The sequence below is a fragment of the Mesoplodon bidens genome, assembly GCF_964165515.1.
Source record: "Mesoplodon bidens genome assembly, chromosome: 2".
Lineage (NCBI taxonomy): Eukaryota > Metazoa > Chordata > Mammalia > Artiodactyla > Ziphiidae > Mesoplodon > Mesoplodon bidens.
In genome coordinates, this window is record NC_138177.1 from 71,346,688 (window position 1) to 71,418,776 (window position 72,089).

The 72,089-nt window shown below is 39.6% G+C and overlaps 1 protein-coding gene across 1 annotated transcript; it reads left to right on the plus strand.

Moving 5' to 3' along the window:
- Positions 1–23,201: 23,201 nt before the first annotated feature.
- LOC308612072 (Fc receptor-like protein 3) lies at positions 23,202–43,396 on the plus strand (the record flags this gene model as incomplete). The annotated part of the gene is given in 15 exon segments (XM_081224306.1): positions 23,202–23,271; positions 24,199–24,441; positions 24,925–25,179; positions 25,416–25,700; positions 26,511–26,798; positions 27,107–27,385; positions 33,431–33,585; positions 33,587–33,710; positions 34,080–34,199; positions 39,363–39,390; positions 40,269–40,381; positions 40,595–40,663; positions 42,152–42,183; positions 42,285–42,401; positions 43,223–43,396. Coding segments are annotated over 15 exon segments (2,298 nt in total). The 3' UTR covers positions 43,343–43,396.
- Positions 43,397–72,089: the final 28,693 nt, after the last annotated feature.

The following is a 72,089-nucleotide window of genomic DNA, read 5'->3' on the forward strand; positions in this document are numbered from 1 at the left end:
AACACCTATCCTTCTCAAACACTTCCAAAATATAGCAGAGGGAGGAGGCCACCATCACCCTGATACCAAAACCAGACAAAGATGTCACAGAAAAAGAAAACTACGGGCCAATATCACTGATAAACAAAAATCCTCAACAAAATACTAGCAAACAAAATCCAACAGCACATTAAAAGATCATACACCATGACCAAGTGGGGTTTATTCCAGGAATGCAAGGATTCTTCAATATATACAAATCAATCAATGTGATACACCATAATAACTAATTGAAGGAGAAAAACCATATGATCATCTCAATAGATGCAGAAAAAGCTTTTGACAAAATTCAACACCCATTTATGACAAAAACCCTGCAGAAAGTAGGCATAGAGGGAACTTACCTCAACATAATAAAGGCCATATATGACAAACCCACAGCCAACATCGTCCTCAATGGTGAAAAACTGAAACCATTTCTACTAAGATCAGGAACAAGACAAGGTTGCCCACTCTCACCACTATTATTCAACATAATTTTGGAAGTTTTAGCCACAGCAATCAGAGAAGAAAAGGAAATAAAAGGAATCCAAATCAGAAAAGAAGAAGTAAAACTGTCACTGTTTGCATATGACATGATACTATACATAGAGAATCCTAAAGATGCTACCAGAAAACTACTAGAGCTAATCAATGAATTTGGTAAAGTAGCAGGATACAAAATTCATGCACAGAAATCTCTGGCATTCCTATACACTAATGAATGATGAAAAATCTGAATGTGAAATTAAGGAAACATTCCCATTTACCATTGCAACAAAAAGAATAAATATCTGGAAATAAACCTACCTAAGGAGACAAAAGACCTGTATGAAGAAAACTGTAAGACACTGATGAAAGAAATTAAAGATGATAAAAACAGATGGAGAGATATACCATGTACTTGGATGGGAAGAACCAACATTGTGAAAATGACTATACTACCCAAGGCAATCTACAGATTCAGTGCAATCTCTGTCAAACTACCAATGGCATTTTTCACAGAACTAGAACAAAAAATTTCACAATTTTGTATGGAAACACAGAAGACCCCGAATAGCCAAAGCAATCTTTAGAAAGAAAAACAGAGCTGGAGGAATCAGGCTCCCAGACTTCAGACTATATTACAAAGCTACAGTAATCAAGACAGTTTGGTACTGGCACAAAAACAGAAAGATAGATCAATGGAACAGGATAGAAAGCCCAGAGATAAACCCACGCACATATGGTCAACTTATCTTTGATAAAGGAGGCAAGAATATACAATGGAGAAAAGACAGCCTCTTCAATAAGTGGTGCTGAGAAAACTGGACAGCTACATGTAAAACAATGAAATTAGAACACTTCCCAGCACCATACATAAAAATAAACTCAAAATGGCTTAAAAACTTAAATATAAGCCCAGACACTCTAAAACTCTTAGAGGAAAACATAGGGAGACCACTCTCCGACATAAATCACAGCAAGATCCTTTTTGACCCACCTCCTAGAGAAATGGAAATAAAAACAAAAATAAACAAATGGGATCTAATGAAACTTAAAAGCTTTTGCACTGCAAAGCAAACCATGAACAAGATGAAAAGACAACCCTCACTATGGGAGAAAGTATTTGCAAATGAAGCAACTGATAAAGGATTAATCTCCAATATATACAAGCAGCTCATGCTGCTCAATATCAAAAAAACAAACAACCCAATCCAAACATGGGCAGAAGACGTAAATAGACATTTCTCCAAAGAAGATATATAGATTACCATCAAACACATGAAAGGATGCTCATCATCACTAATCATTAGAGAAATGCAAATGAAAACCACAATGAAGTATTACCTCAGAATGGCCATCATCAAAAACTCTACAAACAATGAATACTGGAGAGGGTGTGGGAAAAGGGAACCCTCTGCCCTGTTGGTGGGAATGTAAATTGATACAGCCACTATGGAGAACAGTATGGAGTTTCCTTAAAAAACTAAAAATAGAACCTCCATACGACCCAGCAAACCCACTACTGGGCATATACCCTGAGCAAACCATAATTCAAATAGAGTGATGTACCACAATGTTCATTGCAGCTCTATTTATAATAGCCAGGACATGGAGGCAACCTAAGTGTCCATCGACAGATGAATGGATAAAGAAGATGTGGCACATACGTACAATGGAATATTATTTAGCCAAAAAAGGAAATGAGATTGAGTTATTTGTAGTGATGTAGATGGACCTAGAGACTGTCATACAGAGTGAAGTAAGTCAGAAAGAGAAAAACAAATACCGTATGCTAACACATATGTATGGAATCTAAAAAAAAAAAAAAAAAACAAGTTCTGAAGAACCTAGGGGCAGGACAGGAATAAAGATGCAGATGTAGAGAATGGACTTGAGGACACAGGGAGGGGGAAGGATAACCTGGCAGGAATGAGAAAGTGGCATGGACATATACACACTACCAAATGTAAAATAGATAGCTAGTGGGAAGCAGTACATAACACAGGGTGATTAGCTCAGTGCTTTGAGTCCACTTAGAGGGGTGGAATAGGGAGGGAGGGGGGGAGATGCAAGAGGGGAGAGATATGGGAATATATGCATGTGTATAGCTGATTCACTTTTTTATACAGCAGAAAATAACACACCATTGTAAAGCAATTATACTCCAATATAGATGTTAAAAGAAGAAAAAAACAAAGATACTAGATCTTATTCCAGTAACCAGCTTATTCCCATTATCCAGACCACTTGGTGGTTTCATCTAGCAAGCTCAGAGGAAGGAACAGAACACGACTTTACAATACAATGTGGTGCCTCTAAAGACTGGATGAAAGCATAGGGGGTGGGAAAGCAAAATGTCCACTGAGGACAAGGGTCCCCTATGTGAAGTCACCAATAGAGTGAGCTAAGGAGTAGGAACACCCTTTATCCATGTAAAAAGTTATGTTTACCTTGACATTCCCTGTAATGGACTGAATGTTTTAGCCTGATACCCATTCATATGTTAAAACCATATTCCCAATGTGATAGTGTTTGGAGGTGGAAGCTTTGTGAGGTAATTAGATCATGAGGGTGGACTCTTCATGAATGAGATTAGTGCCCTTATAAGAAGAGGCTGGAGAACTAGTTGGGTCTCTTCCTGCTGTATGAGAATACAAGTCAGCAGTCTGCAACCTGGAAAGGGGTCCTCACCAGAACTGGACAATGCTGGCACCCTAATCTGGGACTTTCAGCCTCCAGAAGTGCGAGAAATAAATTTGTGTTGTTGATAAGCCCCCTAGTTTATGACATTTTGTTAGAGCAGCCCAAGCTGAATAAGATATCTCCTCAGGAAAAATAAGATGCATCTCTGAGTGACTAAGGAATAGGTTGAAACTTCTATCTTGTCTAAAGATGAAGAGGTTACACCTGATATGTCTCACTGCCTAAGAGTGAGGGAGAAGGTCAGACATTGGATTCTCTGCAGAAATGAAAAATCCAGTTCCCCCCCCACTCTCTTTCAGACTGGCTCACTGTCCTGTCTCCCTCTTCTCTCTTCGAATGAAACAGTGTAGTTCTGATATGCCAGAGAGAAAAGTCTTGGAAAATAAAGACAGTGACTTATTACAAAGATAGAAAACAGTTATTGTTTTCACAGATGAAGTCTCAAGCTTTCCTATCCAAAATGCAGTTTTGAGTGACAGTGGCAAATATTACTGTACTGTTACTGGAAGAAAATTCTAAAAACAGAAATAGTAAAGAGTAGTAAAGATTGAAGTCTTAAGTAAAACTGTCACTCCTGTGGGAGCTGGGGTGGATAGGAGACAGTGATAGCAGAGCAGGTGGATACCTCATAGGGGAAAGCTACCCATACACCAAACATGAACTGGAGTGCTTGTTGTTTGACCATGCAAGGGAGACATGGTACGTGGCATGTCTGGTTCTGAATGTCCTGTTTGCTGGGGTTGTTTCCCACCAGGTACTTTTCAGCAGGAACTGTAAATCTTACTGCTCTGAAAACTGTTGTGATCCTTCTCTCCAGAGCTGTTTCCATGTCTTGGGCTGACAGTCAGCTCTTCTGGGCCCATTGAGGAGGGCCCAGTGACCTTGATCTCTCTTGAAAGACCCACCCCTCTCCACAGAGCTCAGATGCCCAGCTCCAGTTTGCTTCTTCAGAGATAGCAGGACCCTGGGGTTAGGCTAGAGCAGCTCCCCAGAGCTCTAGATCCCCACCATGTGGAGTGAAGACTCAGGATCTTACTGGTGCCAGGCAGAGACAGTGACTCCCAGTGTCAGAAATTGGAGTCTCCAATCTTAAATTCACGGGCAGAATAAGTATCAGTGGGGCTGAGCATGCGGAAAAACATGAACACTGTAGCTTCAGCATGGACGCTAGTCTTTTGTTTCTTTGTGCAACTTCTGTCCTTGTGGAAAGTAGGAGCTGGACTAGAGAAACTCTCCAAATTGTTCTTGGTATTTCATAAGAATAACAAATGGACTAAGCTCCTTATAATCTTTCTCTTCTTATCAAAGTAATATCATCAATCAAATCTTCATTGATCACTGACTGTGTGTGCTGGCATTTAGCAGAGGGTTGGGAACTTTAAAAGACAAGGCTCCTGCTCTCCAAATGTCTCCACATGCTGAATTGCAACATATATGGGGCTAAAATGAAGAGTCAGAGGAGCAGAAATCAAAGTGAACGGGAGTGGTCAGAGGTTGATCCTTGAAATTGGGAATAATGGAGGAATTTTTATTGACTTTATTAGGAACAGTGCCTTTTTCAAGGTAGACTGATGCTACCAGTGAACTTCTTCATTCTATGCAAAAGGTATGTGTCTGCACAGTGACTCATCCAAAAAAAATGTTTCTTCTCTCATGTAGTGGATGATTCATCATGATTCTTTAATGATTGCTACCCATGAAATTAGCCAAGATCTGGGTTAGGACCTGCAAGTATCTGTATCCACATTTTTCAGGGATAATTACCATGGATTCCTTACCATTGTATACTTGTAATATGTTACATAAGCAATACCCATATTCCCACTCCTTGTATTAGAGGCTGAAATAAGTCTACCTTCTGTTCCCAGAGTCTTTCACAGTCAGGGTTCTCATATGTCATCTTCTATTCAGCTAGAAGTCCCGGGCTCTAATGTAAGCTTAGATACCCAGGAGCCTGGGGGACAAGAGACTGAAGGAGGAGATCTCACCTTATTCTGCTCAGTGGCTGAGGGTACAGGAAACATCACATTTTCCTAGCACAGAGAGGCCACAGGAACCAGTCTGGGACAGCAGCCCAGGATTCCCTGTCAGCAGACCTGGAGATCTCAGCTGTGAAGGAGCACAGTGCTGGCCAATATTATTATAGAGCTGACAATGGTCACAGTCCCATCCAGAACAAGGTGGTGAATATCTCTGTGAGAAGTAAATTTCACTCCCATTCATCTCAGACAGAAATCCCCAAACCAAGAGCCAGGAGTCATGAGGAAATTCCAGGAGATCCCAGTGATCAGTGCTGTGGAGAACCACCAACAATTTGAGGATGGGTTACCTTCACAAGTTAAACTGCTGACATCTTTTTTTTTTTAATAGCAGAAAACACAAAGGGAGTTGGGTTGGCATTAGAAGTAAATAAGATGAGAACGACAAATGATCATGTCTCTAGACAATGACCCAGAATTGATATTTCCCCAAATTTCTAAAGACACTTTGAAAAAACAACCTCTGATTGCTCTAATTGGGATACAGGAATGGAAGGAATACACAATGACCAAGAGCCAGGCCAGTTGCTGAGATCCTGGTATGGGAATTCATGAGTCTAATGCAGCATCACAAATCCTCTCTGATAGCTCCCTTTGGGTCTGTTAGTTCCAACATCTTGTCCTGTCCTCACCCTCAGGGGTCCCAGGACCCAGGCTGTCATGGGGGATATGGTAGAGCTTTGCTGTGAGGCTTGGAGCTGCCCCTACATCCCCCCACCAATCCTGTACCGGTTTTATCATGAAGACATCAACCTGGGTAGCAGCTCAGCGCCCTCTGGAGAAGGAGCATCCTTCAGCCTCTCTCTAACCGCAGGGCATTCTGGAAGCTACTCCTGGGAGGCTGACAATGGCCTGGGGGCCCAGTTCTGTGAACTGGTGCCACTCTCCATTTCAGGTGGGTTGATGGTCCCTGGATACAAGAGTAGTATTATAGTCAATGGCTTTTTATTGATACCATACTTGGGTTTCAGAAAATAGGTGGAGGTCTAGGTGATGTCTGCTCTATGGGGGGAGTTGGAGAAGGTGAGCTCCCTCAATGCCTGACTGCTTTTCTTCTCTCCACACTAACCTGAAAAGTGCACACTATGCTTAAAGTTACATGAATTTATATTTACTGTTTCTGCATAGTATTGGCAAGGATTCCAGGGCCCATTACTGACATAGATTGGATTTGAAAAAAAAAAAAGAGAGAAAAATGAAAACCTTCAAAAATCTGATCATTTATTTTCATGCTTCACAATTTTCTAAGGTCCCATGCAGTGGGCAACGTTGCCATATTACTAATTTTACAATATGTCATTTTTCCCTGTGTGTAGTCACTTGAGACTAAAACCATTAACACATTCCTCCATGTTTGACTTTTAAATAAAAAGTCCAATTATTAAATGTAATTTAATAATTTTCAATAGACAAAATTAGTTTATATGCAATGGAGTAAAATGTAATTAAGAGTTATATTTAAATAAATGAAAACAATTTAGTATAATATTTTCTCTTTTATTTATCCATTTCTTCTCAGTTACCCTACTCATGACAAGAACAGTGACTCCTTTTTGAATTCTTGAATCTATTATATGGATCATAAGGGGCCATCCTCACCTGCATGTTTGGTGGTTGATGCTGAGTATAGGTTGGGACCTCAACCTAGACAGTCAATTAGAGTGTGTGTGTGTGACCCTTCAATGTGGTCTGGACTTCCTCATAACATGGTGGCCTTATGGTAGTCAGACTTTTTATATGTTGGCTTAAGCTTCAAAACAAAATGTGATAGTGAATCTACAACATCTCATCAACTAATTCAAAAATTACAGTATCACTTCCACCACAGTTTTATTGGGTCTTAGAGCCTAACAAACCTGTCCAGATACAAGGGGAGGGAGTATAGACTCCACCTCTAAACTGAGGAACTGTCAAAAATTTTACAGCCATATATATATTTTTTATTGAAGTATAGTTGATTTACGATATTGCATTAGTTTCAGGTGTACAGCACAGTGATTTGGTTCTGTTTCTGGGGTTTTTTTTGCAGATCATATTCCATTATAAGTTATTACAAGATATTGAATATAATTCCCTGTGCTATACAGTAAACTCTTGTTGCTTATCTATTTTATGTATCATAGTTTGTATATGTTAATCCCATACTTCTAACTTATCCCTCCCTACTTGTCTCTGTCTCCTCTTTGGTAACCATAAGTTTGATTTCTATGTCTGTGAGTCTGTTTCTGTTTTGTATATTTATTCATTTGTATTATTTTTTTTAAATAATAGTTTTAATTTTTTATTTTTTTTTGAATTTATTTTTTTATACAGCAGGTTCTTAATAGTCATCAATTTTATACACATCAGTGTATACATGTCAATCCCAATCGCCCAGTTCAACACCAGTTCTTTTTGATCTGAGAAAATTCTTTAAGTGGCCTGTGCCTCAGTTATCTCATTTGTAAAATTAGCATAAAAATAGTTCACCTGCTAAATGGATTTTCTTTCTGTCAGGAATATATATCAAGTATTGCAGCAATACGTAGTCAACAATGCATGTAGGAAAAATATTTGCTGTTATCTGAATTTCCTTGTTCTTCTTTTGCATGTATTGCTGAGGGTTTTTTTGTTGTTGTTAGAAGTATGCAAATATGTTTCTGTATAACTGATAATTTTGATGATTTTTGAAATTTGTTTGAATATATACAATATAACCTGCATCATATCCATTACCATAACAATGTCTATCCCATAATTATCTCTGATGCCGGGATTAACCACCTAGTCTGACTGTACCTTTGGACCCATGGTTTGGAAAGGTAAGAGGCAGTCTGGCACATTCTCTGGCAGTAATAAACCCCAGTCACATTTGGTAATTGTACTTCCTCCCAAAGCATCCAGGAATCAGCATTAACATTCATTTGTATTATTTTTTAGATTACTTACATGTAACTGATATCATATAGTATTTGTCTTTCTCTGCCTGACTTGTTTCACTAAGCTAAGTATTCTCTAGATCCATCCATGTTGCTGCAAATGGCAGTATTTTATTCTTTTTAATTTTACAATCATATTTTAAACATTTCCACACACATCAACATGAATACCAGTCCATGTCTCCCAACCCCACAGGACTGTGTTAAAGCACAAGCCTCCCTGCTGCCCTTTCTAGACTTGGCAAGTGCCCTTTTTTTTTTTTTTTTGCGGTACGCAGGCCTCTCACTGCTGTGGCCTCTCCCATTGTGGAGCACAGCCTCTGGACACGCAGGCTCAACGGCCATGGCTCACGGGCCCAGCCGCTCCATGGCATGTGGGTTCCTCCCGGACCGGGGCACGAACCCATGTTCCCTGCATCGGCAGGTGGACTCTCAACCACTGCGCCACCAGGGAAGCCCCGCAAGTACCCTTTTAAATAAGGTTTCAGAAGCCAGGTTTTTCCTCCGTGAGCTCCTTTCTTCTCTAATCGTGTCTCAGAATTCTTCACTGTCTTATTATCTCTTCAGTACCTTGAAAGAAACTTTTAAAAGAATTTCGCCCAGCATTTCTAGTGATCCTCAGAAGAAAGGTTAGTTCAGTTTCTTCTTCTATCATTACTGGAAGCATAAATGCATCCACCTTTTATAACCAACACTTTCATAAGTGTTATGTTTTTAGCCTTTTCAGCATAACTATATCTCTTTGTAATATATAATTTTTAAGACCCAAAACTTAGAGAATACCTCCAAATGATATATCATACTGACCCCTACTAATATTATACTAGCCAAAATATGTTACCAATGACTAATTATTGGGTCTATTATGTATGGAAAACTTACACATATTATCTGGAATTATAAAAAAGAAAAGTATATTTTAAGTGTGTGATATTGCCCATGGTTAACAATCTTGGGGAAGTACTTTGCCATGTTCACACAGTCAGTAGAGGGTAGAGCTAAGACCAGAATCCATATTTTCCTGACTGCAGAGGCTTAAACCTGACTTTGTTGCACCTCCTCACTTTATTTTCCCCTTATAAGTTTCACCAATTTTAGTAAGGCATCATTTATTAATCTATAAGATACAGCATCTATATTAAACAGTATAAAGTTTCTAACAAAAATTAAAGATAGAACTATTGTATGATCCACCAATCCCAGTTCTGTGTTTTCATCCAAAATAATTGAAATCAGGATCTTGAAGAGATATTAGCATTGCTATGTTCATTAAAACACTATGTGCAATAACCATGATGTGGAAGAAACCTCACTGTCCATCAATAAATGTATGGATAAAGAAAACATGGTGGGCTTCCCTCGTGGCGCAGTGGTTGAGAGTCCGCCTGCCGATGCAGGGGACGCGGGTTTGTGCCCCGGTCCGGGAGGATCCCGCATGCCGCGGAGCGGCTGGCCCCGTGAGCCATGGCCGCTGGGCCTGCGCGTCCGGAGCCTGTGCTCCGCGGCGGGAGAGACCACAGCAGTGGGAGGCCCGCGTACCGCAAAAAAAAAAAAAAAAAAAGAAAGAAAACATGATATGTATGTTACTGAGTCCAAGCTCCCTCTGCTCGCTGCACGACAGGCCAATAAATCAGGAGACAAGGTGTTGAGGCAAAGAATAATGACTTTATTTGGAAACCTGGCAGACTAGTGTCTAAAAACACCCATCTTATCGGGGTCTGGATGTCAGTTTCTTTTATAGAACAGAGGGTGGGAGGAGTTGAGGAAGTAAAATAAAAAGGCCATAAGGCTTGCAAATATCTTCTGGAATGGCCAACCTCAGAGAAGGGACATGCTAATTTCTTCTTTCTTGCAGCTGTTCACAGGTGGACAGGGTCAGGATGCTTCCCTAAACAAAGGCACTTTGGTTTAACATCCAGGCAGAGGGGCAGGGTTCCCGGAGGCAGGCCATTATGTACACACAGTGTCATTTTAGTGAACAAAAGCAACAAGAAGCAAAGGTTAAAGTAAAGAAACAGATCCAACATGGAGTCAGGATTGGCTCTGCCCTGTTATATGTACATACAATGAAAAACTACTCAGCCTTAAAAAAGGAAGGAAATTCTGCAACATGTGACAACATGGATGAACCATGAGGACAATTATGTTGTGACATAGGCCAGTCACAGCAAACAAACAATGCATTATTCCACTTACATGAGCTATCTAAAATAGTCAAATTCATAGAATCAGAGTGGAACTGTGGTTGCCAGGAGGAGGAAATGGCGTAAAGTTTCAGTTAAGCAAGATTAAGTTAAGCTTTAGAGCTCTGCTGTATAACATTGTATCTACAGTCAACAACAATGTATTGTATAATGAAACATTTGGTAAGAAGGTAGATATCATGTTAAGTGTTCTTTCTACAATAAAAAAAGAAAGGAAGGGAGGAAAGGGTGTAGGAGGAAATAAGGTACAGAAGGAAGGAAGAAAAGAAAGAAAACATGATGGAGAACACACCAAACTCTTTACAGCCCTGTGATACTACAGTCTAAGGAGAGAAAGGAACATCATACAATCACATAAATGCATACAGAAAAACAAAATTTGGTAACTGTCATGGGTGGGGGGAAGAACAGAATGCCTTCTGGTTAAAGAAGAGGACTTCTTTCCATTATAGCCTCAGGATAGCCTCCACAAAGAAGGGAAACTTGATCAGAGGTTTCTGTTTCTAATACAAAGATGTTTTTGAATGGTCATAACTTTCTATCCTGGTAGTTAGATTGCTGAGAATGGTCTGTCTCTATGTCTTGAGCATGCATTCCCAACAGAGGTGATATCACCCTCAAAGCAGCAAAAATTGGTCCTTGTGGAGGTGAAAAAAAAATCTTACTTTTTATGTATATATATACATACAGCATATCTGTGCTATTAATGTTTCATAGAAGAGGAGCGTGGCTAGAAAAAAAAATCTGAAAAGGCCCCTTAGGGAAATGCTAATGAAATAAATGTCAAGAAACCCTGGTCCAGAGTTTTCCATAGTTTCTCCAAAAATACTTATTTAATGCCTCCCTGCAAGGGAGAATTGGTAGAGGTACAAGGGATACAACAGTGGGTAAGATAAACATGGGCCCTTGAATGACAGCTGAGGAGAAGACGTAAAAACAAACAAGAAAATAGAGGAAATAATTACAAATAATGATAAATGCTATGAAAAAAAAAGCATACAGGGGCTTGAAACAGAAAATAATCAGGTGAGACCTCTTTGATTACAAGGCCAGGAAAGTCCTCTCTGATAAGGGCTCTGTCTTTAAAGACAGAGGTTCTGTAGTATGGGCCCTAACAGTTGTTCTTTCTTTCATAATGCAAGTGCCTGACTTAAGCTTTGATTGCTGAGGCACCCACTTCAAAGAGCTACTTTGAATAAACACATTGCCAGCCATTAGATAAAAGGCAGCACCAAAGCCCACCCCACCGCCCTCCTTTGCCCCCAGGCTCCTTTGTTTTAGAGATATTGGTTGATTTTGGTAACTGACCATTTGGGCCTCTTGTTTTTTTCTCTTCCTGTGCTTTAACTTCTGGCTTTTACATTTTAAATTCACCAATAAAGAGTGAGCCCTCAAAACACTAAGCCCCACCCTCCACCCCAATAAAGGCAGAACCCCAGCCCATGACCTCACAGTGTAGCCCCAGGTGTGCCATGTGCTTTCCAGGACCTGTGAGTAATAAACTCCTTTTTTTCCCAAAGTTTCTTCGTGGTTATTGCTGAGGGTGTCTTGCAATCATAATCAGAATCACAAGGGCCTGCCCAGGCACAGCACTGGTTATAGGCTGAGATGGGGCACAAACAGTTTCCTACCTAATGTTTGTTCTTTTTTTTTTTTTTTTTTTGGTACGCGGGCCTCTCACCACCGTGGCCTGTCCCGCTGCGGAGCACAGGCTCTGGACACGCAGGCTCAGCGGCCATGGCTCACGGGCCCAGCCGCTCCGCAGCATGTGGGATCCTCCCAGACTGGGGCATGAACCCGTGTCCCCTGCATCGGCAGGTGGACTCTCAACCACTGCGCCACCAAGGAAGCCCTGCTTGTTCTTTTATCTCCTAATTTGCACAGATCTGGGAGGAATTTAGGGGCAGCTCCTTTTGTTGGTGGTGAATTTTAAAAATTTTTTCCTCCTCAACTTTGTGCCAGTTTATGTAAGGTCAAAAGGCTTTCACGTCTGCTTTGACCCTTTGACTTTTTGTGACTTACACCATAAAACATAGCAGGACACCACAGTCACCAGGTATGTCTATATTAGGAGCCTTATGCAGAACCAGATGTCATATGAATTCAAGGTAATGGAAGGGTTTTTCCATTTGAAAAATGAAAAAAAGTTATTTGAATCTAGCAAATCTATAGCGTGGCATTTCAGAGAACCCAGCACAGCCTTGGAGACATTTCTCCAGAGAGAGTTGAGCTGCTGGAAGATAACTGTCAACATCTAAAACTGCACAACTGCCGGTGTTAAAATACAAATCACATTTCGGAAGGTTGTGTTAATTTTTCAGAACTTAACGCAAGATTTGATTATTTTACTTCCCCTTTTCTAACTCTTACAGATCTCATCTGAGTACCTCCCTTCTGTCCTCTTTCGTGGGTGAGAAATAAGCCTGGCTTGTGGTGAGACAGACTTTCCCTGCCTTCAGCCAGGCCAGGTCCCTATGTTTCTGTGGCTGCTACTACTGATCCTGGGTGAGTAGATGGGTTGGACTGGGACAGGGGCCTCTGTTCCTAATGTCAGCCAGGGAAGACCAAACAGCTTCTGTCTCTGCTTCCACTTGGGGTTCAGAGACAGATAGCAAGTGTCAAATGAAAGATAAATGCACAACGTAAAAGTTGAGAATTAAGTTTTATTAAGAAACTTACTGAGGACTACCACCCAGAAGACAGCCTCTCAGATAGCTCTGAGGAACTGCTCCGAAGAGGTAAGGGAGGAGACAGGATATATACAAACTTTTTGCTAGAAAAACATGTATTCAAGCATCAAAAGATTACTGCTAATCACAAAGAAGAGAAATCTCAACTTAATGATTTTAGTGCTTTTCTCTGTATGGGAAGATGCAAGAATCTGGGGTCATTTAAAAATTTCCCTTAGATATGCATCTTAACTATCTAAGGACCTGTATATCCAAAACACAGAATGCTTCTTGTTTTTCTCCATCCTGAATTCCCCTTGGAGCTCACTGTTGGCGGGCAGCTGCAGTGGCTAATGGCTTGATCCTTATAAAACTGGAATGGCAGGCAACATTTTTTTCTTTACAGTGCCCTTCGTTGGTCATAAATTCGACCAAGGTTTGGGAGGCATTTCATGACCTATTTGTCCCGTGGCGCTAAGAACACTTATTCCTAAGTAAGGCGAAGATCTCAGTGATAGGCCCTTCATGTGCTATATCTGGATTAGGCCCTGTTAATAACATAAAGTTCTCTGGATCATCTGTCTTACTAGTCTATTATGGTCCAGGAAATGTTTTTCCCTTGTTACTTCTTCCCATATCTAGAGTTGCACTATTACAATTATTCTGTATAGAGTTATATATGTGATCATTGCCTCAAGACTTTTAGCCATCATTAATTTTGTTGGAGGCCTGGTTAAACATCAGGTAATTTAAGAGACAACAATATTACAAAATAGACAGAATATAAGTAATATAGCTCAGAGTGGAGCAGAGAGAGACACAAAGTATAGTTTGAAAACAACAAAGAGAGAACAGATTAAAATAATGATGAGTATAACTAGTTATCATCTGGATTACAATAAGCCATAAAGTCCAGAGGGGAGCCAGCTGGAAAAGCCAAATTCTGGAGGGATCAGGTAGAGAGAAAAAGATAAATATTTCATCTTTGTGTACAAAGGTATACTTTATCAATTTTTTGTAGGTCATAGTGTAAGAGGAAAGGTTTTCTGGAAAATAAAGATTAAAAGTCAGTAATATTTCAGAAAAAAGTTATAAAATGCAAATTGTGTTTATTAGTTCATTCAGTCCCATGTAATTGATTCCTGCTGATCTGGATGAAGTCATCAGGTTTTCCATTAGAGTTTTGTAATTTCTTACCCAGTTCAGTGGTATGATTTAGAGTCATCAGAAACCTTATTTGTCAAAAAGTCCTTTCTGTGAATCTTCTTGAAGATCTTGATTTTGTAAAAGCATCATAGTAAAACAACGACTGTCTATAAAAGACAAAAGATTTTAAATGGCATGGTTAAATATCTGATTACAATGTAACTGACAAAGAATATACAACATTCTGTGACATACAACATTTTAAGATAATAATTAGAATTATGACTAATAACACTATACCAGGACATATTGGATTTTTAGGAATTTCATATAATTTTTAGAAGCCCTATATTAATGACATATACCCATATAATATAGCCTAAGAAAGTTTATCACAACTTATTTGACAATATTTCCCATGTAATTTAACATACTCAACAAACCTAATTAGTTTAATATCTCTCTTTGAGATGTTTCAGTGGCCCTTTGAAGCATCACAGAGTTAGCTAGAAGTCAAAAGAATTCATTTGGCATTTGACTTGGGAAATTTGTCAAAGATATCAAAAGGTTTTTAAAACACTTGGTCAAATAGGATCATAGGTCAGTGTGAAGCAATACTTATTCACTCAACCAACGTGACCAGAAAAGATTTTAAAGGCAAATACAGAAAGCTACAACAAATTACTTAAAAGGTAAAGAAATTTTACAATCTGTTATCAAAAGCAGATCAATATTCCAAGAAAACTTTATTCTCTGAACTTGGAGAGAAAACCAAATTCTAGTTTTCTACCAGCTTACTTTCAATATTTAAATTTATTTACTCAATTAATTTTATTTTAATTTTAGCCAGTCCCTCCTGACCATGCACAAAACTCTTTTCTTGGGGTTCCTTTCCCACAAACCTTCTGTAACTTTCTTTTTTACTTTCAGATTTAGTCCTGTGCTTTTTCTTCCTTTTTCTCTCTCCAGAACAAAATGATTCTCTTTTCCCATAACAAACTGTCCATTCTTTATGTCCTTTTCCTTTCATGCAAAGTTGTTGCCCTTATTAATTTTAGTTTTAATTATATATATTAATTAGAATTCTTAATGTTTAAGTACTGTAATTTCTAGTAAAAGCTAAGAAGCAAGCAACGATGCACTGTCTTTTACATTAGCATTCTGTAGATTGACAAACTTACAAATATTATTTATGATTTCTAAAAACACTTGCTTTTTTATAGACTACTTTTTAGTGTGGCACCAAACTTTTTTATTAATAGTCCTAAATATCTTTAGTTTCTCGGCAAAATGAAGCCTATATTCAGTAACTAATATTTCAGTATCTTATTTTATTTGGAAATGGTCTAGGTATTTAATAAATTTCCATCATTTAAATTCACTTAGCAAAATTCTAAAGTTTCAAGTTACCAAAAATCTAGTGAAACTATTTTTAAGTAGATACACCATAAAACAATTATTCTTCAAGAGTTCACCTAAAAGCTCTTACCCCATTTATATCTAATTCATTTGTTCTCAACAATTATGTTTAGATTACCCTTGAAAACTTTGAGACATGGCACCAAGGCAGCCACCATCCCAAGCTATTTTTCTCACTGATAAATTTTATAATAGAGATAATATGACCTTATTTGACTTTTAGTAAACCTAAGTTTATAATAAAAGTAAGACATATCTGTATTAATTAAACCAACAAACTTGAACTTTAGTACCGAATATTAATTTAATATTGAATATTTCCCAGATCATGTGAACTTGAAATTCATTTGGGTTAGTTTCTACTACATTTAAAAATATTTAATTTGTAAATACCTACTTTTAAGTCAATTAAATAGAGCTCTTCTATAAATTTAATTTTGATAATACTATCTGAAGGTAAAGATGTATCATATGTATAATGTACACACAGATGTATAAACAGACATAACTAGAGATCTCATAACTTCATTTAAAATCTGAGTCATGAATCAGGTATTACAATATAAACTTATTAATTTATAAATGACAGTTGGTGTAAGTTAAATTTATTTGCTCAGATAATTAAGGCTTTTTACTATTTGCAGAAAAGACTTTGAGATTTGTATCTGTCCTTTATAAATCCTTAAGGAAGCCGTTAATTCGATTTTGGGTGAGGGAGCCTTTCAATAAGTTTGAGTTTGTTTGTTTGTTTTTGTTTTGTTTAGTTTTTATTTATTTATTTTTTTAGATAAGTAAGAAGTGGATTTATTTATTTTTAAAGTTTTTGATTAATTTTTATTGGAGTATAGTTGCTTTACAATGTTGTGTTAGTTTCTATTGTACAGCAAAGTGAATCAGCTATACACATACATATATCCCCTCTTTTTTGGATTTCCTTCCCATTTAGGTCACCACAGTGCATTAAGTAGAGTCCCTGTGCTATTCAGTATGTTCTCATTAGTTGTCTATTTTATAGCCTCAATAGTGTATATGTGTCAATTCCAATCTCCCGATTCCTCCCACCCCCACCCCTTTCCCCCTTGGTATCCATACATTTGTTCTCTACATCTCTATTTCTGCTCTGCAAATAGGATAATCTATACAATTTTTCTAGATCCCACATATATGCATTAATATACGATATTTGTTTTTCTCTTTCTGACTTACTTCACTCTGTATGACACTCTCTAGGTCCATCCACGTCTCTACAAATGACCCAGCTTCATTCCTTTTTTTTTTTTTTTTTTTTTTTTTGCTGTACGCGGGCCTCTCACTGCTGCGGCCTCTCCCGTTGCGGAGCACAGGCTCCGGACACACAGGCTCCGCGGCCATGGCTCGCGGGCCCAGCCGCTCCGCGGCACGTGGGATCTTCCGGGATCGGGGCACGAACCCGTGTCCCCTGCATCGGCAGGCGGACTCTCAACCACTGCGCCACCAGGGAAGCCCGCTTCATTCCTTTTTATGGCTGAGTTTATTTAGAGAGATATACTTTCCATAGACAGAATGCGATTCGTCTCAAAAGACGAGACGGCCCTGGGAGAAATACACTCCACAGACAGAATGTGGGCCATCTCAGAAGGCAAGAGCACCAACAGTTTGAGTTTTATTGATAAGGCCTCTTTTTTACTTTTTTTCCCTCTTCAGCTTCAGATTCAACCTGATTGAGCTAATTAGGCTCACTCTCAGGTCACCGTGGGCTGTATTTACATTTCTGATTTGTAGATTGGCAAGACAAAGACAGTTGCTTTTAATTCCCCAAAGGACTGGTCTGCTGCCTAAATGATATTAAAAGATTGATTTGCCCAATTACATTTTCTTTCATTTGCTTTTTTAATATCAGCAAGAAGATTTTTCACTAAACTGGAAATCAAGAGTTCTATGTTCTAGAACTTTGGGATTCAATTTATCATGCCTTCAAAAATTTATGCACGAGGTATTCTACAAAGACCCTTTGTGCATGCACAAATTAAACAGAGCAATTTACCCTAGGGGCAAAAAATATTTATTATTGCTTTTATTAGTCCCTGAATGTTGGGGCCCAGGTTTTACTTTATACTGTGTGGGCACAGGTAACTCTATTGGTTTCTTTCTTTTTTAAAAAAATCATCTTTTAATTTAGTTATTTATTTATTTATTTTGGTTGCACTGAGTCTCAGTTGCAGCTCGCCAGCTCCTTAGTTGTGGCATGCAAACTCTTAGTTGCAGCATGCATGTGGGATCTAGTTCCCTGACCAGGGATCAAACCCATGTCCCCTGCATTGGAAGACAGATTCTTAACCACTGCACCACCTGGGAAGTCCCTATTGGTTTCTTTTAGTATGTTTAATTAGTACTGCCTAAGGGGCAGATTTATATGCCTTGTCTTATAATACCAGACAGGGGAAGCATTCCTCATAGAGATGTAATGTCTATCCCACAGTACAATTAGACAAAAAAGATGTAACCATCTTATATAAAGCCCATTCAAATACACCAGTTTTTATAAGATTTTATTTCAAATTTATAACTCTTATACCTTTAACTTAAGCCTCCATTAGGACCCCATTAACAAGTCTTGGTCTTACAAGGAGTCCAGAAACTTGCCTTTTTATCCCCTGGCCATTTTATCCATTTTTGTATAAAAAGCTTTGGGGTCCCCAGTGAGGGGTCAAGCCAAGGGACACGGGCCCTTTTGTCAATCTTAACTTCATTAATTGATCTCACTGTTGTCCCAAGCAAATGCTAGTCAGGTATCTCAGTGTAATTTTCTTCCAGCCTTTAAATTTTGTTTCAAAACAGGGGTTAATAGAGTGTACTTTAATGTTGGGGGGGACTAATTGGGGGGTCCCTTTGGTCTATCCAACCCCAGGTAGTGTATCAAACTTTTGTTTTAATCCCATCAAAATCCATTTTATTTATCCCATTTCCTAATAATCATCTAAAGATTTCCATTCTGTTGGGATAAGTCCCTTTAAAATTTTCACCTTGTTGGAAAGAACTCTCTTGACTTTCCCCTCAGTTTCTTCTTATTCCCCTGTTAATCAACCTAATTAACATTAATTAAGCTAATGTTTTTATTAGCATCTGCAAGAACCATTGAAGGGAAGCTGAGACCACAAATAAGGCTTCCTAAAACAGTTTTTATTTGTTAGTTTTAAACTAAGGGAGTTTTTACGGTTACCTGTTTTACATATGTATGTGTATATATATATATATATATATATATATATATATTGCATCTACCTTTTAATTTGGTATTTTCATAGGCACCAATAAAACAGCTGTTTAAAATGAGAGCTCTCTAAAAGTTTAGCAATTTACAAGTTTCTCCAATTTAAAGAATCCAATGTCTGGCCATTGATGAATAGTATCTTAATAGCGACTCAAACCAATAAGATGCAAGAGCCATCCCCACAAGAGAGTGCAGAGAATGCAGCCTTCTCAAAATACAGAAAGTTTACTGCCCATAATAGTCTAAGAAACTAAAGGTCTTTTTTGTGCAGGTAGACACAACAAAGGTTGAGATGACAAGGCCCCTTATAGGCTGGGACTCCTTATAACAAATTTTCCTGAGAGCTGGCACAGCCAGACAAAAAGACTGCTTGGAATCCCAGTCTATTCAGCTGGCTGCCAAATGTACACCATATGTGTACCTTCTGGATGGCAGAGACCAAGCTCTCGAAACACGGAATAAAATGCCTAAGAAGATCAGATATAACATTTACATCTCAAAATCACAGGGAGAGAAATGCAGGTTCCTCCTAGAAGGGCTTTTGTTCCTTTAAGGTCAAAATTTTGAAAAGATGTTTTATCAAGCTGGCTTTCTTCTAATCATTTTTAGAATGTCAAAAGAACACTATCTCGGCCATTTTAGGGCAAGATTTCCTTTAATTCCCAATTAAACAAGTATTCAATATTTGTAAGTATAAATTCCATATGTACATAAACATGGCTGGAGTGTTAGTTGGAGGCTGGTTTTCTGATGGCCAGTCCAGAGGCTCAGTGTCTTTCAACTGAGTAAATCCTTGTATCTTTACACCAGTCTCCCCCAGTATCTTTAAAATGGGGTGGAGGTGATTTTGGAGAGGCAGAAGTGAGTGGTGGCATGAAGCGAGATCTTAATTCCCTGCCCAGGAATTGAACCTGGGTAGCCTAGATGAAAACCAGGAATCATAGCCACCAGACCCCCTGGCACTTGCCACCAGTGAAAAATGCATTTCTCACGGAGGTAAAAACTGTAAAAACAGGTACAAAGTTTATTATTAGAGACATAGCACAACAAGTGGGAGAGCGCACAGAGAAACAGTTTAGCAAGGCAGAGATGCACACCCAGAGAGAAAGGGTGTGGGCATCCTCCCTAAGGAGAAGGAGAGCAGTAAAGAGGTAGTTAAGTCATTTAAATAGGGCAGTTCTTCCGGGTCTTTGTTTACCTTTGCCCAATTATCTGGCTTCTTTTTCCACACCTGACCTGCCCTAGGACCCTCCCCCACATGTGTGTGCAACTTTTTTGCAAGATGGATTTCAGCTCAAAGGCCTATGGGGTGGCCTTAGCATCACATATTATGAGGTGGTGAGCCCTCCTTTTTGACCCTCAAGGAGAATTTCTGCCCATGTGCAATGTGTCCCTTGCCCCAAGAAGGGGAAATATGTGACCTCTTGACCCTTTACTCAAACAAGGTTTAGCCTCTCTCTGTTCCAGCCATGACTATTAACTTAAGGTGGCCCCGAGCAAGGGCAGCCAGGGAGGGGGACACAGGATGCTGGAACCCAGCAGATCCTCTTCTGTTATTCAGCTGTACATACCCTGCATGCATACACGTGCACACACAAACACACTTGCACGCATGTACACATGAACAGAACTGAACACAGAGTGGAGACTCCCAGCCCAGGCGGCGTGTAGTTGGGCTTGTCAGATCACCCCTCAGTCTTTGAAGGTGTCCACAGGAGACAAAGCCTGGCTATTTACACTGTCTCTGTCATTGCTTCCATTTTGGAGAGCAAACAGGAGACTGATTTTCAATGTCTAACCTGGAGCCCATCTATCTCCTGTCCCAGGAAGTGCAAACAGGAGTCTAGCTGTAAGTGTCCAGCCGAAAGCCCATGTTTTCCTGCCTCATGAAGTGTAAATGGGAGGCCAGTTGTAAATGTCTAACCTGGGGCCCATCTATCTCCTGCCTTAGGGGGAGTGGGGACAAATCCCTGTTATACCCAACAAAACAGAACTAACTCAGGATCATCAACCAATAATTGGGAGATCCTACAAACAATAAATGCTGGAGAGGGTGTGGAGAAAAGGGAACCCTCTTGCACTGTTGGTGGGAATGTAAATTGATACAGCCACTATGGAGAACAGTATGGAAGTTCCTTAAAAAACTACAAATAGAACTACCATACAACCCAGCAATCCCACTACTGGGCATATACCCTGAGAAAACCATAATTCAAAAACAGTCATGTACCAAAAATGTTCATTGCAGCTCTATTTACAATAGCCAGGACATGGAAGCAACCTAAGTGTCCATCAACAGATGAATGGATAAAGAAGATGTGGCACATATATACAATGCAATATTACTCAGCCATAATACGGAACGAAACTGAGTTATCTGTAGTGAGGTGGATGGACCTAGAGACTGTCATACAGAGTGAAGTAAGTCAGAAAGAGAAAAACAAATACCTTATGCTAACATATATATATATGGAATCTAAAAAAAAAAAAAATGGTCAGAAGAACCTAGGGGCAAGACGGGAATAAAGACACAGACCTACTAGAGAATGGACTTGAGGATACGGGGAGGGGGCAGGGTAAGCTGGGACAAAGTGAGAGAGTGGCATGGACATATATACACTACCAAACGTAAAATAGATAGCTAGTGGGAAGCAGCTGCATAGCATAGGGAGATCAGCTCAGTGCTTTGTGACCACCTAGAGGGGTGGGATAGGGAGGGTGGGTGGGAGGGAGATGCAAGAGGGAAGAGATATGGGGATATATGGATATGTATAACTGATTCACTTTGTTATAAAGCAGAAACTAACACACATTGTAAAGCAATTATACTCTAATAAAGATGTTAAAAAAAAGAATATATGAAACATTATGCTGGGACTCTATAAAGCCATGGATATTATATCATGATTATATGTTTAAGTAGCTGAAAGTCATTTGTAGTCTTAATATGCATGGATGATATAATAAAGGACATGATGAATATGGGCCTTAAATCAAAATAATAATAATAATAATTGGGAGATTTGAGAACCAGGAGAGACTTACCCAAATTTGTCTAAACTCGTGGAAGAGGCAAATGGGCACAAGAGGCCCTTGCTGGTACCAAGGCTCCTGATCCTCGGGCAAAGGAGTGAAGTCTGCTCTGGGTCCCTTTGTGGTCACCAAAACTATTGACTAAAAGAAAACTACACAATGTGAAATCTGAGTTAAGTTTTATTTGGGGAAATTATTGAAGACTATAGCCCAGAAGATAGCCTCTCAGATAGCTCTGAGGAACTGCTCTGAAGAGGTAAGCGAGGAGCCAGGATATATACAAACTTTTTGCTGGAAAAACATGTAGTCAAGCATCAAAAGATTACTGCTAATCACAAAGAGAAATCTCACCGATTTTAGTGCTTTTCTCTGTATGGGAAGATGCAAGAATCTGGGGTCATTTGAAACTTTCCCTTAGATATGCATCTTAACTATCTAAGGGCCAATATATCCAAAGCACAGAATGTTTCCTGTCTTTCTTCATCCTGAATTCCTTAGAGTACACTGTCTGTGGGCAACTACAATGGCTAATAGTTTGATCATTGTAGAACTGGAATGGCAGGCAACACTTTTTTTCTTTACACAAGAGATGAAGAATGAACAGAGCTGGGTCCCAGGAAAACCAAAGCCAACAGAGCAAACCAAGTATATTACCCTTGATTCTTCAACCATTACTTTTTCATCTCATAGGAAGCTTGGATGTCTCTTTCTACCAAACCCTTTCTAAATCCCTCACATAAACAATTATTTTCAAAATTCAGGTGAGTAAGGGAAGATCTGCTGAGAAATATGACCCCCCTTCCTGAGACTTTAAGCCAGTATTTAACCAGAGATTGAAAAAGTAGGAGGAACAGTACCCAAGTAATGAGGGAAGGAGAAACCATTTCTCCAAGCTCTTTTCTGTCTCTACATAGCTGAGTTCAGGCTAGGGAAAACAGGGGGGGGATGAACTATGAAGGTGCTAAGTATTAAATAACAAAGAGAAGAGTCAGGATTGTGGGTACAAGTCATTCATGTTTATACAATAAGTTATAGGCTATTCTTTTTTGTTTCTTTGTTTGGGGACTATGGGTATCATAGAATGGGGGCAAAGAAATGGGAAGGAACAACCAAAGAAGTGGTTGTGGCTGGGTTGTTGGAACATTTCTCAGATTGTCTAAGTGAAAAGGTTTGAAAAACATTGCTCTGTGCTAACCTTTAAATCTTGGCTCCCTCACAGCTCCTGGAAGAGATCAATCAGGTCAGTTTTCCCTTTTCTCTGTTCCTCCTGGTCTCTGGGCATTGGTCCTCCCAGCCAGCACTGCCTGTACCCATAAATGAGGCCTGTGGTGATGTGCCAACATCAGTGGTATTGCTACTCTGAGGTCACACCTGTTGCATTAGTGGGTGAGCAGACCCTCCTCTGACTTCTCCAGTCTTCAGTTCTTTCCCTATTACCGAATGCCACAGTGTAGAGGGGAAGGAAATATTTGCAGAAGGAAAGGCAGAGGCAGGAGGCTGATATTGAGAGAAACTCGGATCTGATCTCCTCTATTCCCTAAGACCCCTCTGTATGTCCAAGCTGGTGCCACTATCAAAGAAATATAGAAATATCTCCTATTCATAGTGGAAAATGCTAGAGCCAAATCTTTATACATCTCCAAAAGAAGCTCATGTCACTGCACTCTTTCAATTTCTGGTCCCATCGGTTAGTTGCAATTATATATACAAATATGATTATGCAAGCAGTCCATGCCCCTTTGTTCAAATTTTTTGTATCCTGTATCAATTACTGATTATGCTCACCTTAGGCAGAGAGTAGAAAAAAAAAATTGCCTTCCCCATAGACTCTCAAATTAAGCAAAGTTTAAAAGAATTGTAAGTGAAACAAATCTTGTTCATTAAATATTAATAGCCAAGTAGGTACTGGCTTTTCAGAGTCTAGAAACTTCTTCTGAGGTATATACATCCCAGGCTGACTTTTACCTTGACAGGACTGTATAGGACAAGAGCATTTCAGAATCAACCCACCTTCAGAGGCCCTCACAGTGTTTGCCCAGCTATGAATCACATCTCCTGACCTTTTCTGAGCCCATACCAGGAACCTGAGACCTATCCCCCATGACACCTACCCACCCACTGCTACTAGGCAAAAAATGACAAAGAACAGATTCTGTCCCAGGCAGTTCCCCAAGTTGTGTCTGCTCCATTTCCAACCCTGGTCCTAATAGGAATTAGCCCAGAAAAACTCCTAGTTGCAGCTGGGCCTTTCCTTATGCTCCACCCACCTCTCATTCACCTTTACCTGCCTTCATATTTCCATTTCCTATTCAGGAGTAACTCCAAAAGCTTTTCTTCTCCTCAATCCTCCATGGTCCACAAACTTCAAAAACAACAGAGTGACTCTCACATGCAGGGATTCCCTTTCTCCAGCCCAAGGAGACATATCTTGGTATCATAATGATCATTTGTTGGATAATAAATATGAAGAGATCCAAATACACGAGACTGGATATTACAAATGCAAGACTCGAAGATCTTCTCCCAGTGACCCCGTACATATGGATTTTTTATCTGGTGAGGAAAGAAAGGAGGGAGTCTCTGAAATTAAACCACTGGGCAGCATGTCTAAGGGCTAGGCTAATGCAGGGAGCCTAGGCAAGGCTGTAAACAGGCATGAGGATATTTGAGGTATTGACCCCAGTGGGGAAAATAAGGAGATAGGGCAGCAACAGGATGCTGCCTTGTCCATCCTCTCCATCCAGAAAAGTACTGGTAAGTCAGAAGTCACCAGGAAAAAGGGACTTGGGTCTGAAGAAAGGTATGGTATAAAACTTCTCTTTTAACAATATGTATGGGGATTTCTTAAGGATATTTTCTGGAAATTAGTTCATTATCTTAGGACAAGTGAGAACTGGGTTTTGGGATCATGTGGAAATGTTGATGGAGGACATTTTCAGGTATGTATAGGATTGCAGCTCTTTCTTCATGGCCAGAAATGAGAGTTTGAAGAAACAAGCATCAGTAAATAAATTGATTGCATTCCTCCACTCTTTGCAGAAAGACTGATCATCCAGGCTCCACACCCTGTCTTTGAAGGAGATGATGTTGTTCTGAGATGCCAGGGGAGAGAAGCAACAAGTGAAACAGTTTTTTACAAAAATGGAAAAAAAATTAGTAAGAGCTATACATCAAACTTCACACTAAATTCAGTCTCCAGGGACAATGGCAAATATCACTGTACTGCTTCTAGAAAAACCTTTTGGGGAAACACAAGGAAAGAAATTTCAAAACCTCTAACAATTCAAGTTCAAGGTAATGGCTGCCCTCCTGTGGGTAATAGGACTTGGCAGGGAAACTGTGTGATGATTTAGGAAGGGGCTCATCAGTGGGGATTTCATGAAAATCCTCCAGTCATAGGAGGGAGATGGGAAGTAGTTCCACCTACTTGGGTCTCTGTGTTCTGATAGCTGGTGCTGAAAGTACACGTGCATCTTTCCAGGAGCCCTGAGCCTCACTACCTTGGGAAATGTGTTTGTTCTTCTCTCTAGAGCTGTTTCCCCCTCCTGTGCTGACAGCCAGACCCTCCCAGCCCATAGAGGGGAGACCAGTGACCCTGAAATGTGAGACTTGGCTCCCTCCACAGCGGTCATACATTCAGCTTCAATTCTGCTTCTTCAGAGAAGACCAGGCCTTGGGATCAGGCTGGAGCAGCTCCCCAGAGCTCTATTTACCTACCATGTGGAGTGAAGACTCAAGCTCTTACTGGTGCCAGGCAGAGGCAGTGACTCACCGTGTCAGGAAAAGAAGCTTGAGATCCCAGATACATGTGCAGAGTGAGTGTCTGTGGAGCTGCACTTCCAGAGTCAGAGCCGGGGAGAGGAGAGCAGAGCAATGACATTTCCTGCTCCCTAGGACACTGAACATAACAGAGAGGAGAATTTCAGCTGTCCTGGTATCCTTCTCTCTTCAGGTTCAACACTGGCCTAATGTCCCTAGAACATTCTCTTCCATCTAACTCAGTTAATAACAGTTATTGATCAGTTACTGTGTCCCCAACCCTGTGGGGGGTTACAGAGCCATACAGGATATGTTCTGTCAAGAGTCAACAGATAACTAGAAGCACAGATGACCACAGGCAGTCTTTAGAGGTCCCTATGCTGCTTCCGTTTATTGACCTAAACATGCTCCAAAACAAAAGTGGAAGATAAACATGAACTGGAATAACCAGAAAAGAATGTGGGAAGATGGAGGTGAGACTGGAGAAGAGCCTTGAAGGATAGGAAAGTGGTTTGAATTTCAGGATAGAAGTAATATTCTCAGGGTTCACTCTTATTTTGTGATCCATCGGTGCACCAAAGATTCCTTAGATATAAATGTAAATAAAATGTGACTGCAGTCAGCATTAGGTTTAAGAAGATCAGGAGCCTAGTCCCCACATTCCCCAAGAATGGGAACTGTTGTATGTGGTGAGAGGGGTGTTTCTGCCTTTATAATAACATGCACAATTAATTCCTTATTGCCCACTTTGGATCCCTGCTTATTGTACCTGCTGCTATTGGCTTGTTCGTAACAGAACCAGCCTTCTGCTTGACCCTGAAGTTTCTGCCATGTGAACCCTCATGTGTCATCTTGTGTCCTCCCAGGAGTCCCTGTGTCTGATGTAAATCTAGAGATCCAGCCCCCCGAGGGACAGCTGATTGAAGGAGAAAATCTGCTCCTTATCTGCTCAGTAGCCAAGGGTACAGGGACTGTCACATTCTCCTGGCACAGAGAGGGCACGGTGAGAAGTTTGGGAACAAAGACCCAGCGTTCCTTGTCGGCAGAGCTGCAGATACTCACTGTGAAGGAGCGTGATGCTGGGAGATACTACTGTGCAGCTGACAACATTCACGGTCCCATCCTCAGTGAACTGATCAGAGTCACACTGAGAAGTAAGTTCCCGATTCCTTCTATTCAGCCTCAGTTCACAAGCCAGGGTTTAGGTTTTCTATCAGCCATGAGGCTCTTTGGAAGAAGGCAAAGGAACAGAGTTGTGAAGATTTAGAGGCTAACCAAGGAATGGCAAAGATGACAAAAGTTGAAGATATTTTACTTGTGGAGAGGACCGTAGTGATGAAAACAAAATTATCCAGGATTACTCTTCATGGTTCAAGAGATATATCTACATTTAAGTTTCTTGAGTGGGGTTATGAGTGTGTCACAGCATCAGAGTCCTCTGACAGTCTACTGTCTCTCTCAGTTCCAGTGTCTCGCCCTGTCCTCACCCTCAGGGCTCCTGGGGCCCAGGCTGTGGTGGGGGACATGATGGAGCTTCACTGTGAGGCCCAGAGAGGCTCTCCCCCGATCCTGTACCGATTTTATCATGAGGATGTCAGCCTGGGGAGCAGCTCAGCTTCCTCTGGAGGAGGAGTGTCTTTCAACCTCTCTCTGACTGCAGAACATTTTGGAAACTACTCCTGTGAGGCTGACAATGGCCTGGGGGTCCAGCTCAGTGACAGAGTGACTCTCAATGTCACAGGTGAGTAGGGATGCCTGCAGCAATTACAGCCCAGAACAGACTGTGTCTTCTCTTTTGGGCTATTTGCTGGTGTGACATTCTAGCAGACTCCCCACTTTTTTTTCCTCTACCTGAGAGTCCTGGGATTCTTTCTTCTGACTATACATTCAGGAACTTAGGCCATTCCTAATGGTTTTTCTGCATTTACCAAGATGATCATATGATTTTTATTTTTTATTTTATTGATGTGATGTATCATGTTGATTGATTTACAAATGTTGAACTACTCTTGCATACATGGAGTAAATCCCACGTGACCATGGTGTATGATCCTTTTAAAGTACTGTTGTATTTGGTTTGTTAATATTCTGTTGAGGATTTTTGCATCTATGTTATCTGAGATATTGGCCTGTAATTTTCTTTTTTGTGTGTTGTCTTTGGTTTTGGTATCAGGGTGATGTTGGCCTTGTAAAATAAGTTAGGAAGTATTCCCTTCTCTTCAGTTTTTTTGAATATTTTAAGAAAGATAGGATTTACAGCACCTTTGAATGTTTGGTAGAATTCACCTGTGAAGTCATCTGGTCCTGTGCTTTTATTCTTGGGAGGTTTTTGATTTCTATTTCAGTCTCTTTCCTAGTGATTGGTCATTCAGATTTTATTTTTTTATGATTCAGTCTCGGAAGGTTGTGTGATTCTAAGAATTTGTCCATTTATTCTAGGTTGCTCAATCTGTTGGCATATAACTGTCCACAGTATTCTTGTATAATCCTTTGTATTTCTGGGCATTCATTGTTATAGCTCCTCTTTCGTTTCTGATTTTATTTATCAGAGACTTCTCTCATTTTTCTTAGTGAATCTAGTTAAAGGTTTGGCAATTTTGTCTGTCTTTTAAAAGAACCAGGTCTTAGTTTTTATCAAGATTTTCTATTTTCTTTTTAGTGTATATTTCATTTCTCTTTGAATCTTTATCATTTCCTTCCTCCTACTGACTTTTGGCTTCATTTGTTCTTCTTTTTCTAGTTCCTTTATGTGCAAAGTTAAATTTTGGTATGTCATATTTTCATTTTCATTTGTCTTCAGGTATTCTTTCAATTCACCTTTGATTTCTTGTTTTATCCAATAGTTGTTTAGCAGCTTGTTGTTTAGTCTCCACATATTTGTGATTTTCCAGCTTTCTTCTTGTGGTTGATCTCTAGTTTCATACCATTGTGATCAGGCAAGATGGTTAATATGATTTCAATCTTCTTAAATTCATTGAGACTTGTTTTGTGTTCCAACATATGGTCTATTCTTGAGAAAGTTTCATGAGCACTTAAGAAGTATGTGTATTTTACTGCATTTGAATGGAATGTTCTGTATAAATTTATCAAGTCCATCTGGTCTAATGTATCTTTTAAGGCTGTTGTTTCCTTGTTGATTTTCTTTCTGTATGATCTATCCATTAATAGTGGGGTGTTACAGTTCCCTACTATTATTGTGTTGCTGTCAATTTCTCCCTTTAGGTCTGTTAATAATTGCCTTGTATATTTTGGTGCTCCTATGTTAGGTGCCTATATATTTATCACTGTTACGTCTTCTTGATGAATTGTCCCCTTTATCATAATTAATGTCCAGTTTTGTCCTTTGTTATCTTTTTTGGCTTGAGGTCTATTTTTTCTGATATGAGCATGGCTATACCCACTTTTTTTTTTTTTTTTGGCTGCCATATGCATGGACTATCATCTTCCATCCGTTCACTGTGAGCCTATGTTTGTCTTTAAAGGTAATGTGAGTTTCTTGGAGGCAGCATAGAGTTGGGTCTTATTTTTTACTCCATCTAGCCACTCTCTGTCTTTTGATTGGTGAATTCAACCCATTTACATTTAAGGTTATTATTGATAAAGGAGAATTTAGTATTGCCATTTTACCTTTCATTTTCAGGTTGCTCTATATCTCCATTTTACCCGCCCCCCCTTAAGTTTCTGCCTGCTCCTTTGGTTTTTTGGTTTTCTATGATATTTTTCCCAGTTTCCCTTTTTTCATGTTTTGTGTCTCTGTTCTAGATTTATATTTTGTGGTTACACTGAGGTTTGCATAAGACCTCTCCTAGATAAAATAGTCCGTTTTCTGCTGATAGAATGTTATCTTCATTTACCTATATGGGTTCCATCCGTTTCCTCTTCCCCTTTTATGTTTTTATTGTCTCAAATTATCTCTTTTTGTATTGTGAGTTTTTTACCAAATTGAAGTAGCTATAGTTATTTTTCTACTTCCCCCCTTTTACCTTTATGCTATAATAAAGTGTTTAAAACCTATTCTGATAAAGAGTTGCAATTTTCTGATTCTGTCTATTTATCACTTTCCTCAAAGTTTTGTGTACTTTTGCCTTTTTGTTTTTTGTAGAAGAGCTTCTTTCAACATTTCTTGTAAGCAGAACCTGTGTTGATGTGTTCCCTCAGCTTTCATTCATATGGGAAGGTCTTTGTTTCTCCTTCATATCTGAATAATAACTTTGCTGGAAAAAAATATTCTTGGGTGACACTTTTTATCTCTCAGTATTTTGAGAATGTCATTCCATACCCTCTTGTCCTGTAGAGTTTCTGCTGAGAAACCTGATGATAGGCTCATGGGGATTCTTTTGTAGGTTACCATCCTTTTTTCCCCAGGCTGCCTTAAAATTCTTTCTTTGTGATTGACTTTTGACAATTTTAATATAATATGTCTTGTAAAAGGTCTTTTTGCATTGAAGTAATTAAGTGTTCTCTTAGCTTCAAGGACTTGTATATCCAGGTTCTTTCCTAGGTTTGGGAAGTTCTCAGCTATTATTTATTTAAATATACTCTCTGTTCCCCTCTCCTTGTTTTCTCCTGGGACACCCCTTATGCTAATGTTGCCTTTCCTAAAAGAGTCAGATAGCTCTTGGAGAATTCCCTCATTTTTAAATTATCTTATTTATCTCTCCTCTTATACTTGTATCATGATTTCTATCTTGAGATTGCTAATTCTCTCTTTCATATAGTCTGATCTATTTCTAGTTCTTTCCAAGGCATTCTTTCAACATTTATTCAGTTCTTCAATTCCAGAATCCCTGTTTGGCTCTTTTTTAGAGTTTTAATATCTCTGGTAAAGTATTTCTTTTGTTCATTAATTTTATTTCTGAGCTCATTAATCTGGCTTCCTGAGTTTTCTTGTAGCTTGTTGAGTTTCTGCATGACAACTATTTTGAATTCTTTCTCAGTTAGATCACAATATTTCATGACTGTAAGTTTGGTTTCTGGAGAATTGCCAGTTTCTTTTAGTGGTACAGTGTTACTGTGATTCTTCATGGTACTTGATGGGTGGTTTCTCTGCTGGTGCACTTGATGTAGTGACAGTTAGAAAACACAGGCCTTTCTTTTGTTTTCCAGTAGGTGGTGGTATGGCATAAGTTTTTGGTTTCTCTTACCTAAGCTGCCTCTGGCTGTGTTTGAGAGTAGTCACTTTCCATCTCCCCTCTCTCTATAAGTGTGGCTCTATTATCACTTCCTGTGCCTCCAGAGTTACTGCTACTTTGCTCCTGAAGTGTTGCTGTTATCATCACCTGGTGCCCCAGGATGCTGGGCTGTTCTCTCATGTCTGGGATCCCTTGAGTCATAGGCTCCACCAGTGCAGGCAAAGCAAGGGGGTAGGGTGGGAGCCAGGGTCAGGCTGGCACCTCTACCCTTTCTGGTGTCATAAGGTTTGTGGACTCTGCCGTTGTGGATTGAAGGGCAGGGGCTGGCGTCATGGGGCACTCATTAAAAAAATGAGTAAAGGACTTGTATAGACATTTCTCCAAAGAAGATATATAAATGGCTATTAGATACATGAAAAAAATGCTCAACATCACTCATTATTAGGGAAGTGCAAACCAAAACTACAATGAAATACCACCTCATACTCATTAGGATGGGTACTATAAAAATAATAGAAAATAACGTGTTGGCTAGGATGTGGAGAAATTCGAATCCTTGTGTAATGTTGGTAGGAATGTAAAATGATGAAATCATTATTGAGAACACTATGGAGGCTCCTCAGAAAATTAAAAATAAAGCTACCATATGATACAGAAATTCCACTTCTGGGTATACATCCCCCAACACTGAAAATATATTCTCAAAAAGATATTTGTACACGCGTGTACAGAGCAACATTATTCATAATAGCTAAAACATGGAAACCATCCAATCCATTTATCTGTTGATAACCCAATATCCATTATCAACAGATAAATGGATAAGCAAAGTGTGGTATGCACATAACATGAAAGATTACTCAGACTTAAAAAGAAAGAAAATTCTGTTACATGCTACAACCTGGATGAATCTTGAGGTCTTTATATTAAGTGAAACAAACCAGTCAAAAAAAGACAAATACTGTATGATCCCACTTATATAAGATGTTTAGGTTAGTCAAAATCATAGAAACAGAAAGTAGCCTGGTGCTTGTCAGGGGGTGGGGAAATGGAGTATAGGGAGTTATTGTTTAACGGGTATAGAGTTTCAGTTTTACAAGGTAAAAAGTTATGGAGATGGATGGTGGTGTTGGTTTCACAATGTCATGAAAGTATTTAATACCACTTAACCATACACTTAAAAAGTTTATGATGGAAAAAGTTAAGTTATGTGCATTTTACAGCAATAAAAATTGGATAAAAATATATGAGGTGATGACATGGGTGGAAAGGCACACTGAGATGTGCAAAGAATGTATAAAGCTTTACCCCTGAGACCCTTAGCATTTGGCCCAGGTCATTATATATTGCAAAGGATGTACAGAAGGGTGAATTATTCCCATTCAATGGATTGTCTCCATGCTCCCTCCCCTTTAGCCAATCTCAGATGCAAAGCAAAGCTTAGATGCAAAGCAAAGCTTCATTGGCAAACTTCTCTTGCCAATGAAGCACACAGCTTATATTTAAAGCACTGCACACAAATTGGCTCATCCAGGTTCCCTCACAACTTAGCAGAATCAGCAATCTCACAGTTCACATTTCACATTAATTAATTATTGATTAATAATTCCAGATATTAATTAAAAACATAATGATTTTCTGTTTTTCCTGGCTGTCCTATTTCTATAATCACAAAGTAAAATGGAAATCATGTTGTTATTACTATATCTGGATATTTTGGGGCCAATCTGGATCAATTTGGTCATCCACTCATTCACGAATTATTGATGAACTATTTCACGAATTATTGATGAACTATTACATGCCAAGGCAAAGTTCCAGCAGCCGGAAATACGAAAATGAACAAACAGATAAGTCCTCATTCTTTTTTTTTTTTTTTTTTTGCGGCACGCGGGCCTCTCACTGCTGTGGCCTCTCCCACCGCGGAGCACAGACTCCGGACGCGCAGGCTCAGTGGCCATGGCTCATGGGCCCAGCCGCTCCGCGGCATGCGGGACCCTCCCAGACCGGGGCACGAACCCGTGTCCCCCCGCATCGGCAGGCGGACTCCCAACCACTGTGCCACCAGGGAAGCTCCCGATAAGTCCTCATGCTTATGAAACTTACATTCTATTAGAGGAATCAGATATACAACAGTGACAGATGATAGATAAATAAGAGAGAGATACATAGATACATAGATTGATAGATGTTAGTGTTAATGCTATGCAGAAAAATAAAGCAAGATAACTGCGTAAAAGGTAATGAGGTCCTACTTCAGATAGGTGTGGAAGTCTAGGTTTAAAGCTAAGTCTCAGGAGTCAATCAATGATATGGAGAAACAAACCTTGCTTTTAGTTATTATTTCTATCAGTAATAGTAACTAACATTTATCGAGCATTTTACATACATGATTCTTATTACCATAGCTTGTGATATAATTATTATTAGCTCCATTTTACGAAGGAATAAACTGAGACTTGGAGCTAGTAAAAAGTTTTTAAAACAGCAAGATCACAGGGCTAATAAAGGGCAGAGACAGGATTTAAACTCAGGTTTTCCTGAATCCCAGGTCTATGTTCCTACTACTAAACTAAACTAAATATTTCCTTTATTAACTTATCTTGTACACATACTTAATTAAAACTGCTCATGAACTATGTTGCTTCCCTCAGTTCCAGTGTCTCATCCTGTCTTCACCTTCCACCCTGCTGGGGCCCAGGCTATGGTGGGAGATGTGTTAGAGCTTCGCTGTGAGGCCCAAAGAGGCTCTCCCCCGATCTTGTACTGGTTTTACCACAAGAATGTCACCCTGGGGAGCATCTCGGGCCCCCTTTGGAGGAGGAGCATCCTTCAACCTCACTCTGATGGCAGAGCATTCTGGGAACTACTTTTGTGGGGCTGACAACGGCCTGGGGGTCCAGCGCAGTGAGATGGCGACACTCAGCGTCACAGATGGGTTGGTGGTACCTGGGCTATAGGTTACATTTATACTCAATAAAATATTTCTCCAATAGACTGTAGAAATTCTCCCAGTGTCAAAGAGTTATTAACATGAAACCAAGGCTTGAGGCTTCTGGAGACTGATACTGATTTCATGGGGGTGGGGGAGGGAAAAGGAATAAATTTTAATGTTAGATTCTGGCAATAACTCTCATGTGCTATTATTTTGAAAATTACAAATTATACTGTAAATGATTCAAATTGAGAAATCAGAACCTGGCAAAAACCTGTCCTAATATATCGCTAGCCCCCACCTACATGTTTTTTGTCTTGATAAAAAAATATTTGGCCCTGAACTCAAGTATAGATCTCTTCACTTAGGGCCTTCCAGTAACAAAATAACACTTATCACCGAGGGGGTCACTGCAGGGCTGCTAAGCATCCTTGGCCTTGCTGCTACTGCTGCTCTGGTGTGTTACTTCAGGACCCAAAGGAATTCAGGTGAGTGGCTATATCATACTCTTTGATGTTGTGACTTTTGCCATTGCTGTAATAACTTGGACTTGTGTAGTACATCCTATAAAGGTTAATTATTCCTTTCCAAGTACTAAGCCCTCAGTTCTAATCACTGCCACTCTGTGGCAGTGACAAAAAGGTAGAACAAATTTCTTAATGAAGTTACTACTCCATGTGTTTAATTTGAGATTTAAATCAGAGAACAGAGTTTTGCTTCCATTTAAAAATTAGAAAGTTAAGTATTTACTGTTCCAACCCCAGTCCAAAGCTTACTGAAATCAAAAAGAAGGAAAAACAAAGTCCTCCACTTGTAACAACAACAAAAATTGACAAAAGCCATAAGTACAAACCATAAACTCTGAGATATATTTGAAAAGCATATAAAGACAGTGATATTTATTAGTAGATAAAATTAATAGATATTCTGAGAATGAAATTAAAATTTCAATTTCTGATTGTTTGTTGCTAGTATATAGAGATTCAGTTGATTTTTGTACATTGATCTCATATCCTGCAACCTTGCTAAACACACTTATTAGTTCTTGTATTAGTTTTGTAGATTCCATCAGATTTTTCTGCATGGATGATCAAGCCATCTGTGAATAAAAATAATTTTACTCCTTCCTTTCCAATCTGGATTCCTTTTATTTCTTTTTTTGCCTTAATGGACTGGCTAGAACCTCCTGTACAATGTTGAATAGAAGCGTTGAGAATAGACATACTTGTCTTGTTCTTGAACTTAAAGGGGGGAAGTATTTGGACTTTCACCACTGCATATGATCATATTAGCTGTGGATTTCTTGTAGTTGCTGTTTATTAGGCTGAAGAACTCCCTACTAATTGTAATTTGCTGACAGTTTTTACAGAAAAAATGACAAATGTTTTTTCTACATTGATTGAGATGATCATACGATTTTATTTTATAGTCTAGTGATACGATTTTGGATTTTGAATGTTGAACTGGCTTTGCATTTCTGGGGTCAACCTAACTTGCTTATAATTTTTGAATTTGATTTGCTAAAATTTTTAAGAATGTTTGCACCTATGTTCATAAAGGATATTGATTTGGTAGTTTTATTTTCTTGTCATTTCTTTTTCTGTCTTGATGTCTAGGTAATACCCACTTAGTTATCACTTCCAGAATTCTTCATTCCTTTCTGTATATACATACATCCATATGGTATCATTCTCTCTCTGCTTGAAGGACTTTTTTTTTTTAACATTTCTTGTAGTATGGGTTTGTTTGTGAACTTGATTGATAGTGTTGCTGAAGTCTTCTATATCCTTACTGATTTTCTCTTTACTTGATCTATCAGTTATTGAGAGAAGGGTATTGAAATCTTCAACAATATTTGTAGATGTTTCCATTTCTTCTTTCAATTCTATCACATGTGCTTCATGTATTTTGAAACTTTATTATTAGGTGCACACATATTTATCATTGTTATGTGTTTTTGATGAAATGACCACATTATCCTTATGACCTTTTTATTCCTGTAACATCATTTACTCTGAAATATTCTTTGATATTAATATATTAATATAAATAATGTTAGCATGATATTTCTTTTTTCTACTCTTTTACTTTTAATTTATTTGTGCCTCTATATTTAAAATGTATTTTTATAGATAGCATATAGTTAACTTGGATTTTTTATCTAATATGGCAGTCTCTACCCTTTAATTTTAAAAATTTAGACCATTTACATTAATGTGATTATTGATAGGGTTCAGTCCCTAAATCTATTATTTTGCTATTTGTTTTCTATTTGTCTCATCTGTTCTTTGTTTTCCGTTTCCTTTTTTTACTACCCTCTTTTGGACCACTTGAGTATTTTTTATGATTCCATTTTATTTCCTTTTTTGGCTTATTATATATATAACTCATTGCTTTGTTATTTTAGTGGTTGTTTTAGAGTGTATGGTATACATATCTAACTTATCACAGTCTACGTACAAATGACATTATATCACTTCATGTATAGCATAAGAATCTTACCATTGTGTACTCCATTTCTCCCCTGCCGTTACATTGTTATTAATTTTGTAAACAATTATCTTTTAAAGAAGCTTACATATAATTTAAAAATATTATACATTTACTCATAAAATTACCACTTCCAATGTTCTTCATTCCTTTTTGTATATCCATATGTTCATCTGGTATCATTTTCTTTCCACCTAAAAGAGTTCTTTTAACATTTCTTGTAGTATGGGTCTGCTGGTGGTGAATTATTTCAGCTTCTGTATGTCTGTAAAAGTCTCTGTTTTGCATTCATTTGTGAAATATATTTTTACTGGCATAGAATTCTGGGTTGAAAATTTTGTTTTCTTTCAATATTTTAAAGATGCTGTACTGTCTTCCTGTGTGCATGATTTCTAACAAGAAATCTGCCATCATCCTTGTCTTTTTCTTATGTGATTGCTTTTATTTTTCTCTCTGAATGTTTTTTCGTGGATCAGAAATCTTTGAGTGCATGGACTGTTTTATTCAGTGCTTTGGGTGCTTATAAGGTTTCAAGACTTTATATCTGGAATTACTAATCCTTTACTCTCTGTCTTTCTCTGTGGTGTAACATGAACTCTCTTTTCCGTCAGACAAAATACTTCTGTTTTCCTTTTTCAGGGCTCATATTGAAAATCAAGCAAATAAACAAATAATTGGGTCTCAATTTAATGAAGACTTTACATACTTTCCTTAATGATAGTGGTTAAGCATTGTCTTCTGACTTCCACTTTCAGGTCAATTAATGAGCATCCATCCTTCCTCTTCTTTGTACAAAATATGGCATCATCATTTTATGACTGATATTTAAAGCTACTTAATAGTTTCTTAAATAATATTACATATACAATTATGTATGTAGCACTAACCCTGATAGTACTCATCATAAAATCTGTCATTCATTTAGAGTCTATTACATGCAATTTTATAGTGTCTAATTCTCTGTTTTTCAGTATGTACATTTCACTTCAATTCAACCAATATCATTATAACCATATTAAAGATGAAGAAATGAAGATTTGAGGGGAAGTTAGCAACCTTTCCAAATTCATGTGTATCTACTAAGAGTTAGAGTTAGGTCTTAACTGGGGTCTCCCTCTAGCCCTTGAGTCCATATTCTCTCCATTACATCTTGGTAACTTGTAAAAGGCTGGTTGTACCTCCTACTTTAAAAATTACTTTTCTATCTCATTGCCTATCTGGATGTCATTTATTAATCAGTAACATACTAGAAGTGCAGACATTAGAACCTCAGTATTGCAGTTGATAATATTCAAAAAACAGGTTGCTCAGTCAGTACAACACCAAATAACACAAGGGAAGGAAAGATTACCAATCATTATTTTATGTGATCCATGAGGGCAGAAACCCAGGAGATTCTGTCCTCTAGATCTAAGGGAAATGTTTTTTTAAATAGCAAACTCAACTAAGGAATTCTGACAGAGTCAATCAGAGGGTCTCTGCCTTTCACATCTCAAAATATTGTCTACTGTACTTCCCTCATAGCAAAGTCTTCCTTCTCATTATTGACCAGCCTTCTCAGGGAAGAGCTCAGCCCTTTCAAATTCATCTAAAAGTGAAGGACTCTGCTCCTTAAGCCTGAGTGTTTTCTCCAAGTTACCTAAGGGAGTGATATATTTATTGACTCTATAACTGCTTGGAATTAAATTCCAGTAATGTAACTCTCCAAACTCCAGTCTCCTTAGCTGTATAATGGTCATAATAATAGTATATACCTTTTAGGTGCTATGAGACAATCTATGTAAACTGCTTAGCACAGTGCCTGGCCCATATATCTTTAGTGAATACTAACTTATATTATAAATAGCCACCTTCTGGGTCTGTTTTCCTTTATGCAGATGAGGAGATAATCTGACTTTCAGATGCATCCTGGGACTTAATTAACCTGCTTACAAGTAAGGATATTAGTTGTTGATTGATATGGTTACAATGGCCCTGAGGAGAGAGATACAGGCCAGGATCATGCTTACACACCTCTATTTTAACTCAGGACACCTGGTTCACAAAGGTGGGGTTTGTAGACATTAATCAGTCATTTTCCATGAGAGGTAAGGCTGAATATGTTTACTTTGGGAAATAACTTGTGTTCTCTAAGACCAGTGAGACAGATATAGAGCCACAGATAAGTAGGCAAAGTGCAGAGATGGGAAACTGGGAGGAGGCTGTACTGGGCAGGCCAGAAAGATTTCAATATTTTTCTGTTAATGGAAAGCTGGCATATTTTCAAGGCTGATGGAGTAGGCTTCCAAATTAGGTTTACATGTAGTCACCTATTAAAAAATTGTCAACTTGTTTTTCTTTTAGTCCTCATAGTACATAGTTTAATTTGTTCAGCTGTTTAACAAATCTTTACTAAATATTTTCAACCTTCTAGGCATTAGAAATAGAAAAATAATTAAGACAAGTTTTGCGCCCTCAAGTAACACACCTTTTCACGAAGGAGAGAGTTAGAGGCAAACACAGAAATAGATAATTAAAATACAATGTAGTAATTTTAATATTGCAGGGTTCTATGTGCAAGGATATAGGTCACTTAATCCAGCCTGTTGGCATCAGGGAAAGCTCTGGAGGGGGAAAGATAAATTGGTATTAGCCAGGTGAAAGCAAAGGAAAGAAGGGGTATGGAGAAGACAATATGCATCCAATGTTGTTGAAATGGATTTGTAAGGTCAGAGATAAAGAAAGGTCTGGGTTTATTCTGGTAGTCCTATTGAGTCATACTCGTGTAACAAGTATTAATTTTAACCCCCCTCTAGGTCTCAGTCTCCTTGTCTCTACCTTATAGGGCTGCAGTGAGAATAGAGAAGTGGGAGTACGGGAAGCACTTGATCTAGAGCTAAATATTAAGTTGTCTCTCTTCTGCTACTTGGTCACAACTACTTAGAGTTCATGCTGCTATTACTGATTGAGTGATTGAGAATAAGTGTGACTCTGTGCAAATGTCTCTCCAGACCCCACCTTCCTTATCTATACATGACATAAGGGGTGGAGCCGGATGTTCTCAAAGATTTGTCATAGCTGAAATCTAGGCTGAATTTGATTTCTGGGAAAGGATGTTCTAACAGAGAGCACATTGTCCACGGAGATCACTTATCATCAATGTTCCTTTTTTCATTTTTCAGGAGGACTTTCCACCACTGGAACACCTAGGTGAGGTCTCTGCTTCTTGTGCTGTCAGCATTTTCATTTTATTTATGCTCACAAGATAGAACATGGAATTATGTACATTAAAAAATATTTTACTCATTTCCTGTTAAAATTTCAAATTCTTATGAAATAAAAAATGTGATTAAGAAGGCCACTTTCAATCATAGTTGTGAATAATACTCACTTATACCTACTTATACACAGAATTAATGTTATTTACTATCCATGGTTAATTTATCTCCTTCCTTAAGTGTGCACCAGTAGATAATTGATCACTGATGTCTTAATGATATCATCTTTCATAAGGCTACATTTATTCACTCCCTTATCGCTCATTTCCCCACTCATACACTCATTCAGGAAACAATTATTGAATGCTGGCAATGTTCAACTCACAGTATTAACTGCAGAAGGAAATGAAATTGGAAAAAAAAACTTTTCCTTAAGAGCCTTCATAGTATTTTGCAGGAAAGGTAGGTCATTGTAATATGAGGTAGAAAACTGAAAAGAACCTAAAAAAGGACAAAGGTCAACTTCTGTGGAATGCAGAAGCCTTTGTGTATCGATGTTGAAACATTTAAACTTTTGAAAGTAATAAAAAATAGGCAAACACAAGTGTTTAGTCTATCAAAGGGACCTTGAACTATGTAGCCTTTGTCTTCTGACCTTGCCTCAGCTGGCCTTCTCTGTAATGCTGCACTGGCTCTGTCTTGTGCCATACTTCTGACGTTTTCTCAAAAGACGCATGAAGACTGTTAGAGTAGCAGCCATGATATTTTCACATGAACCATGCTGAGCTCTTCCTGGATATTGATTTTCCTGAGATTCTGTATAATCCACAAATACTTTTCTCCTTTTTGTCTCTCTCCCCTTCTTCACAGTTACAGTCCCAGGGAGTTTCAGGAACCTTCTAGAACCTCCAACACAGACCCCCAAGAGCCCACTTACTCTGAACCACCAGACCCAATGGAACTGCAGCCAGTGCACAGCAATGGTGAGAACTTCCTAAGGAACAGAGGGCTCCAGGGAGGACCCAGGGAGGGAAGAGAGATTGAGCAACAGTCCATGGCTCAGTCATATTCAATATAAAAATGTCATTTCTGGCACTATGTCAAGGTTAGAAGGTGGTTATAAACTTGGTGACTGGGAAGAAGATTTTATAGTGTGAGTTCTTGACTACAGCCAACTGTGATCTATTCTTTTACAGTGGATCTTGGTGAGAGCAACCTGGTTTATTCCCAGATCTGGAGTATCCAAGATACAAAAGAAAATTCAGGTGAGACACAAGTAGAGGTAAGGTGTCAGTGTTTTATCAAATCCAGCAAGGGGTTTTTGATCAAAGAATCATCTCAATATGAATCCAACATGAGAGGTATTAACTGCTCCTCTTATATTACCAATCTTATAATCACATCCATTCCCTCTTACCTGTCTACACTGCCACCATTACCCCATAAACTCTTTAAGGACAGACACCTTATTTCTTTGCAAATATATCAGTAGCATATAGTGTTATGCTTAGAAAATGAGAGGCCCCCTCAATTTTTTTTTAATGAATGAATGAACATAATTGCTAAATTAAGCCTTTAATTATGTAATGTGTAGACAATTGTAATTCTCTTAACTGGTCTCTTTATTTCTAATCTCATTCTCCTTCCAACCTTCTAACGACCTGTTTCCTGCATGATCCCTCTGAGATGCACAATTGATCACATCATTGTCTAGGTTAACTACCCTCAGTGATTCTCCATTTTAAAGCATGACCCTTGCCTCCCCCTGTGATTTTGTCCCTCCTCTAAGCTCTGCCTTATGTCCTTACTTTAGCCATGTTGAACTCTTAACATTTGCTTGATCAAACTGGGTTGTTTTGTGCTTTGGTGCTCGTGCTTCTTATTTGTCTTGTAATGTTCTTGCCTCTAGTTTGTCTGTGACCCTTGCTCACATTTCAAGAAATAATTCAGTTACCATCGTGAAACTCAATAGTTCCCACCGACCTTCCCTATCTCCTAACCTGAGAGGAACTGATTACCCTTTGTGGCAACAGCATAGTTTAATATGTATTTTTATCTTAGTGCTCATAATACTTGTTGTATTTGTTTCCATGTCTATTTCTCTCCTTAAAAATGATAAGATTCTTAATTGTATGGACTGAGTTTATGTCATTTTTGCCTCTTTATGGCTTACCAATGCTTAATAGAAGGTCATTGTTCACTGAATGCTTATTGGCTGAATAACTAAATGAAAGAGATCCAGAGAATCCCTTGGAAGGATAGGAGAAATACACACACTGAATTTTCTCAATGTTAGCACTGCATATCTTTGGCTTACTGGGCATTTTCTGTTTGGCCTTAGAATGCCAAGTCCCTGTTGGAGCTGCCTCCACCAATTTCTCTGTGCAAAGTGAAGTGAATCATATTTATTTCCTTCTCCCAGATGATCAATGTAGCCATTGAGGCCCTAAATAGAGGTAGGGAGGTGGAAATAACAGAATTGCTGTGCTGGGATTGTGATGAGCAGTGGAAAAAGGAAGATATTTTCAAGAAAATCATTCTGGGCATTTTATGGGCAGAGGAAAGGCTTTATTGTTTACAAGTGTGAGGATGAGATTCTTGGTCTGTGAGGGCTTGGAAGAATTCAGCAGAGGAGACAGCTAGGAAATGAGTCAGCAGAGGAAAGATTGGCTTGGAATGCACTGTGAATAGGTTGTAAGTTACAGTGTATTACCCACAGTTTAATACTTTTCTTTCCTCTTCCCATCCAACAGCAAATTCACCAAAGAAACACTGGGAGGATAAGGTGGGTTATATTTCCTGGATTGCTTTCCTCTCTGCTTTTCCTCACCTACATTTAGGTACTTACTATTTGTGTTTTGGTTTTTTTTTTTTTTTTCCCACCAGGAGCCTGCAGTCATCTATTCAGAGTTGAAGAAGGCACATCTAGATGATTCTGCAGGGCTGGCCATCAATCAAGACAGGGACCCTGAAGATGCTGCAGAAAACTATGAGAATGTCCCATGTGCATTGTCAGCCGTAGACCACTAGCTCTGTACCCATAGTGGGTCACAGAGACCCTGAGAAGCAGCCTGTGTCATTATCTCTGTTATCTCCAGCCATGCTACCTCTTTCCCTCCAGGGCTCAGCATCCCAAGAGGCTGGGCTATAGGGGACATCAGGCTGGGTGAAAGTTCTGCCAAGTTCCTCTGTGCCTGAGTCTGTGTGTTCTCTAGGAACATAGTGAGCAGCATTTGAGTAAATTCTGCATTCTTTTCACAGTAGAGACACATGTGAAGGCAGGGCAGTTAGGCCTTCAGCTCCCGGGCCTGTTGATGAGAAAGGAGAAACGGTCTAGCCAGGATCATGAGGATGCGATCGTGACCAGTTGATCTAAGTGGGATCAAAATCTTTTAATGTACTATCTCTTCATAAACAGTTTGTTCTAAACATCTGTTTCCATTTTTGTGTGGTTGATAGTGGCATTGCTGATGTTCTGTTGTATATGCTTTGTTCCAGCTACCAAATTGGAAACAACCAAAAAGCTCTGTTCTATCCACATATATACTATTTCTTCATGAAATATACATCAGTATTAAGATTTTTTTAATAACACATTCTATTTAATGGGAGAGAGCTTCCAAATTGTCTGATTAGATAGTATAATGGACTGAATTGTATTCTCTCAAAATTCAATGTGACTATACTTGGAGATAGGACCTTTAAGGAGATAATTATGGTTAAATGAGGTCATAAGGGTGGCCCTTAATTGAATTGGACTGGTGTCTTTCTAAGAAGAAGAGGAGACACCAGAGCCCTCTCTATCTTTCTTCATGCACACAGAGGAAGGGCCATGTGAAGACACAGCAAGACAGATATCTGCAAAGCCAGAAGTAGTCAGGAAGAGAGGTCTCACCAGAAACCAACTCTGCCAGCACCTTGATCTTGGACTTCTAGAACTGTGAGAAAATAGATATCTGATGTTTAAGCCACTTAGTCTGTGATATTTTGTTATGGCAGCCAGAGCAGACTAACACAAATTTATACATAGATACATAGATGATAAATGATTGATGACGATGATGATGATGATGATAGATAAATAGATAGATAAAGATAGATGCAGGTATATGACACACACACACATACACACCCCAGCCCACACAGAATTTGTAGTCTTCAAGATACTTCATCTCTCATAAGATCAAACATTCCTCCTACCAGTTGCAGCTCAGTTTTACTGTATAATTATTCAACATCCACTATTTGATGGCTACAGAAGCATCAACATCAATCTTGGAAGGTCAGTAGAGCCAATGATTTACATGACTCAGATGGTAAAGCTTAGTGTCACTCAGGAGCCCTCATGACCTGAGCTGGCAGTGGGTGTAGAGATGCAAGGCAATTAGTAGGCTCAAAGGAAGACATCCCCTTCCATTGCTCAGTGACTCCTAATCAATTCCTCAATTGACTGACAGATATTGGGTGTCTACCAATGAAGAAAAAACATTTTTTTAAGTATGCCAGCAAAAAATGTCAGAAGCAGTTTTATTCATAAGTTCTGAGGCAGAAAAGGAATAATTGAAATTGTTAGCCTCTATCACCTAGTGTTACACTGAACATTTTCAGCTTTGAAAACAATAGACCTTAAGGAAAGAAGCTAGAAGTTCACTGAGGACTGATGTACCTCAACTGATACAATTTATGGACATCATTGATTTTATACCAGCCATCGTTGATAATGTTAAGTAAATAATGAAATGATGCTTTGCAAACCTTGAAAACAACTCAGCATAAAAGTACTGTGTATTTCAAATTTTATGTTTTTCCCCTTGGGTGTCAGAAGCTTAGCCATCAGGAAGTATAACATATATCAAAATGCAATCTGATTTGAGGCTTTTAGCCTTGGCTAATGAATTCAACTAACAAGACCATTTGCCAAGGGAAAAAATGATTGCCTTCTTAAAGAGGAAATACATATTTTTATTATGAAAGAGGGACTTACCATTCTAGTTTCCGTACTAGTAGGTACAATATGCAATCCATAATGTATGCCTGGCCTTTAGCGGGAGCAAGGAATCCAGGTGTAGTCTGTGTCTGTGCTTAAATTTTGCTCCAAATGCCTCCCCACCTTGAGCTCCAGAACGAATAAGGTATACAGGAGAAGGGGAATGTGACACTAGATCCAGCTGTGGGAAACCCATCTAAAAGAGTGGTGACAAAAGGCAGGTTTTCTCTCTTGACTTAAGAGAGAAAGAAATCCCTAAGGGAGAAAGACAGGATTGAGGTAGCTTCCCATGGACAGTGAGAGTCACTCCCCAGGAGTGCATGCAAGAGGTGCAAGCAGCACCAAGGACAGCAACCTCTAAGACAGACAGAATCAGGAAATACCAGCAAGAAATGGGGACACCAGAGGGGCTGTACAGCCCACAGAATAGTTCCGAGTGTATGGAGGACCTCCCTCCCAGAACCCTTTATGCAGGTCTTCAAACTAAGGGCAAATAGTAGTACCTGTAAGCAGTCAGGGAGGGTCTAAGGAATATTTCAGAGAAGATTCATGAGGAAATTATTTTCCCAACTAGTCAGGAAGGTAACAATTGAGGCATTAAGATTCAAGATATTACTATAATTTATTTCTTTACATTTATTTTATTTTTTACAAATAATTGAATAATTTATGCGGAGTAAACTGCATGGATTTAAAGTATACAATTTGATGAATTTTGACAAATATATGCATCCATGAAGACACTACCACAATCAAGATCCTAAATATCTCCATCACCCCCCAAAGTTTCCTTATCCTGTATGTAATACTTCTTTCCCTCCACCTTTATCTTATGCAATCATTGATATGCTTTCTGTCACCATAGATTACAGTGTATTCTCTAAGATTTTATATAAATAGAACCATAGAGTATATACTCTTTTGTGCCTGGCTTCTTTCACCAAGCAGAAAGATTTTGAGACTCATTCACATTGCTTCGTGAATCCATAGTATATGTATATTTTTTATTGCTGAGTAAATATTTCATTATATGTATATACCACTTTTGGTTATCCATTTACCTGTTAATGGACATTTGGATTGTTTCATTTGTCATTATTAAAAATAAAGCTGCTATGAAAATTCATGTACAATCCTTTGTGTGGACATATGTTTCCATCGCTCCATTGTAAACACTCTGGAGTATAATTGCTGGGTCACATAGTAGATTGATGCTTAACATTTTAAGAGGCTGCAATACTCTTTTCCAAAATGGCTGTACCATTTTACATTCCCATAAACAGTGTTTGATAGTTAGAGTTGCTCCACATCCTTGCCAACACTTGGCATTTTCAGTTTTTAATTTTGGTCACTCTAAGGAGTTTGTAGTGTGGTATAGTGTTATCTCATTGTGGTGTTGATTTCGTTGATAATCAATGATGTTGATTATCTTCTCAATTCCCTATTAGCACTTTGTAGGTCTTCTTTTGTGAAGTGTCTGTCCACACATTTTACCTCTTCTTTATTGGATAGTCTTTTTTTTTTTTTTGCGGTACACGGGCCTCTCACTGTTGTGGCCTCTCCTGTTGCGGAGCACAGGCTCCGGACGCGCAGGCTCAGCAGCTATGGCTCACGGGCCCAGCCGCTCTGCGGCATGTGGGATCTTCCCGGACCGGGGCACGAACCCGTGTCTCCTGCATCGGCAGGCGGACTCTCAACCACTGCGCCACCAGGGAAGCCCTACTGGATAGTCTTTTTTATGATTGAGTTGCAAGAGGTTTTTTTGTTTGTTTCTTTACATATCCTGGTCTGATTTATGTGTTGCAAATGTTTTCTCCATGTCTGTAACTTGCCCTTCATTTTCTTTCTTCTTTTTTTTTTTTTTTTTTTGTCATACGCAGACCTCTCACTGTTGTGGCCTCTCCTGTTGCAGAGCACAGGCTCTGGACGTGCAGGCTCAGCAGCCATGGCTCACGGGCCCAGCCGCTCCACGGCATGTGGGATCTTCCCGGACCGGGGCATGAACCCGTGTCCCCTGCATCGGCAGGCGGACTCTCAACCACTGCGCCACCAGGGAAGCCCTACCCTTCATTTTCTTAATGGTGTCTTTTGAGAGAAGATATTCTTTTATTTTTGATAAAATCCAATTTATCTACTTTTTCATTTTATGGGTAAGCTTTGTGTTTTTTTTTTTTTGTTTTTTTTTTTTTTTTAATTTATTTATTTTTATATTTATTTTTGGCTGTGTTGGGTCTTCGTTTCTGTGCAAGGGCTTTCTCTAGTTGCGGCAAGCGGGGGCCACTCTTCATCGCGGTGCGCAGGCCTCTCACTATCGCGGCCTCTCTTGTTGTGGAGCACAGGCTCCAGACGCGCAGGCTCAGCAGTTGTGGCTCACGGGCCCAGTTGCTCCACGGCATGTGGGATCTTCCCAGACCAGGGCTCGAACCCGTGTCCCCTGCATTGGCAGGCAGACTCTCAACCACTGTGCCACCAGGGAAGCCCCTAGCTTTGTGTTTTTTATATAAGAAAGTATACCCCAAAGTCAAAAGATTCTTTCCTATTTCATTTTCTAGAAATTTTATAGTTTAACTCTTACATATAAACCTAAGAGCCATTTAGAGTGAAAATTTTTGTGTGTGTATTGTGTGAGGAAAAATGTTCATTTTTTTCTTGTGAATATCCAGTTGTTCCAGCACTATTTGCTGAGTAAACTTTCTTTTGCCTCTTTATAATTTGAGTTCTTTGTCTTCTTATTACTGAGTTACTGGAGTTCTTTATGTATTTGGGATATGTATACCTTTGTCAGAAATGCTTAGCAAATATTTTCTCCTGATACATGACTTGTCTTTACATTTTCTTAACTGTACCTTTCAAAAGCAAACATTTTTAATTTGATGTGGTGGACTTATAGTCTAAATCGTTACCAGTTCCCCAGCCCAACAGCTATTCCTTGTTTCTACATCTTCACATTTCCCAATCATTAACTCTTGAGTCAGCCTTTTACTTCAAAAGACAAGGTCACAGGGGTATGTACATGATTTCAATACTGATTTCTAATTTAATTACATTGTTATTGGAGAACATTCTATTACTTCAGTCATTTCAGACCTATTGGGACTAGTTTTATGACCCAGTATATAATCTGTCTCGATGAATATACCATGTGCACTTGAAAATAATATATATTCTGCAATTTTGGAGTGTCCTATTCTATAAATATCAATTAAGTCAAGGAAGTTGAGAGTGGTGTTCAAACTTTCTGTGTCTTTATTTAGTTTTTGTCTAATGTTCTTTGGAGAGCTGAGAGAAGAATGTTAAAATTTCCTACTACGATTGTGGAATTATGTATTTTTCCCTTTTTACCATCAATTTTTGTGTCATGTATTTGAGGCTCTGGTACTAGATGTATACACATTAATAATTATGGATTCCTGAAGTTGTCTCTTTCACCATGAAATTCCATTTTATCTCTAATAATAATCTGTCTTGAAATCTATTTTATCCAATATTAGTGTAACCACTCCAGTTCTCTTATGCTATTGTTTGAATGATGTATGTTTCTATCCATTTACTTTCATTCAGTGTCTTTATATTCCAGGTGTGTTTCTTGTAAGCAGTGTATAGTTGGGTCTCACTTTTTTAAGTATTCAGATAATTTCTTTCATTTCATTAGTGTTTAGACTACTAACATTTCAGATAATTATTGATATGGTTGGACTTATTAACTTTAGTTTTTGCTTCCTATTTTTCTCTACTGTTTTTTTGTTCCTTTGTTTTTCCCTTTTCCTCTTTTGAATTATTTGAATATTTTTAGTATCCTATTTTAGTGTGTTAAATATGGCAATTTTATTATCTTTTTAGCTATATGTCTTTATATTATTTTTAAAGGCTGATCTAGAGATTACAATATACATTCTTAATCTTTCCTGATCTGCTTGAAATTAGTATTCTACTTCTCCATAGAAAATGGAGAAATGAAACCATATAGATATCTTTATATCCCTGCTCCTTGAATTATTTATGTGATATTTGTCATAGCTACTACATTTACATACATGTAAAAAAATCACATAAGTGATTGTTGTAATTTACGTTTTAAGTAGTCACACATACTTTAAATAACTTAAGTAGAAAATTGTAATCTTTTATTTTTCTCCAGATATTTCAATGTTCTTAACTTTTCCTGAAGATCCAATTTTCCCTCTGATATAATTTTCCTTCAGTACTTAATATATTCGGACATTTTTCATGCTCTTAAGTATTCTTCTAAAACATGAATTTAATAGCTATATAGTATTGCATGATATAGATTCCCCCATTTTAGGATATTTCTTTTTTTTTCTACTTTTGTAAAAACTTTGAGGTGTAACTTCTGTCTGTATCTCTGATTATTTTCTCACAATAAATTCGTATTGGGAAATGGAGTATAAAGAATGTTAAAGTTCTTAATCCAGTACAACTTTATATTTTATTGTTCCAGAAACATGCATGTGTTCCAACACTGGGTGGTGTATTTTTTTTTTTTTACAAATATGATAACAGAAGCTATATTTGATGGTTTACATTTTATTTGGTTATTAATGAAGTTGAATATCATTTTATGTGTGTGGGGTAGTGTTCTTTTTCTTTAAACCAATAGTCAATTTGTGATAATATTTTTATATTTTTTTCTAGCATTTGGAATCGTCTTTTCCTAGTGAACTGTGTGATTACTTTATGAACTAATGATACTAATCCTTTACTTATTATGTGTGATGTAGATATTCATGGTGTGTCCTTTGCCTTATACTTTTGTTCATGGTATTTTAATATGCCAAAGTTATCTAATAGAATATAAAAATATATTCATTTATGAAAGTGCTCTCTTCCAGCCATGGGTGAAGAGACAGGACATCTGCTGACACTTCTCTAAATTTCTCTAAACATGAAACCAAAACTTGGTCTGAAGAGAGGAAATACCCATGTGTAATGTGGAAGACATGCCACTTCTTGAACTGCATTCTCCAAAGCAGGGTGTCTTGATGCTCAAAAATCTCTGAAAATTAGGTGTCAGACAGAAAGAATTAAAGATTGGGGCCCCTAACTGCAAACAACCTAACAGCAAAGGACGATTTCAGAATCATGGACTAAGGGTTACTGCTTAAAAGAACCATAATCCTTGGGTCATTCAGTCTAGAGAACAGCTTCATTTTTCCAAAAGCAAGTATGGTGGAATATATATTGGAGCATCTACCTTTGTCTGTGCTACGCACTTACAGGGGACATACTCTTAAGATGTAAGCCAAAAACAGTGCCTTGTTGGTGAATAAAGAGACATTTATATCAAGGATTATAACTTATAATGAAATAGCCTCTCACAGGTCCCTTTGACATTTCAGTTTCCTCCCAGTACTGTCCTTCTAGTAGATAAAATCATATTTACACATTACTCTCTCTGACAACTGTAAATTCTTCTCTCTCCCTTCCTTGGTTTGAAGGAAGTTGAATGGATCTATCTACACAAGCCACTCTTAAAATAAATCTCTCCCCTCTTCTCAGCCGATGGATAATTAATGTGATTCTGCTTCAACAACTGCTCATTTCTTCAGCCTTTCAGCTAGGACTGGCCTGCTTTACATATGGTGTGAGGGGTAAAAAAGGAACAGAGGGAAGTAAGCACAAAAGGAAGAAGTAGTGGTTAGTAGGTTGCTGAGAAAGTTCTCAGAAGTTTGCAGATAGAAAAGATTGGAAAATGAGCAATTCTGTGCAAGTGTCTGGTTTCTTTTCTTTGGCAGTTCCAGGCAGAAGAAAAAAAAAATCTGTGACTTCCGTTCCTGCTTTATGGTCTCCAGGCAAGGCCCACTCCCTTTATCAGCACCCAGAAAACTCATATATATCTATCTAAGCCCCTTCTCTCTAACAGCTACAAGAGTGAGGCTCCCATCACATGAGGCCAAGAGACCTCCGTAGTTACCCCCATCTGCACCCCAGTCTCTTGCCTGTCATTCTGTGTGAGCAGGGCCTGCCCTAAAAGGTAACCCTATCTGCTGAGGAATGCTAATGAGGGAGGGATAAGACCTCTTCAAAGAGAAGGGCAGGTTTTACAGGTGGCTATTGATGGAACAATGTCTGTGTCATCAGTCTCCTTGGGATTTGGCAAATGACAGACTTTGGTGAGATGGATCCTGAAAACAAAGGGAATCTTGTAGAAAAATCCACGATCCATGTCCAGAATAAAGTAGTATCCTTGTGATCATCATCTGCTTTCAATAGTCAACCCAGCCATTTAGCTTTAGCTTCCCATTAACCAGGTGCCTCAACTAGTTCTTCATATAAACTTTTTTTTTTTGATCCCTCAGTACCTAATGGAAAGAAAGGCCCCTAACACTAATATGGTAAAGAGGAGAACCTTGTTCTCCACACAGGTTTCAATCTACTGAAAGTGGAAATTGCTCTTTACTCATAAAATATCGATAGGACTGTTTTGGTATCAGGGAATGTGGACCAACTTATGTGACCTTAAATAGAAGTGGGAAATTATTATTAAAAAACAACTGCTTTTAGAATACTGATCAGAAAGGTCAGAAACAAATTGGAATCAGAAAGTGGGATGCTGTGGGAACCTCAGCACTAACCTGCCCTTGAAACCAGGCAGACTCGTCCACCAGCCCCCTGTGTCCTTGGACAAATACTCAACTTCCTTATGCTTCAGTTTCCTCATATTAAAATGAGAATAACAATATTTTGTGAGGATGAAATGAGTTAACTTGTGCCAAGGGCTTAGAACTATGTCTGAAATTTAGTAAACACTCAAATAGTAGCTGTTGTTGCTGTTGTTATCGTTGTTGCTTGCTTCATTTTATCTAACCACATATTTTGATTTCTATTTTGTTTCTTTCATAGAAAGCCCCACTATCTGAAACTATCTCGTTTACATAATCGTTTATTTGTATAATATTTGCCTTCTCCGCTAGTATGTAAGTTTCTTCACAACCTCAAGGACAGTGGGTGTCCTGCTGTGTGCCCTGTTTGCTGGTGCTGAGAACTCTCAGCTTGTTTCTTACCCAGACTTGTACTCTAGAAATTGTAACAGTGTCTCATCCCCAGGGCTGGTTCTATCTCCCTAGCTAAATGCTAGACTTCCTACCCCAAGGAGGGGAGCTCCTTGAGCCTCAACTGTAAAGATGAATTAATCAGAATTCATTTGATTTCAGGTCAGACTGAGAAGATGACCATTTATAATGCTTGAAGTTCTCTTCCTTGTAAGGATTCTTTTCATCACTTTTTTTCAGGAACAATCCTAGTTGGAGTGGTAATGCTGTAGCAGTTCACTTCGAATTAATTTCAGCATTTTGTGCAAAATCGTCACGAAACAAGCCCTAGTTTTTCTTCTTTAGTTAACTAGTTATAAGGAACTCTACATGTGGGCTGAGAGAGAGGAGGAAATGAGGCAAAAGTTGGTGCCATAGCAGCCTGAGCTACCTGCTCACACATCACAGAACTTACTTATGCCTGTTTGAGCCTAGTTTTGTTTTTTTATTTTGTTTTTTTTTTGTTTGTTTGTTTTTACTCTTGAGGATGGATTGCTGCTGTGCATATGCAATATGATTATATAACATCTATCTCATGATTTTGTGGTCACTTGATGTCCCACGGTTAATTTCCAGTAAGTTAATTTCCAGTAAGACCCAGTAAGAAATCAGACACAACTTCTCAATAGAAGAAGAGTTATCTCAGGAGTTATCTCTAAGAGAGTACATAGTTTTTGTCTAAAATCTTAGGATTCTATGCTGTAATTCTCCTCTCCTGGCTCATCGGATGTCCCATGCAACATCCATACTTGCCACAGTCTTCTCATGGGACATCAGATCTGCAGGACTGTACCCCTCCCATGGTTGAGCAGCTTCCATGGCAACGTGGACTTGTTGCAGACTCGTCTTTTGCCCTGGGCGTCACTCAAAACTGACAGTCGTCTGGGCTACTCAGTGATTGGGTCACAGCAGTACACTTAAATAAGGAATACGTTGCCTCCAAAATAAAAAAGAAAATCTACCAAGGATTTTGACTCTTCTTTAGTGATAAGGGGGTGTGAGGTGCAATAATTGGCTTTGGCGATGTCCTGAAATGGGGGTAATAATATCATCTAACTTACAGAGGTTTCGGGAGGAGGACATGGGATACCTAGCACAATGTATGGCATTTAGTAAGTCCTTAGTAAGTATTAGCTCAGAGGATGATGGGGGTGATGATGATTCTGTTTATTATTTCAGCAAGACTGCATAGAGAATGCCTTTTCAGACTTTTAAAAACTTTCCTTCTTCCACTCCTCACCACTGCACACTGCAATCAGCAGAGTCAGAAAAGGATAGAGATGACATTTGAGGTAGCCATAAGTGTATTCATATCTATTATAAAAAGCAGCTATCAAATTCAAGAAACCAGCTTAGATCTCTACTGTAAAAAGTTAATGAACAGGAACTGCCATTAAATGGAGTCAGAAGACCAGCAGGGGGAGCTCTCACACCCTGTGATAGCAGCAGAGTCGACCAGGAAGAAGAAAGACATCTTTTAGCAAGGACTCAGCAGCTAATGAAGTCATGGACTCTTTTTACTGCAGCCCTCTCAGCTTCCTTTTCCCTCTAGAAGATCATTCTCCTTCCCTCGCTGTGTGGGGACTTGCATATGGCTAACTGTGGTTGCAGACCCTGAATTGTAATTCTCTGCTGATCCCAAATAATCCCACCTTTGCTGGAGAAATACCTGACGGTCTATTTGTTTCAGGTCAACAGTACAAACAGCTGTTGTGTGTCTAAGTCATTTTATATGTAGCTATATTCCAGTGAAGTTCTAGACAATTTTTTTTTACAGTTTTTAGCAAGAAAGTGACAAGAAGTATCCTTGGTCCATACTTGCTGTGTATGTTTGTGTGAATGTGCATCAGGACGGGGGTGTGGGGAAAGACAGGGGGTGGGTACAGTGACCTCCACCCCCAGGAGGATAACAGGTCTTTGGGTTCCTAAGTACCAAACCCTCCATAATGCTAGAATAAACTGGTCTTTCCGTGTTTGTGTGGGCTAAGAGCTTCCTAACAGACAATTCAATTTTTACTTTCAAGAAGGAAATGAATACTTTGAGTTCAAAAGGCAAAAGCAGTGGGAGACCTGGTATGAGAATAAGGGGAAGGAAAAGAAACAGAGGATTTGGGTCCAGGAAAAAGGTAGTCATCTGCTTCTGAACAGATGGAGCTCCTGAGTGGCTCCCCTCACACTGTTTTCAGGATCTGTCTGTGTCTCAGGGAGTCCCAGGGTCCATCAACCATAGGCTCTACTACTGGGAGGGACATCTTGAAAGTGTCCAGCAGTGGTGGCTAAAACAGAGGACCCATCCCAGAGGTACTCTTTCCAAGGAAGCCCTCCTACCACATGAGTGATAACATTGTCACCCACGGGCTTCAGCGTACTAAGCACCACTTACCATGGAACTGCAATAGGACACATCCCAGGACTTGTAAGATCTATGTGATCACTAAGACCCACTGGGTGGAAGAGTTGGAGTGCATATGTAAGCAGCTCTTTGCAGGAAACTGCCCTCAGCAGGAAACCCCTTTTCTTGTCACTTTAGCAAAGCTATATTGTTACTAACTTTTTTTTTTTTTTTTGCGGTACGCGGGCCTCTCACTATTGTGACCTCTCCCGTTGCGAAGCACAGGCTTCAGACGCACAGGCTCAGCGGTCATGGCTCACGGGCCCAGCCACTCTGCGGCACGTGGGATCCTCCCGGACCGGGGCATGAACCCGTGTCCCCCTCATTGGCAGGCAGACTCTCAACCACTGCGCCACCAGGGAAGCCCTGTTACTAACTTTTAAACCAAGCACCCCCTTGCTCTACTCATCTCTGGCTCTAGCAGACCTTTCAAATCGTTTGATCACACAATACTTCGTTGGTTCTTTCTTAGATCAAAGAAGTAGAAATGAAGAATAAGTAATTAACAGATGACCATATCTCTTCCCTAACTTCATCTTCAGTAATATCATGAACAAACTTTATGACCAAACTGTGTAAACAAGATAACATCTAGAGGAAGATCACAAGAAGTAAATGGGCCTGCATGCCATGGGGGATAGCGATGACTCGGACCCCCTATCTCAAAGATTAACTGAGATTATTTCCTTTTTTTCCTTTAAAACTTTCATGATTGAGCAGCGTCTTTGGAGGTGATTTTTTTGGGAAGCTGAGTCTACCATCTCCCCAGATTGCCGGCATTCTGATTAGAAGCAACTTTCTTTTTTACCAACATTTGTCTTTCTTGAGTTTGATTTTTGAGTGGCGAGCAGCCAGACCTAATTCGGTAACACATATACTCTGGAGGTGAACTGAAACAATTTGGTGCACGTCGAGTATGGGACAGACAGATATTCCCCTTTTATTCATTTATTTCTTGTATGTGTCAGGTGCTAGTTTAAGTGTTTTCACATAGTAACATTTAATGGAGAAGTTGAGATTTCTGCTCAAGGTGAGAGCCAATAGGCCTTAGAGCACATGAGTGTGTTTGCAGGGTGTGAGCAGAGTAGAAACTACGTATAAGGAACCACATGGAGTATAAACAAGTGATAGATGAGAAGCATTCTGTTGAAAGACATCAAGTAAGTTTTTTGATCCTAACAGGAAAATAGATGATATGTCATTCTCTGTCAACGTTTTCTCCCCTCATTAGACTAGAAACTACACGAGGGCAGGGATCGTTAGCTTCGTTCAACACAACATGGCCAGGGAGATAAAGGTCACCTATATAACTCAGGCCATAAGACACAGTAAATAAGCAATAGATAATTGTTAAAGGAATGAATGAAATCCCCCAGACACTGAAACTAGAGAGACTTGAACTGTTATAATGGGATACCAAGTCTTACAGTTCCTGGATGACTCCTTGACTATTTTAGCTACATTGTTGACCTATATTTAAACAGATATATAAACAAGAGAACAATTTCACTTCTTTAGGACCCACAACAGAGGAAATGGCAATTAGCGAATAGCAGTGTCCTCGGCTTCCCCTTTTCAAAATCTTCTGGGCCACGCTTATTGGTGCCACTGTGGACAGCCTCTGTCCTCAGATCCAAGTACAACTGTCAGTTTCCAAAAGGAACTGCTTCTGAGTCTCCTGGAACAAGACTCCATGCTGCTGTGGATTTGCTGCTGGTTTTAGGTGAGTGGGAACCACAGAGCAGGACCTGGATGGGGTGGATTGTTCAGCCTCCCCAGAACACTAGTGTCAGATGCCCACAAAAATTCCCTTGGGCTCTGCCCTCAGGCATTCTCTAGGGGTAAAATGGACTGGGAAAGCTTTCCTTGGAATGTGGGTCCCTATCTACTTAAATAAGAATTTAGCAGTGTGTCAAAATAAAAATGATGACAATAGAAATGTTAATATTTTTTGAGTGCTCACTAGCAATTTGCTTGTGTTAAGTATTTTCATCTTACACTAACTACTACCGAGTAGAATTTGTGTCAGAATTGAAGAATAGATAAATCGATGGTTATTATATAATTAACCACATCAAAATGCTAAATAGGAGAAAAATTATGGTGACAACAGGTCCCAAAGTTATTAGAATAGGTATAAAAAAATCAATATCTATTCCTAAAATAAGTATCACAGAACAGAAGACTACCTACCTAACATAACAAAGAATACCTCTTCTAGATTGACAGCCAATATTATACATAACAGAACAACACTAAAATTGCCATTCAAATTGGAGCTAGAACCAAGATGCTTGCTATCATTATTATTTGTAATAGTTTTTAAATTTTGCCAATATGCTAACATTAGTAGCAAAAGTAAGAGGCAGACACATTGGAAGGCAAGATTTAAAATATATTATTCATTCTTTATTCATTCCCACCACACGTATTTGGCACTTGCTTGTTTGCTATTTTGTTATGAACTATGCAGCCTCTATTCTTGATTATATCATCTATGTGGTATAGTTTGAAGTACATGAATATGAATTAATTAGGAAGATTCAAGATAAACAACCAAAACAGTGACCTCCTTGAATATTATCAAATATTAGTTTGAGATTATAGTGAAGAAATTCCATCTAACATAGCCATAAAAGTGAAAAAATAGGAGTGATAAAAATGTTTTTTGACTTATAAAAGGAAATCTATAAAACTGTACAAAGAAAACTTCAATGAATGAAGACATGTCATTAGTCTGGATAGGAACACTAAGGTAGCAGTGTTATAAAGATGTCAGTTCTCCCCAAGTTGATTTATAGATTCTATATAATTTCAATCAAACTACCTGCAGAATTTTCCTTGGAACTCAATAAAATGTTCAAAAACGTATCTGGAAAAATCTATTGGTGAGAGTATCAAAGAATAGATTTTTTTAAAAAGAGTAACATTGGAAATCTAATTCATATATTTTAAAAATAGATTCTAGAACAATATAAAAAGATGATATTATGGGTACAAGATATAAATATAGATCAATGGAAAATAATAGAAATCTAGAAATATGTTCAATTACATATTAGCTTAACTTATGGCAAATAGATATCACCACACAATAGATATTTACAGATTCCACTGTAAATTTTAAAGTAAACCAGATAATTAAGAAATAAGTGTATTTTTTAATTCTCAAAAACATGGAAAATGAATTAAAACTGTATTGAATTTTTATACAGATTATGTCTTCCTAAGTATTGAAGTAGTAGAAAATTCAGAGAAGATTTTCTAAAATAAACATTTGATATTTCTGTAATATGATAATAATACAACTATAATAAAAATGAGTATTAACTTTGGAAAATATTTACAGCTAATAAGGCAAAGAGCTGAGCTATGATGCAAAGAATTCATATAAATTGGCAAAAAAACTTGAAAATGTTTTGGGTAAATGGATAAAGATCATGATGATCTATTAAAAGACACTTCCTGCAGCAGCTGCTTACTTTATCACCCGCTTCACAAAAACCATTGTTTATCCCTAAAACCTAGCAGAGTGCCTGGTACGTAGCTGCACTCAATTAATATTTCTTGTATGAATGAGTAAATCCATTCAAGAAACACAGATTAAAACATGGTGGTACAGTTTACAGTCAATAAATTTGCAACAGCAACAATAATCCCAGAAGGCTACATGCTAGTTTCCCAGTGCAGGAAGATTGAGTGAAGCAGATGCAGTCACATTGCTCCTGGCAGCGGAAGTGGTAAAGCATATCTGGAAAGCCAGTTTAAAAATGGCATGTATGTTGACCTAGGAATCCCAGTTCTGGGAATCTAAAATAAAGGGGTGAACATGGAGAAGAGAATATGCACCATGATGTTCAATGTATTTATTATAATATGATAATATCAAAGAAATGAAAGCAGAATTCTAAACTGTATCTTAACAAGCACTAAAATTAGGTTAAGATAATAAACAGGACTTCCGGGGAAGATGGCGGAAGAGTAAGACGCGGAGATCACCTTTCTCCCCACAGATACACCAGAAATACAGCTACACGTGGAACAACTCCTACAGAACACCTACTGTACGCTGGCAGAAGACCTCAGACCTCCCAAAAGGCAAGAAACTCCCCACGTACCTGGGTAGGGCAAAGCGGAGAGATTCCCGCACAGAGGATCGGTGCCAACCGGCACTCACCAGCCCGAGAGGCTTGTCCGCTCGCCCGCCGGGGCGGGCAGCGCTGGCAGCTGAGGCTTGGGCTTCAGTTGGAGCGCAGGGAGAGGACTGGAGTTGGCAGCGTGAACACAGCCTGAAGGGGCTAATGTGCCACAGCTAGCTGGGAGGGAGTCCAGGAAAAACTTTGGACCTGCCAAAGAGGCAAGAGACTTTTTCTTCCCTCTTTGTTTCCTGGTGCGCGAGGAGAGGGGATTAAGAGCGCTGCTTGGAGGAGCTCCAGAGACGGGCGCGAGCCGCGACTGAAAGCGCGGACCCCAGAGATGGGCGTGGGACGCTGGGGCTGCTGCTGCCACCACGAGGCCTCTGTGCGAGCGCAGGTCACTGTCCACGCCCCCCTTCCGGGGAGCCTGTGCAGCCCATCACTGCCGGGGTCCTGGGACCCAGGGACGGATTCCCTGGGAGAACGCACGGCGCACCTCGGATGGTGCAACGTCACGCCGGCCTCTGCCGCTGCAGGCTCCACCAGCACTCCGTGCCCCTCCCTCCCCCCCGTCCTGAGTGAGCCAGAGTCCCCAAAGCGGCTGCTCCTTTAACCCTGTCCTGTCTGAGCGAAGAACAGACACCGTCCGGCGACCTACACGGAGAGGTAGGGCCAAATCCAAAGCTGAGACCCGGGAGCTGTGAGAACAAAGAAGAGAAAGGGAAATCTCTCCCAGCAGCCTCAGAAGCAGCAGATTAAAGCTCCACAATCAACTTGATGTACCCTGCATCTGTGGAATACATGAATAGACAAAGAATCATCCCAAATTGAGGAGCCAGGAGTCAGTGCTGTGCCTCTGAGGTGGGAGAGCCAACTTCAGGACACTGGTCCACAAGAGACCTCCCAGCTCCACATAATATCAAACGGCGAAAATCTTCCAGAGATCTCCATCTCAACACCAGCACCCAGCTTCACTCAACGACCAGCAAGCTACAGTGCTGGACACCCTATGCCAAACAACTAGCAAGACAGGAACACAATGCCACCCATTAGCAGAGAGGCTGCCTAAAATCATAAAAAGTCTGCAGACACCCCAAAATACACGACCAGACGTAGACCTGTCCACCAGAAAGACAAGATCCAGGCTCATCCACCAGAACACAGGCACTAGTCCCCTCCACCAGGAAGCCTACACAACCCACTAAACCAACCTTAGCCACTGGGGACAGACACCAAAAACAACGGGAACTACGAACCTGCAGCCTGCAAAAAGGAGACCCCAAACACAGTAAGATAAGCAAAATGAGAAGACAGAAAAACACACAGCAGGAGAAGGAGCAAGATAAAAACCCACCAGACCTAACAAATGAAGAGGAAATAGGCAGTCTACCTGAAAAAGAATTCAGAATAATGAGAGTAAAGGTGATCCAAGATTCTATTTCCAAGATCCAAAATCTTGGAAATAGAATAAACAAAATGCAAGAAACAGTTAACAAGGACCTAGAAGAACTAAAGATGAATCAAGCATCGATTAAAAACACAATAAATGAAATGAAAAATACTCTAGATGGGATCAATAGCAGAATAACTGAGGCAGAAGAACAGATAAGTGAGGTGGAAGATAAAATAGTGGAAATAACTGCTGCAGAGCAAAATAAAGAAAAAAGAATGAAAAGAACAGAGGACAGTCTCAGAGACCTCTGGGACAACATTAAACGCACCAACATTCGAATTATAGGGGTTCCAGAAGAAGAAGAGAAAAAGAAAGGGACTGAGAAAATATTTAAAGAGATTATAGTTGAAAACTTCCCTAATATGGGAAAGGAAATAGTTAATCAACTCTAGGAGGCACAGAAAGTCCCATACAGAATAAATCCAAGGAGAAATACGCCAAGACACATATTAATCAAACTGTCAAAAATTAAGCACAAAGAAATCATATTAAAAGCAGCAAGGGAAAAACAACAAATAACACACAAGGGAATCCCCATCAGGTTAACAGCTGATCTCTCAGCAGAAACTCTACAAGCCAGAAGGGAGTGGCAGGACATAATTAAAGTGATGAAGGAGAAAAACCTGCAAGCAAGACTACTCTACCCAGCAAGGATCTCATTCAGATTTGATGGAGAAATGACAGACAAGCAAAAGCTGAGAGAGTTCAGCACCACCAAACCAGCTTTACAACAAATGCTAAAGGAACTTCTCTAGGCAAGAAACACAACAGAAGGAAAATACCTACAATAACGAACCCAAAACAATTAAGGAAATGGGAATAGGAACATACATATCGATAATTACCTTAAATGTAAATGGACTAAATGCTCCCACCAAAAGACACAGATTGGCTGAATGGATACAAAAATAAGACCCATATATATGCTGTCTACAAGAGACCCACTTCAGACCTAGAGACACATACAGATTGAAAGTAAGGGGATGGAAAAAGATATTCCATGCAAATGGAAATCAAAACAAAGCTGGAGTAGCAATTCTTATATCAGACAAAATAGACTTTAAAATAAAGACTATTAGAAGAGACAAAGAAGGACACTACATAATGATCAAGGGATCGATCCAAGAAGATATAACAATTGTAAGTATTTATGCACCCAACATAAGAGCACCTCAATGCATAAGGCAAATACTAACAGCCATAAAAGGGGAAATCGACAGTAACACACTCATAGTAGGGGACTTTAACACCTCACTTTCACCAATGGACAGATCATCCATAATGAAAATAAATAAGGAAACACAAGCTTTAAATGATAAATTAAACGAGATGGACTTAATTGATATTTATAGGACATTCCATCCAAAAACAAGAGAATACACATTTTTCTTAAGTGCTCATGGAACATTCTCCAGGATAGATCATATCTTGGGTCACAAATCAAGCTTAGTAAATTTAAGAAAATTGAAATTGTATCAAGTATCTTTTCCGACCACAATGCTATGAGACTAGACATCAATTACAGGAAAAGATCAGTAAAAAATACAAACACGTGGAGGCTAAACAATACACTACTCAATAACGAAGTGATCACTGAAGAAATCAAAGAGGAAATAAAAAAATACCTAGAAACAAATGACAATGGAGACACGACAACCCAAAACCTATGGGACGCAGCAAAAGCAGTTCTAAGGGGGAAGTTTATAGCAATACAGTCCCACCTTAAGAAATAGGAAACATCTCGAGTAAACAACCTGACCCTGCACCTAAAGCAATAAGAGAAAGTAGAACAAAAAATCCCCAAAGTTAGCAGAAGGAAAGAAATCATAAAGATCAGATCAGGAATAAATGAAAAAGAAATGAAGGACACGATAGCAAAGATCAATAAAACTAAAACCTGGTTCTTTGAAGAGATAAACAAAATTGATAAACCATTAGCCAGACTCATCAAGAAAAAAAGGGAGAAGACTCAAATCAATAGAATTAGAAATGAAAAAGGAGAAGTAACAACCGACACTGCAGAAATACAAAAGATCATGAGAGATTACTACAAGCAACTCTATGCCAATAAAATGGACAACCTGGAAGAAATGGACAAATTCTTAGAAATGCACAACCTGCCAAGACTGAATCAGGTAGAAATAGAAAATATGAATAGACCAATCACAAGCACTGAAATTGAAACTGTGATTAAAAATCTTCCAACAAACAAAAGCCCAGGACCAAATGGCTTCACAGGCGAATTCTATCAAACATTTAGAGAAGAGCTAACACCTATCCTTCTCAAACTCTTCCAAAATATAGCAGAGGGAGGAGCACTCCCAACTCATTCTACGAGGCCACCATCACCTTGATAGAAAAACCAGGCAAAGATGTCATAAAGAAAGAAAACTACAGGCCAATATCATTGATGAACATAGATGCAAAAATCCTCAACAAAATACTAGCAAACAGAATCCAGCAGCACATTAAAAGGATCATACACCATGATCCAGTGGGGTTTATTCCAGGAATGCAAGGATTCTTCAATATACGCAAATCAATCAATGTGATACACCATATTAACAAATTGAAGAAGAAAAACCATATGATCATCTCAATAGATGCAGAGAAAGCTTTCGACAAAATTCAACACCCATTTATGATAAAAACCCTGCAGAAAGTAGGCATAGAGGGAACTTTCCTCAACATAATAAAGGCCATATATGACAAACCCACAGCCAACATCGTCCTCAATGGTGAAAAACCTAAACCATTTCCACTAAGATCAGGAACAAGACAAGGCTGCCCACTCTCACCACTCTTATTCAACTTAGTTTTGGAAGTTTTAGCCACAGCAATCAGAGAAGAAAAGGAAATAAAAGGAATCCAAATTGGAAAAGAAGAAGTAAAGCTGTCACTGTTTGCAGATGACATGATACTATACATAGAGAATCCTAAAGATGCTACCAGAAAACTACTAGAGCTAATCAATGAATTTGGTAAAGTGGCAGGATACAAAAGTAATGCACAGAAATCTCTGGCATTCCTGTACACTAATGATGAAAAATCTGAAAGTGAAATCAAGAAAACACTCCCATTGAACATTGCAACAAAAAGAATAAAATATCTAGGAATAAACCTCCCTAAGGAGACAAAAGACCTGTATGCAGAAAATTATAAGACACTGATGAAAGAAATTAAAGATGATACAAATAGATGGAGAGATATACCATGCTCCTGGATTGGAAGAATCAAAATTGTGAAAATTACTCTACTACCCAAAGCAATCTGCAGATTCAATGCAATCCCTATCAAACTACCACTGGCATTTTTTACAGAACTAGAACAAAAAATTTCAAAATTTGTTTGGAAAAGCAAAAGACCCCGAATAGCCAAAGCAATCTTGAGAATGAAAAACGGAGCTGGAGAAATCAGGCTCCCTGACTTCAGACTATACTACAAAGCTACAGTAATCAAGACAGTGTGGTACTGGCACAAAAACAGAAAGATAGATCAATGGAACAGGATAGAAAGCCCAGAGATAAACCCACGCACTTATGGTCAACTTATATTTGATAAAGGAGGCAGGAATGTACAGTGGAGAAAGGACAGCCTCTTCAGTAAGTGGTGCTGGGAAAACTGGACAGGGACATGTAAAAGTATGAGATTAGATCATTCCCTAACACCATACACAAAAATAAGCTCAAAATGGATTAAAGACCTAAATGTAAGGCCAGAAACTATCAAATTCTTAGAGAAAATCATAGGCAGAACACTCTATGACATAAATCACAGCAAGATCCTTTTGGACCCACCTCCTAGAGAAATGGAAATAAAAACAAAGATAAACACATGGGACCTAATGAAACTTCAAAGCTTTTGCACAGCAAAGGAAACCATAAACAAGACCAAAAGACAACCCTCAGAATGGGAGAAAATATTTGCAAATGAAGCAACTGACAAAGGATTTATCTCCAAAATTTATAAGCAGCTCATGCAACTCAATAGCAAAAAAACAAACAAGCCAATCCAAAAATGGGCAGAAGACTTAAATAGGCATTTCTCCAAAGAAGATATACAGACTGCCAACAAACACATGAAAGAATGCTCAACGTCATTAATCATTAGAGAAATGCAAATCAAAACTACAATGAGATATCATCTCACACCAGTCAGAATGGCCATCATCAAGAAATCTAGAAACAATAAATGCTGGAGAGGGTGTGGAGAAAAGGGAACACTCTTGCACTGCTGGTGGGAATGTGAATTGGTACAGCCACTATGGAGAACAGTATGGAGGTTCCTTAAAAAACTACAAATAGAACTACCATATGACCCAGCAATCCCACTACTAGGCATATACTCTGAGAAAACCATAATTCAAAAAGAGACATGTACCAAAATGTTCACTGTAGCTCTATTCACAATAGCCCGGAGATGGAAACAACCTAAGTGTCCATCATCGGATGAATGGATAAAGAAGATGTGGCACATATATACAATGGAATATTAATCAGCCATAAAAAGAAATGAAACTGAGTTATTTGTAATGAGGCAGATAGACCTAGAGTCTGTCATACAGAGTGAAGTAAGTCAGAAAGAGAAAGACAAATACCGTATGCTAACACATATATATGGAATTTAAGAAAAAAAAATGTCATGAAGAATCTAGGGGTAAAACAGGAATAAAGACACAGACCTACGTGAGAATGGACTTGAGGATATGGGGAGGGGGAAGGGTAAGCTGTGACAAAGCGAAAGAGAGGCATGGACATATATACACTACCAAATGTAAGGTAGATAGATAGTGGGAAGCAGCCGCATAGCACAGGAAGATCAGATCGGTGCTTTGTGACCGCCTGGAGGGGTGGGATAGGGAGGGTGGGAGGGAGGGAGACGCAAGAGGGAAGGGATTGGGGAACTGATGTATATGTATGACTGATTCACTTTGTTATAAAGCAGAAACTAATAAAAAAAAAAGATAATACACGTACAAGAAGTATGTTTGGATGGAAATAGTGAAATCTGATGAGCTGTGGAATTGAAAATATACATGGGCAGTTATATTTTTTAAGTAGAAATAATATTTAAAATGTTTGAAAAATAAGAGTTTCAAACTTCAATTCTGACAGTAAGCTTAGCATTTTTATTCTGATGTACCCCTATTACATTGCAAAACTACATAAATGGTCTTTTTTATTCAGTAAAAAGGAGAAGTTTGATACCCACTTCTGTGTTCTTAACAATTCTCTCTCTTCCCACTGTCATAGCCCTATCACACTGTATTGTAATTTCTTATCAACTTAGCATCTCCTCCATTAGACTGTAATTTCCTTGAGGGTAGGGGCAGTGTCTTATTCTTGGTAACTCTAATATTTAGACCCACTCCTGGCACAGTAAGTATTTACCAAACGCTTGTTGAATAAATGAGTGTGTGAACAAGGAAGTTGCTTCCACTGAGTGCCCTTATAAAGGGACAATCCCCCAGATGAGAACTTGATGAGATCAGACTTCTGCTAAACCCTTCTCTGGACCCCAAAGTCAAACCAGAGAGCAGGTAAGGGAGACCAGTGCCGAGGAAAGGGAAGGGCTAGACGTCTTTCTCCACTGTCCTTCTTGCCTCTGGGCTATTCCACACTAGCGTCTGGGACCAAAAAAGAGAACTGCTGAGTAGCCAATAGGCCCTGATGATGAACTGGAGAAGTGTCCATCAGCTGTTTGGGTAGGGACAGGGCAACATAGAGAAGACAAAGAAAGGCAGATAAGGTGTGAGTGTGCAGCTGAGGATGGGATCCCTGTACTGTGCTAATTTCTCATGTCTCTCTCTCTTGCAGTTCCTGGCTGAGGAGAGTCCTCTAAGTTCCTCTTTGTTTCTTCTTCATTGCCTTGGAGTTATAGTGCCCGGCACAGGAGCCTGGGGAAGCTTGTACCAATCCTTCTCCCCACAACTGCAGGGAAGTGTCCCCCTTTCCCCTAGGCCCAGTCATTCTAGTCCTATCTACCTCTCTGTTCCTGGCACCTTCCTGCTCTGCTTTGCTCAGGAGTTTACTTTCTGACCTCTTCTGCAAAAGGAGGAGGACGCACCTGATAAAAGAAAGGCAGGTAAGGAGACAGTGTCTTCACCTGGTTGCAGGTGCACGAAGTCTCCTGGGAGCACCCCAGCTGGAAGTCCATTTTAGGAACAGGGAGGCAGCTCTGCCAGAAATATTCACAGGAACTTTCTCACCCAAATCTTTGATCTGGGCTCAGAACAAACTCCTGTCATTTCCATCCTTTTTACCTACAAACTCAATATTTCATATTGACCCTGTTTCAACTTGTTATTTCCTGGTCTGAGCAAGAGTCAGAGCTGTTTTGGGGTGTGGGAGGGGGAACTGTTTACTCATTTGTCTGATTCACTTCAGGCCCTGATACACATAAAGAATCATACGAGGAAGTCCCATAACTACCCCAGAGCAATGTGGACTCCTCACTTCCTTGGCACCAGCCAAGCAAGGGATGAGGGTTTTGGCAGCCAATCCAAACTTAGGGTCTCTTTTTCTTTCTCTTTCTCTTTCTTTCTCAAGCAGAAAGCATGGTTTAGTAGTAAGACTATGGCCTTAAAATTCAGAGAATGATGTTCAAATCCTATCTTTGCTACACTCTAGCTCTGTGACCATGGGCAAAATGCCCTGATCCCCCACTGACTTACATGTTTACAAATTAGACATGATGATAATGACCCCATGGGTATTCGTGAGGATTCAGTGACCTCATGTAAAGAGTATAACTAGGTGCCTGGTGCCCAGTGGAAACTTGATTCATGACAGGTTCCTTCCATCTGCTGCCCAACCAAAAGCTGTGCTCTCTTCCATCCTCCATGGACCACCATCTTCCAAGGCACAGTGGTAACAATGACATGCAAAGCATCCCTCTACCCAGGAACAGAGAGAGCATGATGAGCCTATGAAAGAATATAGACTAAAAATTTCATTTCAAACACTATTTAAGAGACACGTGCTGGAAAGCACCCATGCTGTACTCTGAACTTGAGTCCCAGTGACCCTGTGTACCTGGTAGTCTCTTCAGGTGAGGGAGAGGAGGGTCAGGCTTCAGAAATCATCTGCTCCTGAATGAAGGGTAAAATTCATGAGGAAAAAGCAAAACTGTCATTGAAGAAACTATGAATGGATAGGCTTTGTGGGGAAAATGAGTGCAAGATATCAACAGGCACGCAGAGGATGGAAAATCAAGGAGTGAATTGAGTGCCTACTGTCTATTGCAGACTGGCTGATTCTCCAGGTCCCACACTCTATCTTTGAAGGAGATAGAGTGATTCTGAGTTGCTGAGGAAGGGAGGGAGGGGAATTGAATGAAATGATTTACTACAAGGATGAGAAAAAACTTGCTGCTTGACTTAGAGAATGGACTTGAGGACGCGGGGAGGGGGAAGGGTAAGCTGGGACGAAATGAGAGAGCAGCACTGACATATACACACTACCAAATGTAAAATGGATGGCTAGTGGGAAGCTGCTGCATAGCACAGGGAGATCAGCTCGGTGCTTTGTGACCACCTAGAGGGGTGGGATAGGGAGTGTGGGAGGGAGGCTCAAGAGGGAGGAGATATGGGGGTATATGTATACGTATAGCTGATTCACTTTGTTATAAAGCAGAAATTAACACACCATTGTAAAGCAATTATACTCCAATAAAGATGTTAAAAAAAAAAAGAAAAAATCTTGCTGTTTTTACAACCAACTCAAGCTTCAGCATACCAAAAGCGGTCTCCAGATACAATGGCTTATAAAATTGCACTGCTTTCTAAGAAAGGTTATGTTATCTCTGTGGCAAAGAACTTCAAACCTTGTAAGGGTCAAAATTCAAGGTATAGCAGGGTTGGGTGCAAACAAGGCTCATCAAGGAACGGGGAGGCGGAGGGTGTGCGCATCAAGCTTCCCTAGAAAGCCATGGGTAGAAATTATGATACTTCAGTTGTGCCAGGGAGTTGGGTGGTGATTCTATTGACTTGGTTTTGTAAGATCTATTTGATAGTGCTGAGAACATAGATGAGTCTCTCCAGGTGCTCTGAGCCTCGTTGCCCTGGGATTATGTTTGTTCTTCTCTTTAGAGCTGTTTCCACCTCCTGTGCTGGCAGCTAACACCGTCTGGTCCACCAGGAAGAGTCTAGTAACCCTAACCTGTGAGACTCCGCTCTCTCCACCGAGTCAGATACCCAACTTCAATTTCACCTCTTCAGAGATATCTAGGACCTGGGGTCATGCTGGGGCAGCTCCCCAAAGCTCCAGATCGCTACCAGGTGGAGAGAAGACTCAGGGTCTTCCTGTTACAAGGTACAGAAGTGACTTCCTGTGTCTGGAAACAGAGTCAGAGATTCCAAATTTATGTGCAGAGTGAGTTTTGGTGAAAAGGGATACTGGGGCTGGAAAAAGGGAGGTAGGGCAGGGCATTATTCAGACCTTAGTTCCTTCTTTTCCCATAAGATGGGGATGGGGGTCTGTTCCAGAGAGATCCTGAGGCTATCCTGAGTTCCTCTCATTTCTAATAGTGCTTTAGGACTGGAATGGTTACCGAGAGGCTTCAAGAATCATAAAACTTCAGAATGTCCACCACAGTCCTCTTAACTTTACCTTTCCTATTGTAATATAATCAGATATATACTGAGTGCCTCTTATTATGCTATAGAGGCTTTGCAGGGAGCTGACAGCCAGCCAGAGAGTAGCCTAGTAACAAATCCAACACAATAGGATTTGAGAGAATGGAGAGACCCATTTTATATCGGAGCAATTAGAGAAGATAGTATTGAAGCAGAGGGTCTTGAGGTAGGTCTGAAAAGAAGGGAGAGAAGCAGTTTATCATCTTGCATGATGTCCCTCTAAAGGAGGGCTAATATTTTCCATTATTCTTCATAGTTCTCAACACAAGACTTCTGCCCATTGTCACCAAGCACAAGCCCAAGGATTTTTTCCTGGCGTTGCCCACCCTGGCCCTCTAGGGGAAATAAGCTCCTGAAGTGAGTACATTATGAGATGAGGAACCTCATGTGACTGAAGGCTGAGAAGTGAGAATCTTGCCTCCCACAGAAATATACTCAGGATTGACACCCAGCATCCTCAATTCGTACTCTACAAAGATCTCTGTTTTCTGATCTTGCTCAGAATTTCCAACTCCATCTGCTGTCACTTTTAGGGTGATACCAACCACTTCAGCCCTGATGTTCCCAAGAGTCAAGCCTCACCTGCTGTCTCCTGTTCACACAGGGATCCCTGTGTCTTGTGTCTCCATGGAAACTCTGCCCCCAGAAGGCAGGTGATTGAAAGGAAGACACTGGTCCTTGTCTGCTCTGTCTGAAGGCACAGGGGACATCACCTTTTCCTGACACAGAGGGGACATGAAGGAGAGTTTGGGGACAAAAACTTGGCATTTCCAGGGAGCAGAGCTGGAAATCCTTGTTATCACAGAGGGCCAGGCTGGGGGATACTAGTCTACAGCTGACAACAGCTATGGCCTCATCCAGAGTGAGGCAGTAAGTATCACTGTGAGAAGTGAGTTCCACCTGCCCACAGTTCAGTCAGAGGTACTCAAACTGGGCTCAGGGATCCTTTGGGTCATGAGAACACTTTAAGGTGATCATAGGGACGAGAGCTATGAAGAGCTAATTCTTTTCTGACAAAGGCAGACCTTCCAAAATAAATAGCTGCTTTAGGGGAACTACAAATTCGGTAGAACAAATAAGATAGTAAGATGAAAGAGATGAAAAAACACTGTTGCTGTCAGCCAGCTGGGAGAAAGCCTTCCTGGAATTCATCCTCACAGCTCTTGGGTAAATGCCTCTACAGCTGTGCTGTTCAATACAGTGGCCACTCATCACATTTGGCTGTTTACATTTAAATTAATTAAAATAAAAAATTTTCTCCTTTATTCACACTAGTCACATTTCAAGCGCACAACAGCCATACGCCTGTAGTGGCTGCCATACTGAGCAGCACGGATATAGAGCATTTCCACCATTGCAGGAAGTTCTGTTGGACAGCCCTGATCTAAGGATTAAATCTGGAATGTGGGAACAGAGGCAGGGGTCGATGGTGAACTGTCAAGAGGAAGAGACCCTCTCTGACAGCCAGCGGTTCCCCTCAGGTCCTGTGTGTCACCCTGTCCTCACCCTCAGGGCTCCTGGAGCCCAGGCTGTGGTGGGGAATGTGATGGAGCTTCTCTGTGAGGCCCAGAGAGGCTCTTCCCCATCCTGTACTGGTTTTATCATGAGGATATCAGCCTGGGGACCAGCTCGGCCCCATTTGGAGGAGGAGCATCCTTCATTCTCTCTCTGACCACAGAACATGCTGGAAACTACTCTGGGAGGCTGACAATGGCCTGGGGGCCCAGCGCAGTGAGGCACTGCTATTCAATGTCATTTGTACGTTGCTTGAGCTTGGGTTACACGCTTCCCTTCCAGAGGAAAGACTCTAAGCATGCCAGTCGTTGAGAAAGGGCATTTGGTTAAGATTAAGGTTCCTCAGGAATTCCCTGGTGGTCCAGTGGTTAGGCCTCTGCACTTTCACTGCCATGGCCCAGGTTCAGTCCCCGGTCAGGCAACTGAGATCCCACAAGCCATATGCCACAGCCAAAAAAAAAAAAAAAAAAAAATTGGGGTTCCTCAGTGACTCATACTGGAAATAGAGACTACTAGAAATTGAGAAAGTTAGCAGCCAGCCTCACACTAGCCTGAGAGGAGTGGACTACACTCCAGGTCATTCGACAAATAACTGAACATCCACTTAACCATTTCAAACTAAGGCAAAACTCACTGGGACCCCTGCCCCATCCCTGACTTCACACACCCTCCCCCGCAGTATCCGCAGATTTCCGGACTGAGTCCCAGGCCTCTCTCCTCAGAACCTGCAGAGGACAAGAGCCACCTTCTGGTTGCAGTGATGGCGGGGAGGTGGGGGGAGTCACTGCTTGGTTTCTCGGCAACTGCTGCTCTGTTTTTTACCTAAGGTTCCAGAGGAAGTCAGGTTTGTAACTTCTGCTTTTACTCTTTGTTGCTCTATCACTGATTATCACCAAAAATACTGTTTGGGTGCAACAGGTGGCATACACGTAGTCTGGAAGCTACCACCCAGTGGGTGAGGCTGTCAGTTAAAGTAATTCAACCCTCCAAGAAAGTGCTTTACATATGTGAGTTCAAGTGAGACTGATTGCCCATTTACATTTGTTTATTAAATAGAACTCTGACAAAATAACTATGGGTTAGAAACAGTCTCCATGAAGATGCATAGACAAGAGAAATACAACAGGGAACTAGATTTTAAAAGAAATGATCTGAGTATTCTAAGTACTATAGAATATAATACAATGGGTATATTAAGTACAGTATAACTGTCATATTAATTATAATATATTATATTATGCATAATTATATATGATAATGTATAATATAATAGAAAGAGCCTTGGATTGGAAGTAAAGAGAAGAGTTCTAGCCACAGTTCTGCCACTTGCTGGGTGGGATATATTAAAAACCTACCAAGACAATGATTTTATCTCTCTGACCATTTTCTTTCTCTGAAAATGGGGATATTAATGCATCCTCTCCTTGCCCTCATAGAGGCATTCTGAGGATAACATGAAGTACAGAATCATTTTATATAAAATGTCTTACTTCATTTACTCCTTTAGTTATACCTCTAATTCATTCCATGAAGGACTTGAGAAAGCTGTGACAAAAACATTGACAATTAGAGAAGAATGAAGTGCAAAGAGAGAATCAAGCCCGTGGAAAACATAAATAGATGGAAGTCAGCCACAGCTTGCTTACCTCAGCTTGTACTCACACAGAGACAGGTCCTAGGCTGCCCTCTTGGTAGCTGGAGGGTGCTGGCTGCCCCAAGCCTGCCTCTTGTTTAATGCTCAGGATCCAGATGGCTCCTGCAGAAGTCTCAAGGAGAACCTGGGACTAGCCAGCCTGGAGCATGAATGGCATATGTCCCACCCTTCACAGGAGTAAGGAAGGAGGAGGCAACCTCACCCAAACCTCATGAACCAAGAACAATTGTCATCTAATAGGTGAGGGGTGCCTCCCCACTGAAGAAGACTTTATTGGACACACAAAGCCAGCTAAAATCTTGAAAATAGACAATCAGATATCACTACCTTGACTCCAAGAAGTCACTTGTTCCAAAATTAATATAGGCTAGGTCCTTTACCCACAATAGAATAATCACATTTCCTCTCCCAATTCAGCCCCCTTCCATCACTTTTTTCAATTCTTATGCCCTAAGAAGAGCTGTTAATCCCAAGAGAGGCTTTTTTTCTTTTCTTTTCTTTTGCGGTACGCGGGCCTCTCACTGTTGTGGCCTCTCCCGTTGCGGAGCACAGGCTCCGGACGCGCAGGCTCAGCGGCCATGGCTCACGGGCCCAGCCGCTCCACGGCATGTGGGATCTTCCTGGACCGGGGCACAAACCCGTGTCCCCTGCATCGGCAGGCGGACTCTCAGCCACTGTGCCACTAGGGAAGCCCCCAAGAGAGGCTTTTGATGTTTATCTCTGGAGAGTCTTTCCACTACTTTTACCTTTTCTTAAAAAGGCTCTTGTAATATTATGCCATAATGCACTTACTAGATGGATTAGGGACGCCCAGCATATTGGTGCCAAGGACAGCACTTACATCCTAAGGAGCCCTCCAGATATCCAGCA